Raw genomic sequence first — 67,815 nt, forward strand, 5'->3', positions numbered from 1 at the left:
CTAGACTGTTCAGAAAGGAGTATATGGCCGTTCTAAATTGGCTGAATGAGGATGTTTTAGCAATATGTCAGCAATATCACACCGGAAACGGGCTTCACACATGTGGGGAATCGAGTCCGATTTTATGGCGTGAGGAGCGAACGCTTTAACCACTAGGCTTCCCCGCCACCCATAGCCTTTCAAGGAGATTCGGTTGACACTTTGACAGAAAATCTATTAACTTCCACACCAATACTTAAATTAAGTTCCATCACTCCATGACTAATAACCCTAGACTACTTAAACCTCGATGATATGAGCTTCTGTACATGACATAGTTTTCCAAGAAATAACACTCGCATCATAATATATTATCATTGCGAGTGGGTAGTCTGTTGGTTAAAGAAAATGATGAAGACTGATTCCCCAATGGGTGCAATGATGTCAGGTGTTTGTGGCCACTGCCGTGATGCCCTTGGTGTATTGCTAAGACGTGTCGTAAAATACAACAAATGCTTTCTCAATAATAACTATTATTGGTTTGATGCTTCATTCTGAGACCAAGGGTCGGAGTGAGTGAGTGAGTTAATATTTAACGCCACATCGGCAATATTTCAGCCATATCGTGGAGAGAACATGTTTGATATTGAAATGAAATATATATTTGTGAAAACCTGCTGTCAAAGGACAGCAAAACAACTAGAATATCACAGTTACAATTACAAGTAGTGTGGAAAGTAAAAATATCACTATTAGGACAATGCAATATACAATACGGACTGTACATTACCAACAACTTAAGGTAGATCACCATGCTAGGGACCATGGGCAAAGGTTAGGAAAAATGTATGAAGGATATGTCTCGATTGATAATGTATTGTTCATCAATTTAAATGGGCCTCACACCATGTACCCATGTGGGGAATCGGAAAACGGTTTGTATGATGAGCGAACGCTTTCACCATTAGGCTACCCCAACATCCAGCACAACCTGAAACATGGCCGTTGTATAACGTTATAACACTCAGTTTCCTACTTATATTTACACTTGATCTCATTTACTTTGTATAATGAAACAGATCCAAAGACAGAGTGCCCCCGGTTGTAATAGAAAGGCATGAATATTTATGACAAAGGAAGCTGTTTAGTCATACCCTAAGTCATAAATGGGTGCGTTTACAGCTGATATTTACGCAGTGTAGATAAATCTTCTCTATCGTGTCATTTGTAATATCATAAACGTATTCGGTTTATGAACTCACATGACTGCTAGCATACTTTTAATTTATCAGGTACAAATAGCAGATGTAAGATATTCAAATAACGAGTCTAATATGGCTTCTGATATTTTGTACAGGTTTTCTGATAAACAGTATACTGCATCATGCTATATGTGGAACCCATGACAAGGTTTAAGATAACACACCGTTGAAATATTTTGTTACATATGTTTTCTGCAAGATATGAATATGGTTAGATAATATGTAGTCTTAGAACAACTATTACGATAATAATACAACTACCTGTCTCAAGTTACAGCTCAGACGGCCACCCAGTGTCCCAAGGGAATGGCTGTTCTTGGATCAGAATACACATTAGTCGCTGACAGATACAACTACACGGTGTTTGCATGGGTAGACCCTAGTGGTGCAGTTGTCGTCATCTGCAGCTCCGACTGCAACTCAGCATCACCTGGCTCCACTGCATCCTTGAACGACACCGAGTCTGCTCTAATTATACACAATGTCAACATTATAGATGTTGGTAAATGGTTCTTACGAGACGCAACCGTGATGGATGTTGTTCCAGTCGACAGCAGCTGGTGAGTAAATCGGCAAAACTCTCTTAAGTTAATTCTTTGCGGGTTTAATCATGATCCTACAATTCTGCCATTCGAAAGTAAACAGTGCTATGTACTAGAACATCGACTTCTCTTAGAAAGCGTAATCACAAATATAGTATTTTTTCATATGAACACATTCTTACTGACATTGTATCTTCAACGTTGTTGTGCAGTAGATTAGTAACCCCATTCATTGTACGACGATTCTGTCTTGTATTGACGTGCCAAAATCCAAACTCTCAACTGTCATAACAACAACTCTTGAGGAAAATACTGTTATAATGTGTACTTCAGGACATCCATGTCCAGATATTTCTAAAGGCCAAAAACTACATAACCATTCCATATGATATTTAGTTATAATTATTCAATCTGCATTCTTAATCTTTATCACTACCGCATAGTACATTGTTTTGTCAGCTGCCCTGTTCCTCTTTGTCACTCCCATTATTACCGTATATGACATTTGTGGCCTTTATTGGTCATCACCCTTGGCTGTGTTTGTCATAAGATCAACTATAGAAGGACGTGAACTAATGTTTCTCTATCTGTCCATTATTGACTCTGTGCTTGTCCGTTGTTGCTAAAAACTGTATATGTATGTACGTATCGTCACATCTACACTGAATGCCCGTGTAGTGAAGAACGTTTAGGGAAAGGCCCTGGGGTTGGGTTGGAAGTCCGCTCACCTCATTCATGTATACTCGTTTGTCATGCCTTGTTCGAAAAGAAGTTCGAACTAAACTGGGCTTCGTCTTCATCAACGTATTCATTTGTATTTGCTGTTAAGAGAGTGTATTATCCGTGATTTGAGTTGTTATTAATTATTTTTGCGGTAGTTGTAATTTTGCGGTAGTTGTAATTGGGTAACAATATTTGAGGTTTTAGTGTTAGTTATTATGGGTCACATTTCCTACAGAGAATTATTCAAGCGTCACGTCTCTATGGCAGTACTTTAGAGTTACCTCCCTTTGAAATATATAAACATGAGTCCTGGAGCCTTCTACGGTGTTGGTGATGGCCGTAAGTGCTCGAAAGTTCTTGAAACTGTGACAGTATATATAAAGGCTAGTGGCCGTCTTGGGACAGACGGACACACACTCACTGGAGTATCATCATCAATCACTGCCAACGCTTCATCTTCATGCTCGCTGTGTTACATTCTGCATGGCTTTTTCTCTCTCGCACTAAGACTTTGGTGAGTTTGCTATACATTTTCGTGACCTATTGCCTCTGATTTTGTCTCACTTGTATTGTGTTTGAAGTCGGTATTGTGAAATTGAATTGTGATTTTGTATGACTTGCTCTTTGCTAAATACAATAACTGAATGATTTTGTTCTGTTTTGCTGGTTGACAGGGGATTTCTTACACCTTTTGTCACGGCAAAATTCTTAAACGTAACAAAATTGGGAGCTCATCAATCATTATATTTTGATGAGGGAGTTTTTGAAGATGTTGTTTGGGAACTTGTGCCAGAGGAATATTCAGACCAGTTGGAAATGAAAAAAATAGAAATAGAACTGAAAAGGACTTGTGCTTTCTTCAAAAAACTATCTGAGGCACAGTTGACTGTAAATCTCCCCAAGTGTGAATTCGGGAAGGAACAAGTTAAATTTTAGGGCATGTTGTAGGGCACGGCCAGGTAGAACCAGTTCGTGCTTAAGTGGAAGCAATTGTAAATTTTCCATTGCCTCAATCTAAGAGAACTCGTGTGATTCTTGGGTATGGCTGGCTATTACAGAAGGTTTTGTCAAAACTTTCACTACTGAAAGTTTACACGGAAGTACACGGATATACGAATTTACTGGAGCATGTATATCTTCCTGTCTCTGTCAACGCTTGATCTACATAACCGCTGCCTGTCAGCTCGCCGTGTTACATTCCGCATAACTGTGCCTCACTCTCATATCAAGACTTCGGTGAGTAGACATTATATTTGTGACCCATTACTTTAGAACTGACTCTTTTGTATTGTATATGAAACCTTTGTTATGAATCTCTTGTATCTTGCCTTGTTTTAGATCAATGCAAAATTATTGAAAATCTTAGACTTGTCAGTTTTATATTTTGCTGATTCTGTTTGGATTTCTTACACCTTTTGTTTAAAAGTGTAACTGTAACAATTGTAGTGTACAAATTTGCTCTTTTCATCCGTCCATTGTGTATATAATTCTTGTTTTCATGTGTTCCCCATTCATTCATTCATTTAAAAGGGATTCTTGTAATTTCGATGTTGCAACCAGATCCACCATATTGCAACATCAGCAGCGACACAGACACCACCGCAGTGATTCCTGGTACAAAAGTAGCAGGGCTGTCAGTCACGCACAGACCACAGAAACTGCTTTTGTTGTTCCTCAGTGGCCAACGGTTTATTTGAGATGAATACAGGCGAAAACAATAACCCTGAAACAATCAGGGGCCCGTTTCACAAAACGCTCGTAGCCTAAGATCTCGTAAGTTTTCTCGTAGCCATTGTACCTCCTATACTGTAACAAAGGAGCTACGGATGCTACGAGAAAAGTTACGAGATCTTAGGCTTACGAGAGTTTCGTGAAACGGGCCCCAGGTGTACAATAAAATAGATGCAGCAATATACACTTGCTGTTTAGACAGATATGCACATATTATTCATGTATATTGTGTAACGTTATAAAATATATAGTTGCTTCAGTAACCAATTACTTTGTATAAAATGTCTTCCATTTGAGTTATATCATACTGGTATATAAACAATACGTCAACCTACCAGGTGTGTGGGCCTAGGTTTATTTCACACCTGGGGACGCTGTTGTCTATCAAATGATTGTCTGTAGAGGAAATAATAATACTAATATGTACAGACATGCTAATACGAATATATACAAAGAATACTCAGCAATGATACAATATTCAAACATACAAATTTGACTGTAGCTGAGCAAGATATAAAACAATACCAGAATAAGATCTCATTCATTCATTCATTCATTCATGGTTACAAAGCTATACTTGTGTTCATCTGTTTATAACACACGTTGCGTTATATCAATCATATCAACGTTATTAATATTACATTATAATGGATTCTGAGTATTTATTGGGCCATTTACACCAATAAGAACATCAAATACACAGTACTATACGTTTGAGAATAGGAAACACTTATACAACTACTAGGTATGTCCAAATGTGATATCGCATGAACAATAAGTAAATAAAATAGCCAAATTACCCCAGAATGCGATCCAAAGACTGTGTCCAAATGTATGTCCCGTCAAATCAACATGTCATATCAACAACTGACGGTTGAATGTGGAGTGACCACAAACCTTGTAATGTGTAAAAGGTGTAAAGCTTAGCTGATTGACCAAGCTGGCTATGAAGACAAAAGGATCTAAGTGGGAAAGGGCTTTTGTTATTGTGTTGTGAACATGCGATAAGCACGCACAGTGAACTGGCTGTGAGTGATAGTTAAGGCAGGCTGAGTAACAGGATAAATAATACAACAGAAACTATGTAATGAATTTTGAAGAATTTATTTACATGAATTCTAATCAATATACAACATGTTAAAATATACAAAATCTGTCACTGCCACACAAATATCACCCTAACTGTCGACATCAGAAACTACTACTGTTCTCAACAAGCTGGGTTTAATCTCACAACTGGAGTCATCACAGAAACACTCCTGGAGAACCAGACAATGGACAATGTAACTGACACTGTGCTAACAGAATCTTTGACTGTCACTGCTGATTACTTCGGAGACGTCACTGTCACGTTCTGTGACAAGTTGTCAAATTGAGTCGTAAGTATTTCTGTCTTTGATGTAATTGTCTGAAGTGTATCGAATACGTTTGTTTGGAGAATTTTCTACAAAAGTATATATATGTAGTACCTTTATTCGCCTGGAAATGACGATGGAGGCTGTATGGGGTTCAAGCCTTTTGTTCTAGTTCTAGTGATCCAGCGTAAGCCGCTAGTATTCAATGCCCTGGAACATTTAGGGAATTCTTACATTTCAACATTTAAGTTCAAGATCAACTTAGAACAGTCATTACAGATTCATGCAGATTTAGGTTACAATGTACTTCATTCCATTTCTTAAGACACAAATGCCCATTTAAAATATTACATGATACATAGTCTCACAATACATACAAAGAATAAAAGAAAAGTAACATAGCCTAGTATCATGTACCGAAATTGATACACAAGCATGCACTCACGTATATATGGTACACGGCCTAGCGGGCACATGGCGACGACCTTGCCTTCCATGACCACATGGCATACACGCTACCGTCTGCAGTACACAAACAGCACAACAATTCATCCAGTCACAAATCACCCTTGGGACCAGTAAAGTGCAGAAAACTGTACAATAAAGTAACATTATTCCATTTAAAATCAAATGTTAATTTATTAACTACAAAAAGCTGTAATACAATTACAGCTAAAGATGCAGTAATATTCCACTATGAAATGGATTATAATACCTGCTCTACTCGCACCAACAAGCACTGAGAACATGTCATGCCCACACAAAAAAATGGCTCACCTGTCTATCTGTGTGTCCCACTGTGAAGTGAAGTGTTAATTGTTCAGGTGCAACATGCAGAACCAACTATTTGCCCATCAACCAATCAGAAATGAGCATAGCTGACCACGTGATAAACAATATCCAGTGTCATGACCTGACATGACTACCCCTTGATTATGATCCTTGACTGATAGCCTTCACTATATACAGTGATCTCAAAATATAGTCTGGTTCATAATTATTGAGAATTTTTCTTCTTACTTTGAGCTATCCTAACACCTCAACTGATTGACTGATACTTAAAACTAAGTAATGGTATAAGGGAGGTAACTCATGTTGGCCTACTGAGTATAGTACAATTAGAGTTACCTCCCCTGAATTTATAGCAGACGTCATTTTCCTCAGCACTGTCAACAATGTCTGCTGAAGATAACAGAAGGTTGATTTTTGAGTTGTGTAATCAAGGAATTGATGCTGTAAATACACTGGCAGAGAGAACAGGAACTCCTCTTTCTACTGTGTATAGGATTAGGAAGAATTTTAAAGAGGGAATAGATTTTGGGCACCAGAAAGGAGCAGGGAGATCCAGAAAACTGGACTTCTCAGATCGCGTCCGGCTGGGAATGTTAGCGTCTAAAAAGCAAAGGGCAAGCATCTCCAACATCAGGTATGAAATGATAGAAAGGGGATCAACAGTTGTATCAAAATCTACAGTTAGAAGAAATTTGATTGATCTTGGATGGGAGAAAAAGACTGGAATTCCTTCTCCTCTCATGAAACAAGAACATAAAGACAGGCGTGTTGAGTGGTGTTTGGCACATGAAAACTTTGACTGGGAAAATGTTACTTTTACTGATGAAAGCTCAATATGGGTATATCCCAATAATGTGAAAATATGGACAAAGTCTGCGTCAGCACCGTTGTATCGACGACCTAAATACAGCCCAAAGTTTCATGTATGGGGAGGGATATCCTTATTAGGAACGACCCCGCTGTGTGTGTTTGAGGGAAATCTGACAAGTCAACGCTACACTAACATATTAGATCATTTTCTCCTTCCAAGTGCACATGTGTTTTATGGAAATGACTGGATTTTGCAGCAAGATAATGATCCTAAACACACCGCAAAACATGCCAAGCAGTGGTTTCAGGAGAAAAATGTGACTGCATTACCATTCCCTGCATATAGTCCTGACTTAAATCCCATTGAGAACATTTGGGGGATGATGAAGGAATGTGTGAATCAAAAGGGGTTGAAAAAAATTGAAGACATGAAGAGAGAAGTGGTCCGATACTGGGACAGCATAACTCACGAGACACTAACCTCTCTGATAGGAAGTATGCCTACCCGTCTTAGACTGTGCCGTGAAGCTCAAGGAGACTTGATAAAATATTAAATTGTTACCTACACAACATGAAAAGGTCAGTTCACTTTCACAATACATTCAATTTTATCTGATTTGGTCTCGTTTAATAATATGAAATGCTTTAGCTATTCTCAATAATTTTGAACCATACTGTATATTCATTTCTCTTGAAATGCTACCTTTTCCATCCAGATAATTGATGAACTCCTTCACCACAAATGAACTGAATAATTTAAAAGAATACTGCCACCTAAAACCTTTTTTGTGACCCATTTTCTTTATATATATTTTTTTATTTGCATTTTATAACATATATTAAAATGACCTCAAGCCACAACATAATGACATTCCTAAAAATACAATTGAGACAGTAATAAAAGATTGAATGAGCTCATGATGTATCAAGGGTTCAAAGCCAGATATTTCATCACTGCTACATATATCCAAACGTTGGTGGTGGTGGTGGGTTACGCCTAGTGGTTAAGGAAGTAGCTCGTCACTCAGAAAACCTGATTCTAAAGATTGTAATGTTCGTCCTGTTAATATTGTCATCAAGTTTGGCATCGCTCCATCTGTGCTTGTGGAGTAATGATGCCAATGTTACCATCAGAGCAGCTATTGTTTTAGTGTAATTACAGTTGTACCAACTGAACAAATATAGTTATGTTGTTCACTCGGTCACTATGAAAATCAATTTCTTCTTTACATACAACGTTACCGCCTGACCAGCCGCCAAACACCAGCTCCCCTCCCACCGAAAATTATACTGTATCTCTTGCTGTCGGATTATCCATGGGAATTGCCTTAATCCTTTTCATCGTCGTAGTTCTCATTGCCCGCTCTCGCCGACATAAACTTCAATTCATATATCAGTTCCCAATAGTTGAGTTAAATCTAGTAGAAATTTATGTTACGTTATTCAAATTCTAACTCATATATGCAACCAGGTGGTGACAAAATTTCCAGTTGAACTTTTCTTTTTGCATCCTTCTCAATATTGTTAAGGTTCATGTGTATTTAATCATGTATTCAAGTGTATTTCATTGTTTCCATTGTGACACGGTGGAGTAGCTTAGGTTTTTCCCTCAACCCATCAAAGATTGTGCTTCACAGCCCTTCATTTTTGTGTCATCGCCTTTGATGTTACTGGACTGTTTCTTTGATCGCCATAAAACTATACTCACTCACTTGTATCTGTTGACATTTCGTCGAGGTCCGCATTGTGCTATATTTAGACAAATGTTATAATTATACAGGAGTTCTAGAAGGTACTGCAAATGATAAATCACATTTATATATTTCTCTTACTGTTGATTTGACTGATTGACTGACTGACTCAAACAACATTTTCGTGTTAATGTTTTCACTCGATAGCTCTTGCAGTAATCGAGGACTACTTATGAGTGGTTGTTGAAATGCATGTTCCTGCTGTAAATGATGTCATAAAACCTTTTTAATATACTGATTGCCTAAGGTCAAGGTGACAATTCGAACCCCCATTGCTAAAGGTGTTGTTAGATAACAGAAGGGGTAACGCTGCCTTGCCTTGCAATTCAGGTCTATAGAGGTCACCTGAGTGGTTAGGGCCCGTATTGGTGCAGTTGTTTGGTGGTCACAATGATCACTAGTATGGCGTTGACAAACATGTTCATCAGAGAGACTCTGGAATTCGTTACTATGGATCGAGGCGCGGACAGGCTAAATTACACAGCAAAACGAATCTTGTCCCACTGAAATCACTGTTTGACCTGTTCCTCGATATAGGGCTCTATACAAGTGCATGTGGCTTAAGGCCCGACTGGGTGAATCTCCAGCTTAAGGACGGATGCTTGTTAAGCCAATGACTATTATTATATAGGAAGAGTTTTGATAGGAAATAAGCACATATACCTATCGAGTACCCACACAACATGGAGTGGGTTAGCCTAATGTATAAAATGTTCGGACGTCACGCGGAAGACCCGGGCTCTATGCCCATTGTTTGTACAATATGTAAAGCTAATTACTCGTGTCCTCGGCATGACATCACTGGAATAATGTTCCAAGCGGTGTAAAACCATGGGCACCCACAGTATGGGAAAAATGTAACAACAATAACTCTCAGCAAAACGAATGCAATCCGACAACAAAGGGTTTCAATTGATTGGTTGATTGATTGATTGATTGATTGATTGATTGATTGATTTCCAGGAATATTCCAAAATCCTGCACGTCTAGACCAGACAATTCAGTAATCAACACCATTCCCATCATTCACACAATTGGGATGCGATAACATGTGTCAACCAAGTGAGCGGGCCTGACCACCCCTACTCCCACTGCCCGATCTCGTAATAGTCAGTATTAGGGAACATGCATTATACTCGATACTATTCAATTATGCATGAAAGGTACTCGTTCATTCAGTGGATCACCCAGGATCATACTTTTCTTGTGTACATAGAAGATGCAGCACAACAAGCCAGAACAGCTGAATTAATAGATATAAAGCGATTCCGCCTAGCTGTGAAACCACGTTTCATATGTGAACAATATATGTAAAAATATCCGCTACTTGGTTTCAGTTTCTAAGGTAACCCACACTGCCGTTGCTCCTTTGGAACCTTCTGCAATTAATAAACTACAAAACGAGTACAATTAAACACAGCATCGTGACAATGTGTCATTGTCTTGTTGTCAGCACTGTTTTGACGCATTTCCGATGTAGCCACATAGCTACATACATATATTTAGACTTGAAACTATCGCGTATTGGCGCTCTTTGCAGTGTGAAAATATCCCTATTCAAGCAATGTAACAAAAGGCAAAACTATTGTGCTGTTTCCTCTAATTATCAGTCATCTGAGACTTCAAGTCCTTTGCTTACTCGAGGAATACTTTGGTCATATGGTCGTGTGTCAAGTGTTTCATCACCGTCGTCGTTATGGTCTAGGAACAGATGAGGTTGTGGCATTTGTCATCTTTATCTCGAGTTCAGTGGACTATTTGATTTAAACAACATTTTATTTCCCCTAAAATGCACTATACAAAAAATAGCAAATAAAAATGAAAAATGATCCGCAAACAGGCTGCAACAATGTATATAAACGTGTCTATTTCATGGCAATGAATGATATCAGATCCAAAAACCCTTTATTAGAAAAAATATGTAATTGTATATAAGAAAGTCACTTTTCGTATTATAATCAAAATGAAAAAAAAACCCGTTGTGATCACAGATGATTCTGAACAATGTTTATAAACAGAAAGATTTAAGGAAATGAAACATTTTATTTTTTCCACTCGCCTCAAGTGCGGTTTGTGCATTGTACATGTAGCTAACTTATCGCAAGATCAGGTCAAGTAGCGAAAACAGCACCTTTGTCAAAACAACTGGCGTAGACTGAGATTGGGTCGTTTGAATGGGCGACCTGCTTGATGTTTCATATCGTTTTGAACACTTCCTAGTGATATTAGTTGTGCTTGGTTGACTCATATTGTAGACATGTACAACACTGGTGAATCAAACCATGTAAAATAGGCTTATGTGGTATCTGAAGTCACGATAAGCGGCGTAGAATACGTGTCTTTTTAATGTATGACTAGACTTCCTAAACTGCTAACAGCCGAAGGGATGGTGTAAATGCAGGGCCATGCAGGAAGCAAATGTGCCCACAGTCCCTAGTTTGGTGATCTACCATCAGTTGTTGGCAATCTATAGCCCATTGTATATAGTATTGTCCAAATTGTGATATTAGTATTAACTATCCACATTAGTTTTAACTGTAACTGCGATATTCTAGTTGTTTTACCGTCCTTTGACGACATGTTTTTATAATGTATACTTATTTTATTTCAATATCAAACATGTTCTCGTCACGATATGGCTGAAATATTGCCGATGTGACTTTACATATTAACTCACTCATGATAAGCGGATTATAGCGACAACAATGGCGGCACACATTGTCCATCTTGTACGCACGGGTATTTGTCCGTACACAGCAACAATGTCAATTCGTTTATTCACTTCCCTACTTCATCAATGCATGACAAGGATTATTGATCCAGTCACGACCATGTGTGACTTTCTTGTCTAATATGACTCTGGGAGTGTTTCCTAGATTTTATGTTCACATATTCATTACGAATACAGCTTGTGAGGACCTCATATGAGTCTTGTGAGGACATTTCGTGAGGTGTTGTATATATTTCATTTCATGGCTAGTTTTTGTAGAAGAAAGCTAGTCAGTGTTGTAACAGTGTATTAACCTGAAATACTCTATACTCTATTTGTAGTGTAGTGTTTGTAGAAGGAAAACAGGAAGGAGTTGAACATGCAGGCCATAGTACTTATCATTTGCATCTGATTGCTTTGTCACAGATATACTGAGCGTATTACCTTTTTTTTTGTTTAAAAAAAAATAATATCTATTTTTCTGAAAAATTATATGATGAAACATGTCAACGGACATATGACTTTCTATCAACAGAGGCGGTTAAGCAGTTACTTACTGATACAATGTCTATGTCGTATAAATATTTGATGTTACTCTCCCAGTGCTTCTACATATCTGTTGATGTGGCTTGTGCTTCTTTATCAGATGCTGGCAGTGACATTATTGGTTTTCACAATTCACTTTGAATTGTTGCAACCTTCAGATAAGTGAAAATCCATCGGTCATGAGTGAGTAAGTGTTTACGTTACGATATGTCGTCACATCGGCAATATTTCAATCATATCAAGACGAGAATATATCTGACATTGAAATGGCATATGTGTATAATATAACAACATGTCGTCAAAGGACAGTAAAACAACTAGAATATCACAATTACAACTGAACCTATTATGGAAAGTTAAAACTAATAGGGACAGTACAATAGGCTATGGCTCCAACCGTTATGTGTTCTTGCCAGTCTTTGCTGAACATGGTGTGTGTTATCTGAATACGTGTAACTGACTTCACCGCGCTATCTTCCACCCAGCAGCCTCACTGTATGCGTTCGTCTTTTTTGTTAAGATGATATTCCGGGTCAGGATTGAATTACCATCCTATTCCTCTGTGTATCATGCTCACACATGCCTTGGGAGTTACTATTTGACCAGTATGTTGCCGCAAAATTGTCGCTATAGGGTTAAAGAGCAAAGATATATTTATTAATAGCAGAGGTGTATCTCAGTCACGAGTGTATTTTGTTACAGCTGGAGTACACTTCCTCGTGTACACTGCGACAGATTGTTGAAGGTCGGCTGCAGTTAGTGTAGGATATATTATATCGTTGAAGTGCATCACTGGTGAGTTATAATTTTATCAAATGTGCAAACTGTGGTTGATTTTGAGTTAATAGGCATCGGCAACACACGTTTGTATATTTTAGCATATTACTTTTAATCACCACTTTGTTGATTCTATAATTAAGGAGAAGGCTGACAATATTTCTCCTTCTCCAGAAAGGAAATTGCATTTAACCGGGTGTTTTTTGTTGTTGAAAATGTATTCAACAGATGATAATATTCAAGAAAACTGTGACACCCGTGGCGAGCCACCTCCTCCTGGTGGGTGCTGTGTAACGTAAGTGCTCGCCAACCCAAACCACCCCCCACCCCTCCCCCGTGTGGATCCGGGGGCATATTTGGTCCACCAACCCGTTTGCCGTGGGTTGCGACCCTGTGTCGGTGGAGGACGGGAGTCTGGGGGTTGACGGCACTGTGGGCCTGTAACCGCGTTCCCTTTGCTCAACACACCCCTCCGACCCTTACTTCACCTAGACCGGAGGTTGAATGGGCCCGGTTCAACCAATCGGCTGGTCATGCCAAGCCCTGTGCATAGATTATAAATTTATTTATCATTGCACAAGTATGATTTGGAATTGATTTTGATTGCTTTTGGTCTTGGCTTTATTATCTTAAACATGTTTGATGTTGAATTATGTTGTTTTGAACTTTGCCTAGAGTCTTATGCCCAGAAGGCAGTGGCTCATGGGCCAATCTGGTGGAGTAATTATTTATAATACTTCTACTGGAGTATATCATCCGGTATCCTTGGTGTTGCAAGCTGGAGGCCCGCTTGCTTTAGCATCGTCCTTGTGATACTCCGTGGTGGGTGGGGAGCTCGGATGATGAAATCTACATAACTAACCATGGCTTACGAAACCCCCACTAAGAAGAGCAAACGTACTCTCGAAAATGATCCCGTTGACGACCTCAGACCGTCAAAAGTAATTGATTACTGGCCACTTTTCCTTGTCATTGAGACCAAAGACAACACACCTTTGAAGCTGAACCCGTTTGCTGTGTCTAAAGGTATCCAAGGCATTGCTGGCAAAGTTAAAGAACATTCGACGATTACGTTCTGGTGCGCTGTTGATTGGGTGTGCCAGAAAGCAACAGTCAACCAACCTTTTGGATATCGACACTTTTGTTGGTACTCCGGTTACTGTCACGGCCCACAAAACACTCAACACCAGTAAGAGAATAGTGCGACATCGTGATCGATTGCTGGCAGACATGTCTGACGTTGATATCGTTTCAGAGATGAGAGATCAGGGTGTACTATATGCCAAACGCTTCTCAACCCGTAAAAACAGCACAAACATAAAAACCAACACATATCTGTTTTCCTTCTCTTCGCCTACTGCTCCAAAGTCACTTAAGGCAGGGTACTGTAATCTCAATGTTGATACATACATTCCGAATCCGCTGAGGTGCTTCAAGTGCCTAAACTTCGGTCATGAGCTCAGTACAAACGGAAAGCTATGCTTCCGTTGCCAGACCAAACCCAGAAGCAGTATCCACAATAATGAAATTATCTGCAAGCTGTCAGACAAGCTTGACTTGGGTGAACACGGATTCACTTCAACCTTTGTCACCTGCCATATCTACTCAAACTGCACTTCCTGGTACATCTCAGATTCAATCAGCAACATCCCCTGATCATAACATATCTTCTCAGTCATCAACAAGGTCTCAACCCAGTAAAACAAAAACTAAGAAGCCAGATTCTTTGAAAAGTGGCAGAGCCCCTAAAGTTTCAGAGGATAAAATCCAAATTTGCAACAAATATGGATCACTCGAAGACATGGACGTGTCTGAAAACGTCCGTTCTAGGGCACACAGCCTGTCGCCCACCAAACAAGTACGGGGTAGATCCCCAATAAATCCCCCCAAAAGATAGGTTATCAGACTAATATTATTCAGTGGAATTGCAGAGGACTAAGGACTAATTTTAATGAATTGCAGCTTTTAATCCAGGATTTTACACCGTCAGCCATCTGTCAAAAGGAAACATATTTAAAACACACTGATACTCTTGACCTCCGTCATTTCAATGCGTACCATTTCTTTTCTTCTCCAGGTGATAGGGCAAGTAGAGGATCATCAATCTTGGTACGGCAAAATGTTATACATAGTTCAATAGCGCTTACAACAAATCTCCAAGCTGTAGCTGTGCGACTTACATTACAAGTTGCATTTACGCTTTGTACATTGTATATTCCACCTTCATCCACTGTCCAGTTAACTGATCTACAAGCCCTTTACAATGAACTTTCTAAGCCCTGTATAATCATGGGCGATTTAAATGGCCATAACCCACTGTGGAGTGGTACTACTAGGAACACCAAAGGTAAATTACTTGAGGATTTTCTTTCAAATAATGATCTCTGTATTTACAATGACGGGTCACATACATATTTACCTCCTGGCACAGGAACATATTCAGCTCTTGATTTATCAGTTACTGACTCTAATCTCTTAAATGAATTTCAATGGTTGGTTCACGATGACCTGTGTGGGAACGACCCTTCAATACTAACACCTGTGAGCCCATCTGATGTGTCTCCATCATCACGATGGAATTTTAAAAAGGCCAACTGGACTCTATATGAATCTCTCTGTACTGGCAAACTTAATCCCGAACGTTTTATTACTGCTCCTGATGCTATTAAATGTTTTTCAGATGTACTCATTGACATTGCTGATGAGTGTATCCCAAAGGCTTCTGCAGTTCCACATATTCGGAAACCATGGTTCAACGATGAATGCAAACAGGCTGGGAATCAAGGAAAAAAGCAGAACATTATTTCCGTCGCCATCCTATGGTGCATAATTTGAATAGATTTAAAATTTTAAATGCTAAAGCACGGCGTACCTTTAAACAGACCAAACACCAATCTTGGAAAAATTATGTATCTAAAATAAATTCTCGGACACCAATGTCCAAGGTATGGAACATGGTCCAGAAAATTAAAGGTAAAGGTACTAAATCTACAGTCCATCATCTTAAACATGGAGAGTAATTACTTACCGAGGAGTCAGATATTGCAATAAACTGGGTGAAACTCTCGCTAAACATTCGTCCTCTTCTAATTTCCAACAATATAAAAAACAACAAGAAAAGAAAACTATTAATTTTAATTCAGATAATGGGGAAGATTATAATGAACTATTTTCTATTCATGAACTACATACTGCTCTTGATCAAGCTCATGACACTGCTACAGGAGTACATTATCAACTCCTGAAACATTTACCAGAATCCTGTCTGGAAACTCTTCTAAATATTTTTGATGATATTTGGACATCGGGTAACTTTCCTCCCCCATGGCGTGACGCCATAGTAGTACCAATACCTAAACCTGGACGTGATCATACGGATCCATCCAATTATCGTCCGATTTCATTAACTAGCTGTGTTTGTAAGACCATGGAACGCATGATAAATAATCGACTTGTTTGGTACTTGGAAACAAATAATCTCATAACAGATATACAGTGTGGTTTCCGTAAAAACAGAAGTACTGTCGACCACTTAGTGCGACTGGAAACATTTGTTACAAACGCACTAACTAATAAACAACACGCTGTGTCTATCTTTTTTGATCTTGAAAAAGCATATGACACAACCTGGAAATAAGGCATTCTGAGAGATTTACATGACTTTGGGTTGCGAGGGTCGTTTGCCTGAATTTATTGCCAACTTTTTAAATGACAGGCAATTCCAGGTCCGTGTGGGTTCTACCCTGTCTGATCATTACAATCAGGATCAGGGTGTTCCACAAGGCAGTATTGAGTCAGTCACTCTTTTTAGCATCAAGATCAACAGTTTATCAAAAGTTTTAAACGATGCAATTGATGGATCGTTATTTGTGGATGATTTTAATATTTCTTGCCGTGGTAAAAATATGCATACCATTGAACGGCAATTGCAGTTGTGTTTCAAGAAGATGAATAAATGGTGTCTTGAAAATGGCTTTAAAATTTCCAAATCGAAAACTAACTGCATACATTTTTGTCGCAAAAACAAACCACATAAAGACCCTGAACTGTCTCTAGATGGGACTCCCATTAAAGTTGTGAAGGAAGCCAAGTTCTTGGGTCTAATCTTTGATTCATATTTAACGTTTTTGCCACATATTAAATCACTTAAAACTAAATGCCTGAAAGCACTTGACTTGTTGAAGGGTGTGTCTAATTCAAAATGGGGAGGGGATCAAGCTACCCTTCTCCATCTCTATCGATCACCCGTTCGTTCTAAACTTAATTATGACTCCATCGTCTATGGTGGAGCCTACAAAAGCAATCTTAAACTTCTCGATCCTGTCCATCACCAAGGTCTAAGACTTTGTCTTGGGTCCTTCAGACTCATTGACAGTCTTTACGTTGAGGCCGATGAGCCATCTCCTGCACAACGCCGTATCAAATTATCTATACAATATATCAAAAAATTATACCCTAACGAATCTAACCCTGCATATAACTGTGTGTTCAATCCTCATTATGAGGATTTGTATAGCAAAAAGTCTTCTCTTGTTCCACCTCTTGGGCTCAGAATAAAGCCGTTTATTGCTGCTGATGGTATTGAGCTCGACAATATAGCTCCTTTCCGTCTTCTTTCCTCTCCCCCTTGGCAGTTGGTTAGGCCACAGGTTGACCTAACATTAACTACATTTAAAAAATCAGAAACGAATGAATTACAGTATAAACAAGAATATAATCAATTAAAACATAAATCTAACAATAACAAATCCTTATTTGCAGATGGGTCCAAGGACGGTGGCGCAGTTGCTTGTCCTACTGTCATTGGATCCAGAACAATATCGTCTAGATTACCAGACAATAGTTCTATTTTCACAGCAGAAGCTAACGCCATATTAACAGCTCTTAAACATATTCAAAGACACCCGAAACGTAAACAGTATATAATATATTCCGACTCTCTTTCTTGCCTTCAGGCTATTACAAATATTTCTTGTAAACATCCACTTTTAATAGAAATTATTGAACTGTATAATACTCTTGTTACTGGTCAATACGACATTGTCTTTTGTTGGTTACCCAGTCACGTAGGTATTTCTGGGAAGGTGATGGCCGATCTTGCTGCAAAAGCAGCACTCAACAAATCTGTGACACCACTTCTTCTTCCATATTCAGATTACAAAGCTTGCATTAGAACGTATATCCGTGATCTGATGCAGAAGAAGTGAGACACTCAAGTAGGTATCAATAAATTACATGAAATAAAACCGTATATTGGTACGCCTACTTGGGCTGTCAGTCCAGATTTGAGGAGGTCATCATGCGACGATGTCGCATTGGCCACACAAGACATACACATAAATATTTGCTTAAGGTGAGGATCCTCCGTTTTGTATCCCTTGTGATGAAACAATCACATATCCTGCTTGACTGTGTTGAGTATTCCATCACAAGGGATCAGTATTTTAATTCACGATCTCTGAAGGATCTTTTTAATAACATAAGCTCTCATTTTATCATTGCATTTTTAAAAGAATTAGATTTATTGACTGAATTGTATATAGATAAATATTTTATTATTGGAAGTTTAAATTCATAACTGTGCTTGTTAGTGGCTGTACCCTCAAAGGGGGTTGAAGTACTGTAAAACTATTGTCCCCCTGAGAGGGTACGTAAGTCCACAAACATTCAAAGTTAATTCCACGTTTTTAATCGTAGCATAGGTGTCTTTTTATTTGCATGGCTAGATTTCCCACATTGCTGACGGCTGAGGGGATGATGTAAATCCAGCTAGGGTCCATGCAGGTAGCAAATGTACTGTAAGTCCCCATGGTCCCTAGTATGGTGATCTACCTTCAGTTGTTAGCAATCTATAGCCCATTTTTATATTGTACTGTGCTCTATAGATAAATTGTTTTAGGTATAGTTACTAGTTTTATATTCTCATCTGTGTTTTACTGTCCTTCGTTGACAGGTTTAATAATAGATATATGTTTCATTTCAGTATTAAATGTTCTCGTCACGATATGGCTGAGATATTGCCGATGCGACGTTAAATATTAACTCATTCACTCACTCAAGAAAACTGCGTCAGTGAGAACAGATCAAAGTGAACCATACTACTACTTCAGGACAACGTGCGCATGTCAGTAATTACAATGACCGCTTCTGTAATTTGGGTGTTTCTTTCCCATGTCCCACTTTCGTATCATCTAGCAGTGTGTAACCTTCACATTGCACACGTATATATGTGCGTCAAACGGACTGAGTAGAATCTTAAGTTTCCATATTCTTTCAAGTAGGTTTCCGTTGTTCTGAAATTAATAATATTTAATGTGACAGTATCCTCTATTTGAATTCTGGTGTAAAGAAACACTGAGATCGCTATGTTTAACATAGAATACAGGCAGTTTTATGTAGGTTAATGTAGGCTTCTGGATATATGCATACAGTCACATTTATTTTTCTACAATCGGTTCATTTAAGATGTTACTAATGGATACCATCGATGATGTGTTTCAGTTGTTTTATGCAATGGACACTAACAATGATACTTCCCTGTCAGTTTCCTTTTTTGGAGACTAACCTTGTTGGTTTCCGGCAGTTTCCAGACGCTGAAATTAATCTTGATACTTTCAGCAACAGGAAACAACCGGAAACCAACAGTAAAAGTTTCCGTGAACGGAAACGTATATGATTCTGGCATTACCCAGTTTCATGTAGGTTTCAGGAAATCTGGATTGTTATTTTTTCTGTGGGTGTTTGCACCAGTAATCACTTGCTGTCTTCAGAGCTTTGATGAACCCTGACGGAGATTGCTAACATGCAGATATTCCAGCCGGCACATCCGTAGAGTTTATGTATTATTTAGGGCAATTATATTGGAAACATAATTCCTCATTCCATTTGAACTATCTTCCTCCTGATTCACACAGGAGAATAATGTTGACTCCTAAACAGAAAATCATCTCTATTTCCAGTGGTGTGCTATTATTCAAAGTCGACGTCTCAATTCATCACTGCAAAGTCACTGGAGTGTTGTTGTCAACAATTTTGAAATATCCAGTTTTCAAAGTAAATAATAATACTCCTCTGATAATGACACACACATTCTGTTTGCATCCTGTTAGGAGCAATGAAGTGAAAAATTACTCAAATTTCAAATATACATTAGATCAAATATTCATACATTAGATAAATATTCTATATTGCAATGAATACTTTGTATCCAACACCACCCGTTGCTTGTCATCTTTTTACCCAACAATGTAAATGGCTAATGAATCATCTCCTTGGGCTGGGCAGAAGTCAAATACAACGATAGGGCGATAGGAGGGCGAAAATGGTATTTTGCGCTTTCATTTGTGACCTTAAAACCCAGTGTAATCATATTTGTAAACTGTCCGATATTCTGCACACAGTAAATTGTCGCCTTTCGTAAGTTGAACCCAGAAAAAAGATCGTTGTTGACAATTTTGTTTTTACGTTTCTAAGCGCCATAGTTGTAGGGATTCTCAATGGTGTAATCGTTAAATGCTGCATCTCGTCAGGTTTTCATCTCTCATCAAACTGAAACGAGGTGGTATGAATGAAAACTGGCAAAACATCACACTTCAAGTCTATTTCGCAAAGTTCTTTTATCCGCATTGACCGAAAGTACAAGAAGAAGCTTCCATCCGAATGTCCATAACATTTTCTTTTTCAGGGTTGCAATGAAAATGGTCGACAGAAAAGTGATAGATCTGGTTCTGCTCAACCTGATCGTGTTCTTCACATGTGGTAAGCACTGCTATCACAGCAATAATTTCACCGAGAGCGATTTAATTTCAGTGTTAACAAACCATACAAATACCAATTGTACAATAAGATAGCATAGTTAAAATTAACAGTTACTGATAAATGAGAACAATGACACCTAAACAACCAAAGCACAAATATACAAAGGCAGTATATAATAACAGCGGTAACTGCAGTGAAGCTGGTGATTACAATATTCACCTAATCACCTAACAGTAACCACGCTTCCAAAACAGGACAAGGCAAGATGTCCAGAGTAAAGTGATTTGATGTTTACGTCAAAAGAGACTAGGTGGGATATCCAGGGTAAAGTTGTCCGATAATTAACAACTGCCATATAACACCATATGCAAAAGGCAGTATTATGCGACGAAATATGCTTTGATATAAGTGTGTGTACTGTGTGCGAATTTGGTGGGGCAACATGAAGTTAGATTGGGGATTGGGGATTGGGTATGAATGTATGTATGTGTGTGTGTGTGTGTGTGCGTGCGTGTGCGTGCGTGTGTGTGTATGCGTGTGTGTGTGTGTGTGTGTGTGTGTAACATTTGTAAGAAAGATGGTGAGTGCTCGTAAATGATCCATTGGAAGATATTTTAATTTCAGGTCATGATACTGTTTACAAATAAACAGGATGTGGAACTCGACCCCCATAACCTTGAGATGTCATTGCGAATAGAATGATTTATATACGTGTTCATTTTTGCTTTTGCGTAGGTTATTTGCATTAAAATCATGAAGAGATATTATAAATGTATATAAAGCTCTTAGCAAAGATTTATCCGAGAGATAGTTACCTGGAGTGAACACTGCGGCGCAGGATCGCTACATCCGAGCACATCACCTGCGTCATCGAACAGCTACGGCGACCAGTACCACTCAACAGATATTCGGATTGATGAGGCTCTCTGCACAGACCGTCAGAAACAGGTCGAAAGAGGCTGGTTTACCTGCCAGAAGACCTTATATTGGCCCTGTGCTTCGACAACAACATCATCGACATCGACTTCAGTGGTGCACCAGCGATCAGGTCTGGAAGCTACCGAAATGGCGTAGAATCTGGTTCAGTGATGAATCACGATTTCTACTGGGACGACGCGATGCAGGAATGCTGATATACAGACGTCGACATGAGCGTTTCGCAGACTCTTGCGTCCCAAGATGGACAGATATCCGGGGAAGTAACCTTCAGTAGGATAAGTTATTTGGTTACGATCCAGGGCAACCTGACAGCTGAAAGGTACTGTGACAATATCCTACGCCAACACCTCCTTCCAGTCATTAATCGCCAGAGGGAGCTGTTTCAAAAGGACAATGCCGGACCCCACACAGCACATCAAACTAGAGACCTCGTCCAGAACTATAACATCAATGTGCTCCCCTGGCCCTCCAGATCAAGATGGAACATCTGTGGGATACCCTGGACAGACAGGCGCGGCGCCTCAGCTCCAGCCACTTCAGCAACTCGCACAGGCACCACAGGCAGGTTGGGCATATTCGTTCGATGCCTAGGCGATGCCGTGCAGTTCTAATGCCCACGGTGGTCACTCTAGGTATTGTCTTTGATTTTGTCTTTTGCTAATTACCATTTTCTTTTTCTTATTTTGCTAGATTTCAATGTTGAAATCTAGAATTGTACATTACACAATGCCATTTTAGAAAGTGGTAACATATGTCTTATTTGGGATTAAGCGGCTGACTTTGTGTGCTGGCGATTAGGTGCCTAACTCTGAGGATGCGGGTTTGAATCTCGAATGTGACTCAACCCAAACATTACTAGAATTTGTTCTTTAATAACAAAGTGTAATTCCAAATATGACAATATGTGAAAACTAACATGTTTTGTAATTGCTTACCTTGAAAACTAAAATGTATAATGCATACGACAGAAAAATATGTTGATTGTGTCTGTCTGTCGAATCCCGAATCTGAAAAAAATATAGTGTCTGGTCCCCCCCCCTCCCCCAACTAAGCAAAGAGAAACCTAATGCAAACGCGTTTCTGTATTTTAACATTGCTAGATTGAAGAATGAAATATGTCTGCCCTCCTTCACGTTTACGTTCAAGATGGATTATTTACTGAACAACAATTCGACCATTTGTCATTATATGTTCTCATGAACTTGCAATATTTTGTGCCCAGTGCTGATGTTAATAATGCAATGACAAATTCAGATTAACACAGATATATTGCTGTCAGTAAGTACATCTGATCTTTGAGAACGTGTTGCTGTGCAGACTGACCGTTTAGTTACTTTTCTATATGTTTGTGATACTGTAACATTTGGCGTAACCTACGTTATCCTGATATTCACTCTGGTTATCAATAACGTCTGTCTGATCTTCAGGACATTATCATTCCAAGATCTAGAAACCCTAGGTTTTCAATCAACTGTCCGGTGAAGGGGGCTTATACCAATGATAACACCATGAAAAACAGTCTTACCCCTCTAATAGCTAAAATGGACGGATGTTGTGTTAAAATAGTAAGAACAGTAATAATAAATGTAATTGTACGTTCACTTCAAACAACTGCCTGCAAGGCCAGGAAACAATACGTCATTATGGAGCTTGGTAACATTCGAACCTGGTCTACGCTATGGCATTGGATGTTAGATCTATGTCAGGCAACAAAACCACCAGTTTGTAGCCAATTCATGACCTCAGATTTCAGCGTCCAAAGATATAGTTTATTTAGCAAGTAGCCACATTTGCACCATCTAAGTGAGCTGCCATTACCCGCAATCCCATGGAAAAGATTTGGACCCAGAGTGCCAGGATACCGAAAGTACCGTTGACAGTCATGTCAACACAGTCAGCTCCACATGTATTTAGATGCTAGCCGGCATCTTGGCTGACAAAATACCCCGAGGGCTTCACTCCTGATACTCATATCTGTGCGTGTAATATATACACATGCGCATTTATTCAGCACCACCAAAAATAATTGTCGATTGTAATAAAAAGGGGTCAAAACAGAAAAGTCAACCAGTTATATCTAAATATACATGCAGTTAACTGACTCAAATGCATGCTTTGCATGCTAAAGTTCCGTCATCGTACAAGCAACGGGGGGGGGGGGGGGGGGTGTTATAAAAAGGTGAAATGAAGTATTCTCATTGCTTATGGACGCATTAATAAATGAACTGTACTGAAATTGAACATTTTTGGACATGCTGAGGCGTAGGCTTTCTGGAAGTACCAGATGGCAGATTACTGGTATGAATGAAGCTGCATACGTCCACTGATTACGTCACGATCAGGGAGGCCGAGAACGACCACCCCCCGTGATGACGTGCTCTAGTTCGCATAGTGAGACACAGGCCCATGACCAATGCCAAAGATCTCAGAGAACAATTGAGAGAGGGTGTTCGTCTCTCAATCAGCACCATCCGAAGGAGGCTCAGGCACGTCGTCAAATCCGACGTCCCTTACTCACTGATAGACACAAGTCTCAACATTTGGCGTGGTGTAATCAACGGCAAAACCACAATCTGAGGACATGGCGCAAGGTCCATTGGGTTTGATTTCCACTATGAGGACGAGGGTTGCAGCAGTTATCCGTGCGAGGGGAGGATACACTAAATACTGATGTCACCATTACTGTTGGCTTGGGTTTGAACAGTGAACGTTTTTGTGAGAACTTTGTGTGCGTTTGATCACAGACATTGTCTGTGTGACCATAGTTTTGGAGATGATTATTGATAACGTTTGTAGTGCCCGCATGTAACCGTCAATAAGTTACAGCCGGAAGTAGCAGCAGTGTTGGTAGTTGATGGACTGACACTTTAGATGGTTCATTTAACGAAATTATAACCATGTGTTTGGTTTCCATATCATGACTGACCAGTGTGTTGTGTTAAACACAATCTTATAACATGAAAATGGGTGGTGCTTAATTGTTGCTCATGTGTATATAGATCCCGACATGTATTGATTCAGAGACTCCTTACATTTTTACCCTCTTGGGTTTGTTACACCTGCCTGATACAGGTTTGTTATGGTGGAAGACCTGGCAGAATGGTAATTGTACGTCTGTGTCAAGTCAGCCTTTTCATATACCTTCTGCCTAAGAGTGTCCAAGGTGTTTCCCCTAAAGGACAATTTCTCGAACCACTTCCGTGTAGATTGAAAAAGGACCAGGTAGAAAAGATGCATGCACTTGTAGATTTAAACATCCAAACAACCATGGTTAGATGAATTATCTCTTCATGGATCACAATTCTCGTGCTTGTTGTCGTCACGCGTTAGTTCAAGTGTAGCTTAAGTAAAATATGTTTAGTCCTTTCGTCCCCGTCTCCCACGAAAGAAACATGATTCAAACAACACAATATCTTGAAGCCTTGTAGGATCGGCGTTTTTTGCACGCCACCGCCCTCCCGCGCATACGCTGTAACGTCATCTGACAACAGAACTGATTGTACGTCCAATACATACATACATACAGGGCCTTTTAAACGTTGTATATTCTTGTTGGTTTAATTTTGGCTAACATTTCCCACAATCGCCAGCAGATGAAGGGATGGCTAGGGTCCATGCAGGTAGCAAAGGTACTGTAAGCTTCCATGCTCCCAAGTATGGTGATCTACTTTCTGTTGTCAATCTATGGCCGATTTTTTATATTGTGTTGTCTTTAATTACACTGTTTAGTTTCATATGCTGGTTTTAAGTTCATATCTGTGATAATCTAGTACGCTTACTGCCCTTCAGTGGCAGGATGTTACGTTCCCAATGTATTAATATTAATACTGATGTAAATTATAATGTTCTTGTCACGACATGACTGCAATATTGCTGATGTGACGCTACATATTGTCACTCTCTCACACAACTGATCACAGCCCGTCGTTAAGGAATCAACGGGCCATTATCATTTGCATTTCTGACAATTAAAGCGCCGTTTCCATCCTTTCTACCTATAATGTCCAGTATTCACCTTTAGGACCTAAAATGTTAACCACGTTTAGTAAATATAGGCTATAGATCGCCAACAACAGAAGGTAGATCACCACACTAGGGACCATGGGGACTTACAGTACCTTCGCTACCTGCATGGTCCCTAGTTGGATTTACACCTCCCCTCAACCGCTGGCGATTGTAAGAAATTGTAGCCAAAATTAAAATAACACAAATACTACACTTAAAAGTCCTGGAAAGTATAAATTTACTTTGAACATTTTGGGACTTACGTACCGTTGAAATGAGTCTTCGACAACACTTGTTTGTTGTAAGTGACGACTAACGGAATAAGGATCGCTCACTTTGCTGACACGTTTGCGTAGATCGATGCTGTTGATCAGTGGATTGTCTGGCCCAGACGTATTATTTACACACAGTCGCCATTTAGCTGGAATATATTCTCGAGTACGGCGTTAAACTAGAAGGAAAAAATAATGGTAATTGCTGCGCCATTTTACAGGTCAGACGTCCTTCCAGTGTCCCGGAGGAGTGGCTTTTCTTGGAACAGAATACACGATAGAAAGTGGCACAAACAACTACAACGGCTTGGTATGGGCTCGACCAACTGATAATACATATGTCGCCACCTGCAATCCCATCCCCACCTGCAGCTTTGTTGCAGGATACAATGCAACCATGAACGTCACACACTCTACACTTACTATAGAGCACGTCAGGGTAATCGATGCATGTACATGGAAGATGAAGGATGCGAATGTCGTTGATCCTATCCCAGTCGATGTGTGTCAGTTGACAGTAGCTAGTGAGTAGAAACATAATTTGTTGTCGAGTTAATTAATACGATGAACATCAAACACAGACCAAGTTGATATTTGTTTCCAAAGCAAAGACACGAAAACCGTTTATATTATGAATCAATGAAAATAAATGGAAATTATATATTGGTGCAATGAACGTTGGCTTCAGTCCGTAATTGACAGATTCTACTGTAAAGTAAAAGGGGCATAGGTAGCCTGTCTGCCTATCCTCTAGGGAATCAAATGGTTATTATTTGTTTCCATTTATCATATTATACAGTGGCCATTATTGATCACAATATCCAATTTCCAATTTGTTCAGAGTGTAATGTAAGTAACTTTTGAAATAGACTATTGTATATAAATACAGTTAAATAAGTTTGAGCGAAATGTCAAAGTTATCTGATGGTGCCACAATGGGTACCTATAGACAACTCGGACATCTAAAACGTTATGTGGAGATTTATTTAACACAATGTCGAAAGGTAAATGTCGAAAGTAGTTCAAGCAATGTGGCCTCACTTGCACGCCGGTTATGATTGTGAGTGTATCGTGTGAGTTTCGAAGATCGCTAACTCGAAACTCAATATGGGTACATCATAACATTTGAGTACTGTCGTAAATCCAAACAACAGGTTTTTAAGGCCGCACCTCTGAGTTTGTGACCAACATTAATGAAAGAAACTGTAAGAAAGAAAGGTAACTCTGCAATATAACGAAACGGTATCCTTTGTAGTTACACTTTTGCGTTGTTAAACAACTTTCTCACTAATGTCCTATGTCACTAATGTGGTGTTAGGTCTTCCACAGTGCAGTATCAGCAGTGACAAGGACACCAACTCCCTGGAACCTGGAACACAGCTGACACTGACTGTGGACACCACAGGCTACTACTGTTCTGTGGAGGCTGGCTTTGATCTTACTACTGGTCATGTGACTACAGAGTTGGGGAGATACAACGTCAGTGATGTATCAGACTTAACCATTAACACGAACTTCAGTGTCGATATTCCACGATTTGGTGATGTAACGATAGATTTCATATGTGACAGAAATTGGACTGTGAGATGTAATGGTGTCCAGAGGCTGCTGAAAAGTAAGTTGACAACTATTTTAGAGTACACAACGATAGGTGTCCGGTCTAGGAGAGTTTGGTTTGGTTTCCTGAAACAATGGCTCAGTTACATCTCACCTTGATGTGGGAGTTGATCCCAGAGTGTACAAACTACCAGGTGAAACTGATATGGACAATAAGGAATTTCGACGATACACAATATACTCACGAATACCTATTAAAAGTTGAGGATCCTCTATTTTGAGTCCCTTGTGATGAGAGATTCACGGTCAAGCATGTTGATAGTTAGGGCTGTATACTCGAAGGGGATTAAAGCATTGTAATATGATTGTCCTCCTCAGAGGGTACGCAAGTCTCAAAACTTTAAGAGTGTGTTTAGCTCTACTCATGATTTTAATCGTAGTATGTTTGTTGTTTGATTATGGGTAACTATATGTACAGTCGCCAAGGGCTAAAGGGGCGGTATAGATCCAGCTGGGGTCTATGCGAGTACTGCAAGTCCCCATGGTCAGTAGAGAGGTGCTCTAGCTTCTGTTATTGGTGATCCTCAGCCTTTCTTTATACTGTATATTCCTCATTTGCGATCCTATTTTTGAGATCTGCTCGTTGTATTTCCTGTTACTGTGATATACTAATTAGTTCTACTGTGCTTCGTCGACAGGTCTTTATAATATACCATTAATTACTATGTCTATACTCAATTGCTCTCGTCGCGATATGGCTGAAATATTAACTCAATCACTCATATTTCTTCATACATTCACCAAATCCCACCTCATACATTAATTCATTTCATTTTGTGTTGTAAAACTTTCGTTCGATCATTCATTCATTCATCCTGTATGGTATTGTACATGTTTCTTATTTTCATGAGTACTCCATACATTTATTTATTTATAACGAATCCTATCCATTTCATTCATTTCTATCTTGCAACCAGGCCCACCGCACTGCAACATCACCAGCGACACAGACACCTCCACACTGGATCCTGGCACAAATATCACGCTTACAGTCGACCTCAGAAACTACTATTGTTCTCAACAAGCTGGGTTTACTCTCACAACTGGAGTCATCACAGAAACACTCCTGGGGAACCAGACAATGGACAATGTAACTGACATTGTTCTACCCCATTCCTTGAATGTCACATCTGACCATTTCGGAGACGTCACTGTCACATTCACGTGTGACAGCGTCCCAAGGCCTCTTGACTGTGACGGAGTAGACAAGCTGAGTGGTAAATATCTATTTGTATTTATATGTTTGGAATATATAAAACAATTAAAGGATAATGTTAGATCACAATCATTAGTTCTGTTCTAGTCCCCCAAATAACAACATCTAGACAGTGGGTTACTGCTTCATATCTTCGTGAAGATAACAAGCCGAAGACAAGGTAGATTCCGATGTCATTGTGGAGATTAGCGCCCCTTTGGGAGCACCATGATCTGCTGTTCCTTGAACTCCCATTTTGAAAACGACTCTGCGTTAACTTTAAAATGGCCTTTATCATGCTTCAAAAACATTTTCTATTAACTACAAAAGCATAAACATATGGGGAAATGTGTACGTGAAGTATTTCATTGATATCTCCCTGTGTACTGGGTAACATATCTTACATGTACGTAGAATGACTACACAGTTCAGTTGAACCTTACACAGTAATGATGACTGAGTGTTACCTTTGCCGACTCACTGTTCGTTTGGACAGTTTTACGGCTGTTTCTTGTCGATTTTTTGGGAAGTTTGACGATATGCTACCACATGTTCAACGTTATCATCCTCTCGTGCGTTTTACAGTTACAGTTACAGCACTGAGCGAGTGTCCAAGATAAATGTTACTTATTTCCTTGACTTAAGGGTGGAGGGGTACGTTGACATATTTTTGCAAACGTCAAGAGTGCTCATATTTGATGTCAGCGACAAAATGAATGTACGTGTGAAGATATAGTACTAGTTGCATGTCTGTGTGTGTGTGTGTGTGAATATATACCCACACCCATAATCAAAATCTGGACCAGACAATCAAGTGATCAGCAGCATGAGCATCGATCAGTGCTGCTGGGATACGATGACATGTGTCAACCAAGTCAGCGAGTCTGGCCACCCGGAAATTCATAACTAATAATTCAGTTTTAAAATGCCCCCCCCGCTGCTGTGATTAAAGTAATTGTTATAGCTGCCACCTCCTTTTCCTTTGGCTCATGGCATCATTTCAGCACCAGAATACCATAACGTTTAGACACATTTGCAAATATTCAAAACAAAATTTAAACCTTGCCCGATCAAATTAGAAATGAGGACGGATTTGCGATTTTTTTTATCATCCGTACGTGCTCTCAGCGTACAAGCTGTAATATTACAGACAGAAACAGGGCGTTCGATCAACGACACTTACAGAGAGAAAGCAACAGGAGTGTGCATATGCACTGTTCTCTCACCATGCAGAAAAATCTGCTTCTGTAGCGGTCATATGAACTTGCATACTTAGCATCGATCTTAAGATTTCGTAAGTCTGTGTCTCAGCGCGAACGTACTCATTGAAATTATACTTAAGCTACCTTTACACATTTCGTTTACCTATAGGAGTAACATCATCGACTAGAGAAACACCTGCGGTCACCGTATCCAGTAAGTTGAACAAAGCTTCAGTTTGGTGATTGCGGGTGCAGGACACGTTTCCGTTTTCCGCTGTTAACAATTAGTTAGAATAAAAACTTCAGAATGGTCGCGGGTGACAACTAACATTATATTTGTGAGAACACGCAGTGACGATGGTAAAGGTCGTAAATACGGCCACGGAGTAAGTGCACAACGTTTCTTGTCCATTTGAGTCTTCAGTTTAAGATGTTCAGATTATTCCGTGAACATTAAACCATATAACTGTGGCAATTCACTGAGCTTTTAATAACAAACAGTTTAGCTTTTAACTTTTCAGTCTTTCAGTTTATTTGAAGAAAGCACTGATCGTCAAACAAACCATAGTATGGACCTTGAATGTTTAACGTTCAATTGAGTGGTGAATATGAGCATTTATGTTACTTTTCTTCGACGATGCAAAGTCAATACCGAGTGGATTACCCATGTAACTGTATGACGACAGCACTTTCCTCCTCTTATCCCATGTAGGTCTTCTGATCCTCTACAGTGGCAGTCTGCGCCTTTGCCCGTGTTAAACAGCTTCCAAATGGGTCGGATTATGTACAAGAGGATCTCTTTGCTACATGTAACGATCTATCATGTCCCAGATATGTTCTAAGTGGTTAGGATTGGGACTTAGTCAATCGTGAGATATATCAAGGGTGCTTAACCTGGTGGTTTATGTATATTTTGAGCATCCTCTAAATGATTACACATGCACACACACACGTGGACGAGTGTGTCGGCTACAGGATGTGTTATACAGCAGAAATAGCTTTGTATCTTTACTTTGACTTCTCTGAATACGAGTTGATTTGCGATTCTGCCACAATGTTGCTAGTCAATACTCGGAAAATAACCTGTATGTCCTCCACAGTGTCGGTTGTGATGTTAGTGTGTTTTTCGGACATTTCACCTTTCCCTTCATGAAATGAAATTTAAGCGCAACTGATAAATTCAAAAGTCTCATCTAATGTGGAGAAGAAGAAAGGTGGTCCGTTTGTATTTTCCCTCTTCTTTGTCAGCTTCTCGACACCACCTAACCTCGTACCTGAAGCATTATAGATTCACACTGTACACACACTGACATTGTAGCGAACTGAGAAAGCATTATAAAGAACAAAATCCCAAAGAGCAGGAAAGGGGACACATCACTACATTTCAAAACAATTACTTAGTTAAATAGCTCGTAATACAGAATGCGCTGCTTGGTGGTGGAACTACTTGGTGCTGACTTAGAATCGTCAACGGTTTTGTAGTATACGTCTCTGGGAATGAAATGCTTCTTGGCCCTCGCGAAGGATGAAGGATGAAGATTTTCGTTATTTGCTCACCAAATAAAAGTAGACACAGGCGAACGAAGAAGGAGCCCAAAATACACGCATTTGAATCTGCAACTGCACACGCCAAGAATGTCATCAGTAAATACACACGTACGTAATATGCGCAGGAATTGCAGGAAGATGAATTATCAGCTAGATTATGTTAGCTTGTTGAAAAGTACTGATTATGCATTTTCGTAAGTTTGTGTCTCAACGTACTCATTGAAATGATACTTATAATACCTTCACACATTTTGTTTACCCACAGGAGCAACACCGTCGACTACAGAAACATCTGCAGTCACCGTATCCAGTAAGTTGAACAAAGCTTCAGATTGGTGATTGTAGGTGATTGTAGGGCATGTCTACACTTTTCGCTCTTAACAATTAGCTAGAATAAAAAACTTCAGAATGGTCATGGGTGACATTCGCACACACACACACACACACACACACACACACACACACACACACACACACACGCACACACACACACACGTAATATGCGCTTGGAATTGCAAGGAATTGAATAAGCTACGTCATATTATCTTCTTGTTGTAAAGTAGTGTGTTTATGCATTCTGTTTTGTCTGAGACAACGCCTTTCCTTCAAAGGATTAACGTTGATTGATTGTTCATTGTTGGTCACTAAATTACTTTTTTTTTAAATGGTGGACATCATGTATTACCCTGGGAATTGCTCTAGATCAGTGTCCCTTTACGCACTAAACAATTTCACACATTCACTGATATCCTAACGGGGAATGGGATTTATTGAACACCATGGAAACCATTATTTCCTGCAGTACCTTGAAAGTTTAGGGAATACATGAAACGCCTCGGGCCCACAGTGATGCATCAGGTCTTAAGGGATTACGTGAAACCCCACATTTTCTGTAACATGAAACGCCTCGGGCCCACAGTGATGCATCAGGTCTTAAGGGATTACGTGAAACCCCACATTTTCTGTAACAGATAAACTTCCAGTAATCGATCTTGCGGGGTGTAAGTATATGCCTCACTGCACTGCAGTCAACACTATCGACTACACAAACATCTACAGTCACAGTATCCGGTGAGTTGGACAGGAAATCAGTTTGGGGGCATGGTGGGTGCACGATATATTTAATTTAGACATTTCGTGATCATCACCAAACATTCTGCGATACATTCACATCATATTCACAAATATCTGTCTATTTAGATCAAATGGAATTTCACCACGCATTCATTGAAAAGAATGTGGTTTCTTTTGAACCCATGATTTAAATTTGTACTAAAGATTTAAAGCAATGAAATAATCATATATTAACTTCTCTGCATGGATTTGGAGGTAGACATATTCTCAAGTCTGAATGTAAATGTAACAGTATGTTCACAATGGACAAGTCATGTTTCTAGAAGCATTTATTTCGACATTTTCCGTCTGATGATTCAACAATTAAGTTAATAATTCAATTAGCCGTGATTGCATCAACGAAGCCAAATCACGGTTCCCGATAACAACAACACACACCCCCAACCGCTCACCCCACCCCACCCCTACACACATACACACAAAAACCACCACCCCCACCCACCCTACACTAATACTGATATTAATGCATACTAATACTGTCGGGCTTTGAACATTCTGTTAGGCATGCTTAGGAGGTATATCGATCAATGTGTCCGAAGTTTACACATTTACTGAGAATGTGTAATCCCAGACATTACATGTTGAAATTGACCACTTTCTAAACAAAAGTGTTTATTCATAATAATGTCTTAAGAAAAGCAAGAGATATGGATATAGCTACTGTATTGTTAATAACATGTTGCTTCAGAGTGTATGCTTCATCATTCATCTGGTTAAGCATACACTCCGTATAATTCCCAAAACTGATGTTGACAAGATCCATAAATCTTTCTTTAAGCAGTCCACTTCGAAATGTTCTTCAAAGGTTTGATATTTCTTTTGTTATAGATGTAACAACCCCCGGCCTCGAGTCCTCCACAACGCCAACCAGCCCCTCTCCTGTTGAGGAAAACCCTCCCACAGACGCAACTCTAGGGCTTGCAATCGGATTGCCCGTGCTTTTCATTTTACTTATAATCCTTGGTGTAATCATATACCGCTACCGGCGACAAATAGATATGTACCTTGTCGCCAGAAAGAAAACACAAACTGAATTACAAAACTCAAACTTTAATAAAGTTGAATGAAATGTTAAGAAAAATCCTAGAACTTATGGAGATGTGTCAATCAAGACCATCAACAGCCTCAGCCGACTAGAGAAATATACGTCGGATCTATGCTGTATCTCTTTACCCTTGCTCGACGGCGGTATAAGAAGCTAAACTAAAACATCGCAGAATAATAAACAAAAGAAGTTATTATCCATAAAGCATTATATTTTTCTTATTATTCATCAGCTTCTAAAATGTCCGGCAAAGAACATTATGAATGCTTCAGCAAACTGACAAGAGAACCATTATTCTTTTGTCATTATGTGCAATTTTACATATCTACATATACATTTTAATCATTGAGAAATGCCTCATGCTGACTGTCCATACAGTTTGTTTCATGAAATTAAAAAACAGTTCCAATCATGAATGGATGTGTGAGTCAGAAGACTTATTTGCAAAGATTAGCATTATTGCTGCCGTATCAGTGTTAATGGTAAGGATTGATTGATTGATTGATTGATAGATCGATCGATCGTTATCCATAAGTTATCCTCCTTTCGCGCATCACTTCTAAATGCCAGTCAGACTCCTGTGTCTGTTCTGTATATGCTGTACTCAGAAACTGATATGATAAATAAATTATCGGAGTGTTCAACTGATTGGGCCATTTGTTTTTGCATTTAATTTTCACGTCTTTGGGTACAGCACGAACGGGAATTCCACTGGTAGTTGAGAGAATACAGTGGATACCTATCTTGTGCCACAATGGAGTACTATGGAGTACGCCGTTATAATAAAGCAACACTCTATATCAGGGTTTTAGTTACTTTTATATATGGAATATTTCGGTACACTGATTATCTAAAAAAGGCACTGTCTTGACATCAACATAGAGTCACACAATGACAGACATTGAGTGACGGTTACTTCAAGTCTTCATTTAAGATAATGAGGTGAAAATATTACACTGACACCTGGACGTTTATAATCTTATCGAAGTCTGCTCAAAAATACTATTAACATCTGACACAAAAACAAGCGTTTTTTAAAAAATCCATAAGCTTCTCTGTTGAGAGTTTTTCGTCAACTTGATGCTCTCTATCTATTGGTCTGTTTTTCCTGTATAACACAAACATATTGCAGTTTATGGTGTTTTGTCTAGGATGGATTTTGCATGTGGACATAGCGTTTCGTGAGTTAACGTAGCAGTTAGCATAAAGTCACACTGGGTATTGTGTTGTGTTTGTGTGTTACTTTAGCTGTTAGCATTATGCAGATTAGACATTGTGTTGTTGTGTTGTATGCTCACACAGGATTTAGGAAATATTCAAAATGGACCTTGCGTTCGCGTGGTTCGGTGTTACCACAGCAGGTAACAATATATAGACGGTATATTTGGTGTTGTTGGTGTTGGACTTGAGCTGACTATTGACGGACAAACAACTATTGCGATAGCGACGGTTTATTGCCACATGCAACTGGAAAGCGATAGCGTTTTGAGGGTTTGATCAGAGGTTGCGAGGATGATAGCTCTAAATCAAAGTGAACGAATCTGGTATTTCCTGTATTTAGCAACCGAAGTCAGTTGCGAAAGTGTTTCGTTTCTACCATCGATAAATTACTATCGGAGTCTCAACAACTGCAACCCAGCGATTGTTCGATGAATCGTTACAGCCATATTAACACTGCTGTTAGCAATCTTCTATGTTGAAAATGCAATGAACATTCTGTTGTCCAGGGGTTCACTGAACAGGTATAGACCTGAACATTCCAAGCGCTGCTCTTGTAAATCATATAAAGTGTCATAAAACATAACTGGTAATCGTCTCTCTAGAGCCAAACAAGCATAAAGAAGCAGAATGCACAAAATAATTCATTGTTAGACACCGGCACGGGTTACATCACTTTGGCCCTGTTCATCATGGTGATGTTTACGTGAGAGTTAAGCTCAGTATCACATCTGTATCACGCTAAGTCGTATATTTTGGTATGTGGAGTCCTTAGCAAAGAAGCGTGTAGTCCGAGACATTCAAACTGACCACAATGTGTTGGGAAACATATGTATTTCATTTTTTTTCCTTCTGTACCCCTAAGCATAGGAATCTGCATACTAGAGTAAAATATTCTTAATCCGATATTACTGAACTGGATTGTCCTGTTCTTCGATAAACTCATTCTCTGGTTTGTTTACCAGCTGCGTTAGTATCGCAATGCTTCCAGCTTTAGGCAAATATCATAAATGTCGGGTGTGACCGGTAAGGCAGGATGTGATACCATTTTAGCAAACACCTGTCATAACTGATTTACATTCAAATACTCATATAATTTAAGAGGTATTTTTCCCTTTTCACCAGTGCAAATTTAATTAGTGTCTGGGGATGTCAAAAGCCGGCTAGTCTTCTGCATTAATATAATATATTCAGCCTAATCAGTGATAAAATATATGAAGGTGGCTGAACAAAAATCCTACTTCGACCAAAATTAGAATTCATTTCCGTTGTCATCAGAACCGGGTGGAGCTAGGGACGCAACTCGACATCGTCAATCGCGAAGTTTTATTGACTGATCGAACATTATCCTGTCACTGTGGTAGTTCTTTTTATGCGGTGCTCTCAACAATATTCAGGTAGTACAAGGAAAGTCTGTCAATAATGGATCAGGCAAGGCAGAGACTGATATAACGAGCATCTCTGCTTCCCCCTCGGATGCACTGGTATGAAATGTACAAAGTTCCCGATACTGGTAACCCTGCCTAATCAGTAACCTTTAGCATGTACGTGAGACTACTTGGGGCCTTTTCAAAATCTTGGGATTAAAATTACCGCTTGTTTGGTAGAGGCGTAATGACGTTTATGCCATCAAGTAAACCAAAGTAATTTATAATGTACTCTTTCAAACTATTATGCTAAGTCGTGGCGTGCTGTCGAGATCATCCATGTGCCGGCTCTGTTAAGAGTTTTTTGCCATCATGTGTGAGTGAATTTAGCTTTACTCTGCTTTTGGCAATATTACAGCAATATCAGTTCGTGTTACACAGGAAATTTACTATTTGTATCCATGTAGGGCATCCACTTCAGGTCTTTGGCATGGCCAACACCATCGCTCTTTTACCAATCACGGGCATGCCAAACGCTACTTCTGGAAGCTGACAAGAGTTACTTCCCTTGTGTTCTGGCGCTACTCAAATCGCCGACAGACGATAGATACTTTGATGAAACAGTGAGTGAGTGGGTGAGTTATACGCCGCACTGAGCAATAGAACTTGTCCAGGAAAACAATTGTTCTACAAAAAATCACAAAGATTTCATTGTTTAATTTAATTGCCTTTACAGTCTTAAGCTATCTGGTTTGGTGTATTGACCTTACAACGTCAAATAAGTTACTTTCAGAATCTGATTCACTGCTGCTGCTGGCTGCCTAAAAGCCCGAAAAAGAAACATAACGCCATCTGTAGTTAACTCTTGGACATTGCTGACGATTTCTCGACGCAAACGGCGACCTTGTCTCGGCTGTTAAGACATGTTGACAAGCAGGTAACTAAAGCGCATCCCTTTCACACAAACATCACCAACCAGTTTGGATACGCCCACGCTATGTATTGGCATTCAACTGACCAGGTCAAGCTGAAAAAAACTGTTTATGTGCATATACATGTACACAAAATTGAATGGCCATTTAGATGCCATGTCTAAAGCATTACAAAGAACTGCTGAGAAACGCGTGCAGAGGCAACGAAAGAGCATGAAAAGTTGGTTGTTAACAGTTTGAGAATACTATAGATTGTGTTGTTTTGTAGCATCTAAATATTTCTTCGTGTAAAAAAGTATATTTTCTTAATAGTATATCTGCATCCCTAAAGTCCAAACAATATGTAGTCTTCAATGTTTCCTCCAGTATATTTTGCAAGCTATTCTGAAAGACGTTTCCATATGTTTTTATTTATTCGCATACTGACAAACATATGAAACATACAATGGTTGCAAGTGGGTCATTACATCACGAACATGCTTGGGATTCACGTATCTCACCCCAACATATGAAGTTATTGGTCCTGAGTATATTATGAATGTTTTGAAATCGAAATCATCTTAATTCACTTCTTTGGGCATCAAAAGCTTGATACATTGAAAAGGAAACATTGAACCTGTCTGTCTTCACTCGACAAACAAGTGGTTGACACTGTGAACATGAAAGGTTGTATCTGCAAATATTTGAGTCTTTTCCGGTGAATTAGGTGGTAGAGAATATGATCAATAGAGTTCGCAGCCTTAAATATATGAGTCTTCTCTCGCCAAATAAGTGTTCATACTACGAAGATATCAGAAGCATTATAGAATCTACCCACATATCGCATAGGTAACAAGCGATAAAGATTTAAGCTACCAGTTTCCTGAAACTGAACCAGTAAACTAAATCCACAAGCACCGTGGCCCCTATCACGGTGTGACAAATTAACTAGCGAAAGAAAATTTTTTAGTTTTCCCAGGAATCTGACTTGTTCAGGCGTATATACACTTAAAAAAACCCTAAGGAACATATCAGTGACGGAAGGTGAGCAAGATTCTAAAACTGGGGGAATTTGCATATAAATCTATAATTGTATGAAAATGTAGAATACCAAGTGTTGATAAAACAGATTTTAATTGGGGATTAAGGTATGCAAAATGGTTGTTAAAAACAATACTTGACTACGCTCACAAACACATTCAATTTGGTTTATATGACTATACATCTGTGAAAATGATGATATAACGTGCAAAAGATTATGTTGTCTTGACCAGTTTAAACCCGCAAATATGCGGATAAGCAACCCGTGCTTGTCGTAAAAGGCTACTAATGGGATCGGGTGGTCCGGCTGTTTGTTTGTTTGGGTTTTGTTTTGCAGAAACATGTTATCGTACCCCATGGGTATATAGTGTTGAACACTGGATTGTTTGGTCTAGACTATTTACAGACATCGACGACGAAGAATGTTGCTGAGCTGGAACATCAATGAGCGGCGTTAAACAGCGAACCAAACACCTGACCACCTTAGGAGACAGCTTTCGAAAATATATTATCAGCAGTGAAAATAGTCATTTATTTGGTACTATGGACCAAGAACGAAATAGAAAAAAATCAGAGCAACGTAATGTCCCATCTTGATTTCTCTTAGAAGTATTCTCCACGTAGTATGAGGGTTAAAAAGCAGCGAAATTATTTGTACAATGTCAATGCACAAGACAACCGAGCATTGACTAGATCTACCCTCAGTTCGGTGAACCGTTTAATTAAAATAATCTTTGCGCTATAGAACATTAGAATAGCAAAGAGATTATATTAATGTAAAAAAGTGAAGATGGAAGTGCACTATGTGTGGTTTGACTTGTGTTATCCGTAGAGCCATTTGTCAAAAACACACGAGGACTCGAGAAAAACTACCGTGCTCGAGATGGAGTCTTAGTATAGAAGTTTCGCTGAATCAAGGTGAAACATGTACACAGCTGATTGTCTTCATGGAGTGTGAGACGGAAGAGCGTAACGTTCTAGACTGTTCAGAAAGAAGTATATAGGCATTCTAGATTGGGTGAATGAGGATGTTTTAGCAATATGTCAGCAATATTACGACTGGGGACACCAGAAATGGGATTCACACATGTAGGGATCGAACCTAGGTCTTCGGCGTGACGAGCAAACGCTTTAATCACTAGGCTACCCCCGCCGCCCATAGCCGTTCGAAGAGATTTGAAGAGACTCCGCCAGAAAATTTGTTAACTTCCACAACGGTACTTACATCAAGTTCCAAAACTCCATGACTAATAACACCAGTCTAGATAAAACTCGATGTTATGAGCTTCTGTACATGACATTGTTTTCCAATATATTACACTCGCATTATACCATATTATCATTGCGATTGGATAGTCTGTCGGTTAATGAAATGGCTGAAGATGCAAGTTTGTTTCTCCAATGGGTAATGATGTCAGTTGTTTGTGGCCACTGCCGTGTTGGTGTATTGGTAAGATGTGTCGGAAAATACAACTGACAAATGCTTTCCAAATGATGACTATTATTGGTTTGATGCTTAATTCTGAGTACGTGAGTGAGTGAGTGAGTGAGTGAGTGAGTTAATATTTAACGTCACATCGGCAATATTTCAGCCATATCGTGACGAGAACATGTTTGATTTTGAAATGAAATATGTACAACCTGGAAACCTGTCAAAGGACAGTAAAACAACTAGAATATCACAGTTACAATTAAAACTAGCGTGGAAAGTAAAAATATCAATATTTGTATAGTATTGTATAATGCAATATAAAAAACAGGTTGCGCACTTTCAACAACTGAAGGTAGATCACCGTACCAGGGACCGTTTGAAAAAAATGTATGAATGATGCGTCTCGATTGATAATGTATTGTGGACCACTGTACTGACATTATCGATGAAGTGAGCCTCACATCATGCAATCCCTTGTGGGGAATCGGAAAGAGTTTTTTTTATGATTAGCAGACACTTTAACTACTCCATTAGGCTTCTCCAGCGTCCCGCATTACCTTAAACATGGCTGGAATGGTTGTATAACTGTATAGTACTCAAATGCCTCAATATGATTTTGGGACTTACGTACCCTCTCATAATTTTACAATACTTCAACCCTCTTTGAGGGCACAGTCACTAAAAATTCTAGTTACTAATCTAAACTACCGATCAATAAAATGCATCTATCTACAGAACATATAACTCAAAATTCAACAACGAAATCAATTCCCTTTAAAATACCAATAATTAAATGAGCATTGACTGCCGTTTGAGAGTAAATGATGACGCTGCTATACCTTTCCTGGACAGTCAGAGAGAGAGAGAGAGAGAGAGACAGACAGACAGACAAAGAGAGACAGACAAACAGAGAGAGAGAGAGAGAGAGATGCACACATAAAGTACACCATGCTTTTTCGGAGTTTATGACATCACGTGGGTGCATGTATGATTATTGCCATGGAATCCCAAGTTTTCACTAGTAACTTACCTGTTTGTAACACTCGTGGAAATCATAATCACATGCCGTCATTCTATTAGTAATCAAGCGTTCTGTAGAGGTTGGAAATGCGTATAACCAAATTTGTAATGGAAAATACCCCCGTTAACACATCAGTCATGTTTCATTCGTGTCATAAACTAAAACAAGTTATGCAGTAATTAATTTAAGTTATATTTTATAACGTGTCTACAAAGTGCAGTACAAAAGCTAAACTGTCGCCGGTAAAGAATGATGGAAGTCTGGTACGAGTTGGTTTGGCAGTTGGCCCCTATAGGCCCCTATACTACTTTTGGCAGGTGGCTTTGTGTGCTTGCGATTAGGTGGCTGAGGGTATTGGTCCCGATCCCGGACAGGACTCTACCCAACAAAAGTTCGAGAATCTGTACTTTACTCAGAAAGTGTAATCACAGATATAACATTTATTACAATGTCATCTGATCACTCTCTTACTGACATTGTGTATTCAACTTTCATTCATTATACAATGACTGTATCTTGTAACGAGTCCTCGTTAGTACCTGAATATTGTCCGCCTGCTTACATGTCCTAAAATTCTCGACTGTAATAACAATACTTTTGAACTTTTGAAGAAAATACTGCAATTGGTTCCGTTCACTGACAAACCTTTCTATACGTATTTGCTTAAAAGCTGCTTTACAGCGAGATGTATTATCATGAAATAAATGATACGTCACCAGACACTCCGTAGTATTGTTAAGTTTGAAAACTGAAGAAGTGATCATTCCACTTATAGAAAGAATCAATGAACGCATATAATAATGATTTTAAATGATCAATTCTTTCGTTTACAGAAACTACTACTGTTCTCAACAAGCTGGGTTTAATCTCACATCTGGTGTCATCACAGAAACATTTCTGCAGAGCCAGACAATGGAAAATGTAACACACACTAGTGTGCTAAAACAGTCTGTGACTGTCACTGCTGATTATTTTGGAGACGACAAATGTACCTTGGCAACCCGTTCTGAGAAAATTACCAAATCCTACAACATGCATTTTTTCTGTTGTTTACATTTGAAGACATATCATATTATACACTTAGTCAGTCAAACACTCAAACACTCATTCTGTCTCCAGCACCTCACCCACACATCCACTCACTCACTCATTCAAATGATCTTCCCTGAAACTCAAACCAAAGCAAGACCTGATCAATGACTGCCTTCTTTATCAAAGGAAACAAATCAGTGACAGAGTTACGTGAGATTGACTTTTCTCTCTGCATAGCAACCACAGGTGTGTCTAGTTTCTGAATCTAAAATTATCATTAGGGAATAACTTGAACCGTGCTGGAATTATGGTAATCACACCATACATTTTTTGAGAGTGGGTTTGAAGGTTGCAGGTCGGTGAAGATAATTCTAATTACGAACTCAAAAAATAGGGTACAAGGGAGTACAAAAAATAAATATATAACAGGATAAGGCCTAGTTTTTCTAATGCGTTAGAATATTTACCTGTTTCGGGTGTTATAGTGACGTCTCATTAAAATTATCTCAAATGTACAATGTATGGGTGAGTGAGTGAGTGAATAAAATCTTCGGGTGTCCAGCTTAATTTAAGTAATGTATATTTTGTCCTGATAATCATATATTGTGGACTCACCAGAAATAAATTCTTAAGTAGGGTCACCAACCACATATACACAGTATTCTTTGCGTGTAAGATACACAATATCCTTGTGTGAAGGGCATTCCGCCATCATCTTCCTGGAATATTGCTACACCCATAGAACCATACTCACATATACGTTCATACTCACCCAATGATCAGTCCCTTATACGTCATTCTCTACTGTTGATTTGACTGACTGACTGGCTCACTTATGTACTCAATCACTGAATCAAACAGCTAACATGATGTTTGTGTTAACGTTTTCACCCGGTAGTTGCTCTGTACACATGCACAAAGGTTAAGCGCCACTCACTATTTTTGTGTTCTGCTACTTTGGATACTCACGGGTAACTATCGTAACGATATGTCTGTCATTGTCATCATTGTGTGATTATGTTTGGCAACTAAACGGGCGATGACGTTGTGATGACAAACCATTTGCTTTGCAATGGCCCTGCATGACATACCAGCATTTTCCCTGCCTATCTCCCTCAGTGGTAGTTAACGTTCCCTTCACCATGACTGATTTTCTAACTCTAAAGTGTAAGGAGAATCTCACAACAGACCGGTGCAACCAAGTGTGTGAAACTTGATTTTCAAGATTCAGATGGTAGGGAAATGGAATTGCACGTGCCGAACGTTTTCCTTGTCATATCTTGACAATCTTTGGTTCGAGAATCTATGGAAAGCTAATTTAGTCATAAAAATTTATAGTTTGTATTTCCGACCAGACAATCCAGTAATCAACACCATGAGCAACTTTCACACAATCGGGATACGATGACATCAGTCAATCAAGTGGGCGTGACCCCCACCAACCGATCTCTTTGGTCGTCTCTTATGACAAGCACCGAAGATGTATCTTATCCCGTATCTTCACAGATTTAAACTTGATACAGTGTTTAGCACAAGAAAAAAACAGACAATATGTCGCAACGTCTTTAAATCAATATTAGGAAACATGCATTATATTCGGTACTTTTCATTTATCCAATGGATCGCCAAGGTTCATAGTTTTGTTGTGCACATAGAAGAAGCAACACATTAAGCCAGAATAAGAGAATAATATGTGCAATATTCCGCCTGGCTGTGAGACGTTTCTTGTGTGAACAATATGTGAAACAATTTCCGCTGCAACAAGTATTGGTTTCAGTTTCTAAGGTAAAACACACTGCCGTATCTGTGAAACCTTTTGCAGTTAATAAACGACAAACGAGCACATTTAAACTCAACATGGCGACAATGATGTAGCGCTGTTTTGACGCATTTCAGCTGTGGCGGCAATGGTTCATAATTTGACTTTGAAACTATCGCGTAATGGCGCCCTTTTGCAAAGTGAAAATATCACTATTCAAGCAATGCAATAAATAACAAAACTATTCGCTGTTTCTTCTAATTCTCAGTCGTCTGAGACTTCAAGTGTGGTTTTTTTTTACTCGTGGAAAGTCATACACTACTCACATAGCCTTGTGTTAAGTGTTTCATCACCGTCTTCGTTATGTTCACATCGAGCTAGGAACACATCGAGGTTCTAGCATTGGTCATCTTTATTTCCGCTTCAAAACTGGATATATGATATAAACAGCATTTTATTTCCCCTATGACATGTACTATACAACAAAGAATAACAAATACAAACGGAAAAGGGTCAATAACAACCTTCTATTTCATGGCAATGAATAGTATCAGATGAAGAAAAATAATATGTTATTGTTCATTGGGTCGTCAGGTTTTGTATTAAAAAGTGCCTTGGGTACAAAACGAAAAAATATTGTGATCACAGATAATGCTGAACAGCGTTTGGAAATAAAACGATTTAAGGAAATGAAACATTTTATTTATTCCACTTGCCTCGAATGCTTTCTGTGCCTCACATTATGCTTTGTACATGTAGCCAGATTATCTGCAGGTCAGGTCAAGTACTGTGGAATACCACTAGTGTCAAAACAGGTCGCTTAGCTTGAGATCGGGTCGTTTGAATGTGTGACCTGCTTGCTGTTTTATATCGTTTAGAACTTTTTTCTGGTGATGTCAGTTGTGCTTGGTTGACCCACATGGAATCAAACCATGAGAAAATAGTCATATCCGGTATTTGAAGCCATGGCAAGCGGAGTCTTGTGACAACAAGGGTGACACGTTGTCCACCTTGAACGTGTTTGTCCGCACACAGTTACTGAAGCAACAATGTCATTTACTCACAACTGCTCTATTTGTCCATTTTTTCTCAAGGATTGTTCATCCAGTGAAGACCATGAATGACTACAGTGACTACCTGGTCCAATATGAAGCCTTGTGCCTGCAAGGCAGCGTTCCGTGGAATTCATATTCACATATTCCTGACGAATACAGTTTAACCTATACCTCGAATGAGTCTTGGGTTGTGAGTAAATTTCGTGAGTAAGTGAGTGAGTTTATATTCACATCGGCAATATTGCAGCTATATCGTGACGAGAACATGTTTGACATTAAAATGTAATGCGTGCATTGTAGAAAAACGTGTCGTCAAAGGACTGTAAAACAACTAGAAAATCACAATCAGATAAAAACCAGTGTGAAAAGGTAAATCTAATAGCTCTATTAGGACAATTAATATAAAACACGAGCTAGACATCTCCAAGGTAGAAGGTAGATCACCAAAGCAGGGTCCATGGGGACTTACAGTACTTTTCATACCTGCATGAACCCAAGCTGGATTTACACCATCCCTTCAGCCGACGACGACGGGAGGAAGATTTAGCCAGAATCTGAAATAACAAAAATACTACGATTACAAAGTATGGTTGATCAAAATTGACTTGGAAAGTTGGTAGCCTTTACGTACACTCTCAGGAGGACAATACGTTTACGCTACTTCAACCCCCTTCGAGAGTACAGCCACTAACAATCGCAGTTGCTAATTTATATCACCATGCTAAAACCATGTATCTATGTACACAACATATTTTCAAAATTTATCTAATAATTCTATTTCCTTAAAAAATTCAATGATTAAATGATAATTGATTTATTAAAAAGATTCATTACAGTTTTGACATTGAAATACTTATCCTTTGTGATGTCAAAATCAATACAGTCAAGCAATACATGCTTGACTGTGCTTCTCTCATCACAAGGGATACAAAGATAATGACCTCTGACCTCTGGAATTAATTAATCTGGACTGACAACCGTAGTAGGTGTAACCAATATAGGGTTTTATTTCATGTAATTTTTTGTTACCTACTTGGGTGTCCCACTTCTTTTGCATACGATCACGGATGTACGTTTTCACGGTAGCTTTGTAATCAGTGTGGTCAGTGTACCTCAGAAGTGGTGTCACAGGTTTGTTGAGTGCTGCCTTGACAGCAAAATCGGCCATTGTGTTCCCAGAAATACCAGCATGGCAAGGCAACCAGCGAATGACGATGTGGCACTGGCCAGTAGCAAGAGCATTATACAACTCAACCGTTTCTATTGAAAGTGGATGTTTACATGAAAGATTTTTAATGACCTGAAGATATGAAAGAGAATCAGAGAAGATTATGCATTGTTTGTAATTCCTGTGTTTATTAATATCTTTAAGATTCGTGCATATTGCGTTAGCATCTGCTGTGAAAATAAGGAACATGAAGTTAGAAACGGATTTGGGATTCGGGATTCGGGATTCAAATCCCGAATCTGCATATTTTGTTCAGATTCGGAGTTATGAACAACAGTGTCAATATACATTATCTCACCCCTTCTAAGGTACTAGGAGCCGTTAGTAAACCTGAGTTTCGTAAAAATATGAACACCCAAACTAACATTTTCCCATATTTCAGCCCGAATCGGGATTCGAATAATTTTGTACGCTATCCAATTGCAAAGAGTGATTAGACACAACGAGAATGGATACTGTGGCACCATTCATGAGGAACAATCCATCAGTTGTCTCAACCCACGTTATAGATGTTTTGTGGGTATAATAAACAAATAATATTTTTATATGTCCTCTTTCATGTTTCTAAGACAGTGTAAGTGCATCTGTATTTACATTCTTCTTCAGGTGAAGTGAAGTGACTAGAATCTGTCTCGAAACGTTGTGACCTTGTATAATAAAGAAGTTGAACCATAAAGCACTTTTAGTTTGATTCCTCCAACTTCTAAATGCCTTTGAAACAACTGAGAAGAAAGCAGCCGGGAAGGATATATAGTCTGTAGCTCAGTGCCAGCAGCAGAAAGGAAAGGTTTGACTGTTAGTCCCAGAGGAACAAGAGAAGTTATTTTGCTGTAGAGATCCTCATATAGCGGATTAAAACATAAGTGTGTGCAGGATTGCACTCATTAGAGTACAGATTTGTGATAAATTGTAACGATTGTTTGATACGGCGATGTTTTAATGACGGCTCATCGTCCTCGACAGAGAGACTGTCACTAGAGGAGGTTCTGAAAGGTCCAATACAAAGTCTGAGACCTTGGTGGTGGACAAATCAAGTAGTTTTAGGTTGTTTTTACAGGTCCCAACATATACGATGGAGCAACAATCAAGTTTTGATCTGACCAGCGATCTATATAAGTGAAGGAGGGTTACTTGGTTCCTTCCCCAGTTAGAACTGGAAACGACTTTTAACAAATCGAGTGCCTTCAGACATTTTACTTTTAGGTATTTAATATTGAGAGGAAAGGTTAAATGCGAGTCTAAGATGAGTCCAAGGAATTTAGTTTCCTTCACAAATGTGATTGGTGTGCCATTTAAAGATAGTTCAGGGTCTTTATGGGGTTTGTATTTTCTGCAGAAGTGTATCCAATTGGTTTTAGATTTCAAAAAATTAAACCCATTTTCCAGACACCATCTATGAATTTTGTTGAGACAAATTTGTAACTGTCTCTCAATAGTTCTCATATTTTTACCACGGCAAGAAATATTAAAATCATCCACAAAAGGGATCCATCAATCGAAACACTTAAAACCTTTGAAAGAATACTTATTAATACTAAGTTAAGTGACAGACAAAATACTGCTTTGTGGGACTCCCTGATCCTGATGGTAATGATTAGAGAGAGTTGATCCCACTCGGACTTGAAATTGCCTGCCTTTTAAAAACTGAGAGATAAAAAGAGGCAATCGACCCCTCAGACCAAAATCATGTGAATCCTGTAAAATTACATGCTTCCATGTGGTATCGTACGCTTTTGTCAAGATCGAAGAAGACTAATACTGCATGTTGTTTATTCACTATAGCATTTTAACAAAGGATTCCAATCGTACCAGATGGTCAATTGTACTTCGATCTTTCCTGAAACCACATTGAATATTTGTGATAAGGTTATTGGTTTCAAGATACCAAATTAATCTATTGTTCACTATTCGTTCCATGGTCTTACAGACACAGCTAGTTAGAGATACAGGTCTGTAATTAATTTGATGGATCAGTTTCATCCATTTCTAAAAGTGTCAAATTACATGATTCAGGCAAATGTTTCAGTAGCTGATAATGGATATTATCGTTACCTGCAGCAGTATCATGAGCTTGCTCAAGAGCTGTCTGAAGCTCATGTAATGAAACGAACTCGTTGTATTCTTCACCATTGTGTGAATCAAAATTAACCTTTGTCTCTTCCTGTTGTTGTTGACATCTGTGAAACTCAGGAACCTAATTTGCCGATGATGAATTTTTGGCAAGAGTTTCGCCAATTTTGTCAAATTTATCACTTATGAAATTAGTGATTTCATAGTGATAGGAATTAGCATAGGTGAGTGTAGACTGAGATGTGGATTGACAGCCTAGTTGAGAGGTCGATAGCTTCGTGGCTTCTCCAAAATAATGTTGTTCTCACATTTTAGGATTTTTGATTCGGTTTGCCAAACAGGACAGGATTAGGCTGAGGCCATATGCTGGCCACCACAGTTTATACAGTGCAACGCTTGTTGACAGTCAGTATAATCATGGTTATCGCCACAGTGTTGGCAAGCTACAGAGCGAGTACAAGTCTTTGATCCGTGGCAAAACTTCTGACATTTAAAGCATCGGAGTGGAGTGGGGACATACGCCTCCACTTCCATGTTGACGTAACCAGCTTTGATAGATTGTTGTAATGAAGATCTGGCAAACGTAAACAAGTACGTATTCGTTGGTTCTTTTGTTGAATCTTCCTTCCTCCGAGTAAAACTATTGACAGAAGACACCCCTTGTTTTAATTCATCAGTTATTTCCTGCTCCGACATGCCAAAAAAGGAACGGGTCCGGTCACGTACTATGCCTCAGCAGGAGTTGAGTGTCCTGTGTTCAGAAACAATAACCTGAATATTGGCAAATTTAGTAATGGATAACAGATTGAGGGATTGTGGTTTCCTCAACCATTCTACTAGTAGGGAGCCAGAACGATACCGGGTGCCATTCTTCACCTCTCCACAATGTCTATGAATTGCCTTAGAAATGGCAAATGGGTTCAGTATAATGGGTAAGTGGTCTTCAGCTTCTATCACGATGAATCGAGCCCAGAAATCAAAATCTGAACCACTCTCGTCAGATGAAATGGAATCTAGATGCCTGCGTTTTGAACCAGTGTGTTTATGAGCCATGGGGCATGTATAAAAATTCATCAACTAACAACTATTTAGAAACATACAGTATTCAGCGTTCAGCATCGCCAGATTAGCCCATGAACCATCGCATTCTGGCATAGGACTCTAGGCAAACGGATATTATATTATTTCAAATACAAACATTCAGTTAAAAATGCACAATAACAGGCAACAGGTGCGTTAAGGATGTTCTCCATGCGCAGCGCATGGCGTGACCAGCCGATTGATAGAACCGGGCCAGTTCTACCACCCGTCCAGGTGAAATTATGGTCAAAGTGGTGTGTTGAGCAACAGGAACACGGTTGCAGGCTCCTATTACCCTCAACCACCAGGATCCCCTCCTCCACCGACATACGGCCGCAGCCCACGGCAAACGGGTTGGTGGACCAAACCCCCCATCGGGTCCACAACGGTGGGTGAACGGCTCTTAGCGTTACCCAGGACCCACCACGAGGAGGTGACCGTTCACGGCTGCCGTAAATTTCGTGAGAAATCACATATGTATTATATGTTATGGGTAGTGTTGTAGAAGGAAGCTAGTCAGTGATGTGACGGTGTATTTACATGAAAAGCTATACTCTATATGTAAGTAGTGTTTGTAGAAAGTAAACTGGGTTCGAACAGGCAGCTCATAGTGAATCATTGGTGAAGCTGGTTCGGTTCTATCAATCGGCCGGTCATGTCGATCTCTGAGCACTAAACTTTGCATGCTTGGTTGTCTACCGACAGAGGAGGTTAACCCTCATATTTACTTGCTTGCAGTAAATACGTTGGTGTGCATCCAATATTAGTTTACACTTACTGGTATGATGTCTCTGCCGTACAACGAACACTGATCTTATCCACATACTTCATGTTATCTGTTAAGCGCATTTGTTTATCAGCAGGTATTTTAGCTGACCTAAAACCTTTGTTAGAAGGAAATGCAGACCTGTCATCATGCGAAAGTCAGTGAGACAACACGATTTGTATAACATTTCTGTGTTATTCTGTATCGCTGTATCTCTTTTTCACTTCTACTACCTACTTGTCCACATCTGTCAGTTCTAGTTGCAGGAATCTATACTATCTATGTACATACCGAGGAGAGGGTATTCTAAGTTGGAGAACTTGTTCCTCATCCTTTTGCTCTGTGAATAAAATATGTTTAAGACATATTTGATATTACACTCCCGATGCTTCAACACATGTGGCGTCTGTTTATCAGATGCTAGTCGGGTCATAATGGGTTTTTCACAGTTCACTTTGAGTGGATGAAACCGTTAAATATGTCAAAATCAATTGGTCATGAGTCCCTGTCAGCTGTTACTGATCATGGTGCGTGTTATCAAAATACACATATCTGACTCCACTGTGCTGTCCTCCACCCAACTGCCACAGTATATGCTTTCGTCTATATTGCCAAGGTGACATTACAGATACTGGACTGGATACCATTTTGAAATACCATTTTGTCCACATGTGTATCATGTTCAAACGTGCGGTGGGAGCTACTATCTGCCCAGTAAGTGCCCGCAAAACTGTTAAAGGGAAACACGTTTTTATTAAAAGGACATGCATCTTCAGTTACGTGTGAATTTCATCACTGCTGGAGTACATTTCCTCGTGAACACTAATACAGATGGTTGAAGGTCGGCTGCAGTCAGTGTAGCATATATTATAAAAAAATCAACAGATGATACCACTCTAGAAACTGTGTCAGTGAAAATGTATCAAGGTAAAATATTCTACTACTTCAGGACAGGACTTTAGTGGATATGGTAAAACGGTGGAACTTTCATCCAGTGTGGTATTTTGCCTGATCATTTGTGGCTAATGATATGTTGTTTATTTTTGATATGTTAGATACTCGCCAACACACATAATTGATAGACTGCACACCGAATAAATTGATCGCAGTTTCAACTAACTTTTCAACAGTCTTCATCACAATGCAGTTATGGTTCTCCATGTACTCATGCAAGGCCTTTCATTCACATCAAGCTGATGGGCATATAACTGAAGAATGGTCTTAGTAGTTTACCGCCATGGAGAAACCCACCTAACCAGAATCTGTGCAGTGTATAGGGCTGATCATACATTAAGAGAGACGTGTTCTTGCTGATGTATTATTATCAGTTCTAGGCATAGACGAGTGAACATTTGAGAAAATCATTTTTTATGCAATCATATTTGATTTTACATTGTTTTGTATTGATCTTTAATTAATTCATTCATTCATTCTGCATCGTATTGTACGTGTTTGTTCTTTTCAACACATTGCAACATCAGCAGCGACACAGACACCACCACACTGGATCTTGGTACAAATCTCACGCTTACAGTGGACATCAGAAACTACTACTGTTCTCAACAAGCTAGTTTTGATCTCACAACTGGAGTCATCACAGAAACACTCCTGTAGAACCAGACAATGGACAATGTAACTGACTCTCTGCTTACAGTCTTTGAATGTCACTGCTGATTACTTCGGAGACGTCACTGTCACGTTCGTCTGTGATAAGTTGACCCGTAAGTATTTGTGCTATTGATGTAATGGTCTGAAATATATTGATGACTTAAGGTTTAAGAATGGTCTACAAATATTATATGTAATAAACCTCACTCCTTGAATGTCATTGCTGACCACATCGGAGACGTCACTGTCACATTCATGTGTGACAGCGTCCCAAGGCCAGCTGTCTGTGACGGAGTAGACAAGTTGAGTGGTATATGTCTTTTTGTATTTGTATGTTTGGAATGTATAAACCAATTAAAGGACAATGTTAGACCACAAACATTAGTTCTGTTCTAGTCCCCCAAATAATAATATTGAGACAATGGCATAGAGTTACTTCTTCAAGGGCGTGCTGGCCCTTGTACTCCCATCTTGAAAACGACTTAAAAACGTTGTAATTTTAAAATGGCTCTTATTATGCTTCAAAAACTAATAATTCATTTTAAAGGTAGCAAGGATAAAAAGTAATATCTGCAGCCTCGTTATCTTTTGCGTCAGGGTAGGTTTTCAGCACCGGAATACCACAACATTTAGACATATTTGCAAATATACAACACAAGGTTAAAACCTTGTCTGATCTAATTAGGTTTGTAATTTAAGACACAAATTATCAACCGTACTTGTTTTCGACAACAAGCTGCAACGTTACCGACGGAAACAGGTCATGTTTGCCATTGAAAATATAAGCGCTATTGATGAATTAAAAAAACTTATCCAATGTGGAGAAGAAGATTGGTGGCTCTTCAGGACTTTCCCCCTTCTTTATCAGTTTCTTGACATCACCACACTGAAGAACCTCCTACCTGCAGCATAACAGATTCACAGCAAATAAGCACTGATATTGTGGCAAACGAAGAAGAAGACACAGGCGAATGAATGAGGGGGTCAGGATACACGCATTTAAGTCTGCGAGAAACGACTCACGCCAAGATTGTCATCAGCAAATTATGAAAGTTTTAAAGGGGCGGTGATCCATAGCTATTGCTGTTTCGCTGCAACAATGCTATCACGTTACGCACGAACGTAATATGCATATGCGTTTGGAATTGCATTGGAGAGGAATTATCAGCTGTTGTAATATATTTTTCTTTTAGAAAAGTAGTGTTTATGTATGTTTATGTTTATGTACATAACTCCATTCCTTCAAAGAATTAACGTTGATTGATTGCTTCGTGTTGTTGACTAAATTATTTTTTTTCAAAATGGTGGGCAACCTGGGAATTGCTCTGGTTCAGTGTCCCTTTAAGCTATAAACAATTTCATACATTCGCTGATATCCTAACGGGGAATGTGTGTAATAGAACACTATGGAAAACACTATTTCATGAAGTCCCTTGAGATTTTAGGGAATACATGAAATGCCTCGGGCCCACAGTGATTTCATCATGTCTTAAGGGATTACGTGAAACTTCACATTATCTGTAACAGATAAACTTATAATGATCGATCTTGCGAGTTGTAAGTATATGCCTCATCGTTAATGAATTCATTCAACTGATTCTTTAAAAATTACTGCACTTTTTCTTTACTTGTAGAAGCAACACCATCGACTACAAAAACATCTACAGTCACAGTATCCGGTGAGTTGGACGGGAAATCAGTTTTGGCAATGGCGGATGCAGGATATATTAAGACCCTTCGCGATCATCATCAAACATTCTTCGATACATTCACGTCATATACACAAATGTGTGTCTGCTACACCACATTAAATTTCACCACGTATTATTTAAAAAGAGTGTTTCCTTTTGACCTATTGATTTAAATGTTAAATAAAAGGTTTAATACCAGGATATAATCGTATATTAACTTCTTTGCACGGATTTGGAGGTAGACATATTCTCATGACTGAATGTAAAGGTAACAGTATATTTATATAGGCAAGCCATGTTTCTTACAGCATTTATTTCGACATTTTGCGTCTGATAATTCAACAAGTAGGTTAATTAGCTCGTGATTGCAACCAATTGCAAGCCAAATCACGGTGCGCGATCAGAAAAAACACACCCTGATCCTCTCTGCTATTTTTAATTTTGTACCCAATATGCCTTCCACTGATTAAGCTATGAATAGATAAGATCGTGTAGTTTTATACCCCGTGAATCAATATGGTCATTACGTGATTAATCTCCTGCCATAAGTGCTATATTTAGTAAAACACTTTATCATCAGTAAATGTAATACGATTCTAGTGCGTACTTATTCTTAGTTTCTGTCGGATTTTGGACTCACATTCTCTTGGGCATATTTAGGGGGTATATCGATCAATGCGTTTTTAAAATTCATAAGGTTCCCTGGTGAGAGTTAATGCGCTCTATCCATTGGTCTAATTTTCCCCGTATCTCAAAAAATATATCTTGCAGTATATGGTGTTTTGTCTAGATTGGATTTTGCATGTGGACATAGCGTTTCGTGAGTTTACATAGCAGTTAGCACATAGTCACACTGGACATTGGGAGTGTTAGACACCGGCACGGGTTACATCACTTTGGCCCTGTTCATCATGGTGATGTTTACGTGAGAGTTAAGCTCACTCAGTAACACATCTGTATCACGCTAAGTCGTATATTTTGGTATGTGGAGTCCTTAGCAAAGAAGCGTGTAGTCCGAGACATTCAAACTGACCACAATGTTGTGAAACATATGTACGAGGGTTGGCTGAAAAGTTCTCAGCCTGAGTGGTTTTTCCCCACCAGGTAGAGACAGGTGTTTGCCACCAATGAGGACAATCATTTAGTGAATCATAGACACAAGAACTACAAACGTACTAATAGTTTTATCTCAACTACAGCTCTTTTGGTAAACCTACCCTCTGAAATCATCAGAAATGGACAAAACTGAATACAGGGCAGTCATCAAGTACTTGCAAAAGAAAGGGATGTCCCCAACACAGATACATGCTGACATTGTCTCCACTCTAGGGGATGATGCTCCTTCATTTTCCACAGTAAAGAAGTGGGCTGCAGAATTTAAGCGAGGCAGACAAAGCCTTGATGATGACCCACGCTCAGGAAGGCCTTCAACAGCAACCACTCCAGAAAACATCACGCGAGTGCTCGATATGTTGATGGATGATCGACGATTGACTACTCGACATATTGCTAGTGTAGTGGGCATCTCTCATGAGAGGGTTGAGCATATTATCACCAACGAATTAGGAATGACTAAAGTTTCTGCAAGATGGGTGCCAAAGCTCTTGACAGCAGAACAGAAACGTGTCAGGTTCCAGACGTCCCTTGACAATTTGCGTCGTTTTGAAGCAGATCCCGATGAATTTGTGGCACAATTTGTAACCATGGATGAGACCTGGATACATCACTTTCAACCAGAAACAAAACTACAGTCAAAACAGTGGAAGCATCCTGATTCACCAGCTCCAAAGAAAGCCAAGTCTGTTCCTGCAGCTGGAAAGGTGATGGCATCAGTCTTTTGGGATTCCAGGGGTATTCTGCTTTTTGATTATCTTGAACAAGGTCAAACTATCAACGGCAGATACTATGTTGATCTACTGAACCAGTTGCGAGAAGCAATCAAAACCAAACGACGAGGGATGATCGCTAAAGGTGTCCTCTTCCACCAAGACAATGCGCCTGTTCACAAATCGGTGGTGGCCATGTCAACAATCCGCGATTGTGTCTTTGAACTCATTGACCATCCTCCTTATTCACCTGATTTGGCTCCTTCTGACTTCCACCTGTTCCCCAAAATGAAAAAGGAACTCGCCGGTCGCCATTTTGCAAGTAATGATGACGTCATTTCCGCTGTGACTGATTTTTTTAGGGTAGTTGAAGAAGATTTCCGGGATTCGGGCCTTGCAGCATCGCTGGCAAAAGTGTGTGAACTTGGAGGGGGACTATGTAGAAAAATAAATTACAAACGTGGACTTTGTAACTTTTTTCACAGTGAGGCTTAGAACTTTTCAGCCAACCCTCGTATTTCAAGCTTTTTCTTCCGTACCCCTAAGCATAAGAATACTAGAGTACAACATTCTTAATCGCATATTACTGAACTGGATTGTCCCGTTCTTCGATGAACTGATTCTCTGGTTTGTTTACCGAATGCGGTAGAATGGCAATATATTAATGCTTCCAGCTTTAGGCAAATATCATAAATGTCGGGTGTGACTGGTAGGGCAGGATGTGACACCATTTTAGCAAACACCTGTCAACACTGATTTACATTCAACCACTCATATGATTTATAAGTTATTTATCCCTTTTCACACAAAAAATATATAGTGTTTTCTGGGGATGTCATAGTCGGCTAGTCTTGTGCATTAATGTAACATATTCAGCCTAATCGGTGATAAAATATATGAAGGTGACTGAACAAAATCCTACTTCGAAAAAAAATTAGAATTCATTTCCGTTGTCATCAGAACCGGGTGGAGCTAAGGGACGCAACTCGACATAGTCAATCGCGAAACTTTCTTGACTGATCGGACATTATCCAGTCACTGTGGTAGTTCTTTTTATGCGCTACTTTGAACAATATTCAAGTAGTACAAGGAAAGCCTGTCAATAATGTATCTGACAAGCCAGAGACTGATATAACAAGCATCTCCCCTTTACCCCTCGGGGAATAGTATGAAATGTACAAATTCACCGATACCGGTAAAAATGCCTAATCAGCAATTTCTAGCTGTAAGTACGTGAGACTAATTGGGACCTTTTCAAAATCTTGGGATTAAAATAACCGCTTGTTTGGTAGAGGTGTGTTGAAGAGTTTATGCCATTAAACGAACCGAAATAATTTACAATGTACTCTTTCAAACTATTATGCTAAGTCGTAGCATGCTGTTGGGATCATCCATGTGCCGGCTCAGTGAAGACCTTACCCCCTATGTATGAGTGAATTTAGCTTTACGCCGCTTTTGGCAATATTTGGCTTTACTCATTGTACCCATGTAGAGCATCCACCTCAGGTCTTCGGCATGACGAACGAACATTAAAACCACTAGGCTACACCATCGATCTTTTACCAATCACGGGCATACCAAAACAAGGGCATACGAAAAGTTTCTGCTTTAAGCTTGCAAGAGTTATTTCCCTTGTGTTCTGGCGCTACTCCAATCGCATACAGACGATAGAAACATTGATGAAACAGTCAGAGAGTGAGTTTTAAGCCGCACTCAGCAAATTCAAGCTATATGGCCGCGGTCTGTAAATAATCGAGTCTGGACAAGACAATTCAGTGATCAACACCATGAGCATCGATCGGCGCAATTGGGAACCGATGACATGTGTCAACCAAGTCAGCGAGCCTGACCACTCGATCACTCTTACGATCGCCTCCTCAAACCTTTCATGGCAAGCATGGGTTGTTAAAGGCCTATTCTAACCCGGACCTTCACGGGTCATTGAGGAAACAATGACAAAGAAGAGTGGTTGAGTATGGTTTTAAGCCCCTTGTAGCAATATTCTGGCAATATCACGGTGGGGACACCAGAAATGGGTTTCACACATTGGACCCAATGACAGAGAGGAGGAAGTAGGAGCACAGCCATTGGGAATTACTGCAAGATGCCTCCAAAGTTTGCACAGTCTGTGCTGTTATCCGGGATTCAGCTCGTGGCAGAATATGTGGCTGTCCGAGAATCAGCTCATGGCAGAATGCGAGTCTAGTCGAGATTCAACCCGTGTTAGAAGGCACGGATATATGAGGATCAACTCATGGCAGAATGTGAGGCTATCCGAGAATGAACCCATGGCACAATGTCTGTTCAAGATTCAGCTTGCTTCGTTTTCGTGTACCCCACATACAGTGTGATTGAAACACACATAAAATATGAAATCTTTAGTGTACACCACACAGCTCTCTGCTGTGGACAAGGGCCGTCGGTGCTGTGTGACAGCAGCCTCACGTTAACACTATCAATTACCCAGTTAGATTTTATACGGAAATGTGACGCACCTACTCAGATTGTTAACTAAAGATAGAAGAAGATTTACTAATATTAATCTCCGTTTGATCAACGTATTAGTCGGCAATGAATGCAACTTCAGCTTTTGCATTCTTCAATTGACAACCAAACACTTATGAAGTTTTTAGTGGTATTTTTGTCTGTTTGTTGGTTTTTTTGTTTGTTTGTTTGTTTGTTTGTTTGCTTTTGTTTCTTGTTTTCGTATTTTCAATCTTTGGTTACATTTCCAGTCATTTATGAACATATTAATGGATATGTGTGTACTTACAGGTTCGGTTTGACCTGAGCTATTCTGCATATGCATGACCCGGGAGGTCAAATGGTAGAAACGGCTGGTCGAATTAACTTCATTTAATAGGGGATTAGAGAATGTTAGTAATGTTGCTCTCGTGCGAAACGGGCACACACGGATTCGTTACTGAATTTGTCCAGGAAAACAATAATATTATTGTTCTACAAAAATCACAATCATTTCATTGTTTAATTTAACTGCTTGACAGTCTTAAACTATCTGGTTTGGTGTACTGACTTTACAACGTCAAGTAAGTAACTTTCAGAATCCGATTAACTTCTGGCTACACAAAAGCCCGGACAAGAAACATAACGCCATCTGTAGTTAACTCTGGGACATTGCTGACGATTTCTCGACACAAAGGGCGACCTTGTCTCGGCTGTTAGGAAATGCTGACAAGCAGGTAACTAAAGCGCATCCCTTTCACACAAATAAAACCGGTTGTAACATGGTCGCGCAATGCATTAGTATTAGTATCGGCCTGTATCACGGTGTGACAAATTAACTAGCGAAAGAAAGATCAGAAAAACGACTTAGTATCTTAGCAAATGCTTTCGTTTTCCCAGGAATCTGACTTGTTCAGGCGTATATACACTTCAAAAATACTGAAGGAACATACCAGTGACGGGAGGTGAACAAGATTCTAAAACTGGGTTTTTTGTGCCATTCATTTTGCATATAAGTCTATAACTGTATGAAAATGATCGTCAGAGCCAAATATTACCAAGTGTTGGCAAACAGATTTTATTTGGGATTAACGTGTGCAAAACTGTTGTGAAAAACAATACTTGACTACGCCCAGAAACACATTCAATTTGGTTTTTATGACTATACATCTGTGAAAATGATGATTTAACGTGCAAAAGATTACGTCGTCTTGACCAGTCTAAACCCGCAAATATGTGGATTAGCAACCCGTGCTTGTCGTAAAAGGCTACTAACGGGATCGGATGGTCAGACTGTAGGAGACAGCTTCAGGAAATGTATTATCAACACTGAAAATAGTTTTCCACAGGAGATATCGCTTGTGTGAGATCAGGAGATATTGCTTCGACAGTAGATTTTACACTATGCCCTGACAATGCTATGACGTCATGAACTTCATGACGTCACAATTATATGACATCGCTGCACTGCAAATCTAATGCCAGTTCTGTGCTCAGAGATTTACATTTTTCATTGAAAACTAATGAAGAATGATTTTGGATGATAAACAGAATCTCACCCTCGTGTCTACTGATATCAATCATATCAACACTCGTTGATAAAGGCAAACATATCCTCAAGACAAGACTCGGATATTTGTTACTTTATCAACTCGTGTTGATTTATAGGATATTAAACGAGCTTCCCTTTCATATCAAGGTTATGTCCCCCCGTGAAACAATTCTGGCTTGTCACGAGCTTTAGCGAGATATGAAAGGGGATCGAGTTTTGTATCCTTTTATTACCCACGTTCTAAAAAAGTGAAAATATAGTTAAAATAAAGCAATTTTTTGCTTTCCTATATAGAACCATATAACGTGGATTAATACATCATATTGGTGATTGGAATGTCAACCGCTTCACTAAAGAAAGACGTACGCTGCGTGGACGCACTGTATTTCCTATACGGCGCCTAATCACAAGAAAATAAAGAAAGACAGAATCAAGTCGTAATCAAAGTTTAATTCTTTTTAGTTGAGGATTTGTTTTCAAAAGCAATAATGTAATTCATCAAAACACTTGCGAAGTGTAAATATTTTGAACTTGACTACGTGACCTAAATCTTGCCTGAACGTCAGTGTTCACAAAGAAGAAGATTATAGGGAGCATTTAATTAGGAGTGGCAAACTCAACAGCAAAGATGAATGTGAATAACAGGGAACTGTATGTCTCAAATAGTTGAGCTTAATGTTCTTCATAGGAGGACGAGTTACTGTAAATAATTCGGCGACGCTTTGCGCAGGATGCCAGTGACGCCTTTTCATCTCGGCTTGAAATTCCCACTTGTCGAGATTCGATGTTTATGTCGAAGACTCCACCGAAAATTAGGTCTGAAAACACAGCCTACAACCTTGAACGAAGACGATTTCAAGCCTACTGTGTTCAGATTCTGGGAAGTGCTTTTGACCCCAGCATAAGAAACCACGGGAGGCATGGCAGTGACAATATGTTTGTGCGGGAGGACGCGAATGGATGCGGCTGACAGTGGCAGTGATAGAGATACAAGATCGCCGCTCGTCTTTTGATGTTGTGTTACTGTGCAGTCCTGGCAACGTACACGCAGAGGGTATTCAATCTCTTGATAACATTCACAACTCGTCCAACCAATTGTCCGTCAATTTTGACGAAATCAATAACTTTTACGGGCGACGCCATATTTGTTTACACTCATGAGAGACCTACCAGACGTATTTTTTTACTTATTTTTATAGGTTGTTTTGTTTTCGTTTTTATTACAGAAACTTCAGTTATCATAGAATTGAAAATAATGCTAGTAACCACACTAAATGAAATAAATTTTATCTAATTCCATAGAAGTGTTTTCGTTTTACACGCGTGTCAAATATTTAAAAGTTTCGATATTGGCGTAAGACATCAACGCCCTCCGTTGATTTTTCACACTAATACAAATCTCGAAATGTAAAGATGTGCACTTCAAACATTCCATGTGGCCTCTAACTTCGATAATAGGCATAGTGATTGCTGCAGTACTCCAGATATATATAACACCGGTCTGTAAATGATCGAGTCTGGAACACAGGATTCAGTGATCAACCTCATGAGCATCGATCTGCACAAATGCGTTAGGATGACATGAATCAACCAGGTCAGCGAGCCTGCCACCCAATTCCCTTACTTGCCTCTTACTATAAGCATGGGTTGCTCAAGATCAATTCTAACCCTGATCGTAAATGATTGATTCCAACAAGGATATACAGTAGGCATGTAGGTATGGAAGGTCTAGGGAGTGACAGGTCAACAGTTGAGAAAAATGACCTATGCCATGAGTGTCTTTTTTTTTACTAACCCTGATATTCACGGGTCGACACAACGTATTCAAGTCAAAACACTGATTACAGAACAGTCTCATTTAATGTTGTCTGGGTTCCGTCCTTAAGTGGAAATCTCAAAGAGTGCCCTGCCGCTAGGAAACTTTGTCGGTCTGGTACGGAACTGATATTATATCAGTCTCAGTGTGCGTTACAGAACTACATTGAATAAGCGCATAAGAAAACCCCACGCAACAGGTGTAAGCAGTGAGCCACATGCATTGTGAATCATTTTACGACCTCATCAAACAAGGGCTGTCTTTGATCTCTAAGTTAATGTGTACTGAATAAAAATATAAAAATATGATGTTATCAGAGTCCAAAGTGAGAAAGTTCACTCGTGAATCCCATTTTGTTGTGAAACAAGAAATTGGAATTCAGTGTAACCAGAGTTATTTGTGACGTGTATTTTCACTTTCACACGAGAACATTCGGATCGGCTGAAAAGTACGTGATTGTCTGAATAGGTTAATGAGACTAGTTTTTCGTTATGAGGTTCAAAGCGACTGTACGCCTTACTAGCTCACAATCACACGTGCTGCGTTCATGTATATACATTCTTAATAATCATATACTAGTAACCAACACTACCACCACCACCATTAATACAGGAAATGCAGGTAGTTTATTCAGCTGTCTTTCTAAAGACGTTATAATGCATACCGCAGTGGTTATTTCCCCGCTTTTACAATCGGTATACAACCAGGGATTCCCTGTAATCGCCTACGTTTCCTCTCAAACGTAATTCCTAAAGAAATCATTCGTCAAAATCTATAGTATTTTCTCGGGAGAGTTGCGATAGCGGTCAGATATACGTACACTGGAACAAAGGTGACAAAATATGTAGGACATCTGCGTCATTTATAATCGTGTTTAGTCATTGGAAGCATTGTAAACATGTTAGATATGTAACACAATATTATTGTACACAAATATGCACAAAGCTATGGTCGGTTCTGAATAAATCACTTTGGAATCGGGGTCCGGAGGCCCAGCGCTGGTTGTTATTGTATCGGGCCGGTGGTTTCAAATATGTGAAAGCCCCTATGGTCTTCAGTAAATTATCTGTCACTTATTTTTCAGCTTGAATGTTTTCCTCTGTTTTTCTTTCCTAACGTTTGGGTATCACCCATGATCCTTCATGCTACGATAACTTTTAACAGTTACACTACCTGGTATATCAGCGCTTTGGCGTAGGAATGTCAACACCAGTCTAACAAATAACGAATGCTCTGTGTGCCATAAGGCATCGACTGATTTTGTAGAAGCAGTGTGGAACTGTGTACACTTTGCTGTATTTTGTATTTATTGGTTTGACTTTGACCAAATGGGCCTGCAGATTTCATTCAGGGCCTGTAGATGTTAAGCTTGCAGGTAGCAACAGGCCGCGATAGCTACCTGCTAAAGAAAAGTATTGCAAACACTGTTTTAACTTAATGTCTTCACTAATTTCTCCTCAGTAAAGTCCTTTTTCGTTTCTTATCTCCCTATCACTGATACTGTAGATTGGCCGAATTTGGTTTAGAGATATTTGACACTTTCACACCTTAAATACATAAATTTTAGACATAATACGAAAAATCAGTTTTCTGCTTATTTCCGACGGTACTTTAACGCTATCGTATTCTCATAATGAGAGAGTGAGTTAAAATGCAACGCCTCATCGGTATTTCAGGCACACCGTGACTAAAACGTACATATGTGTAAGATCTTTTATACATGATGAATAGTATATGAATACGTCTACGTTATAAACATGAAGCAGAATCTTTGGGGATTTGTTGTTTGCTTATGACGGGAAGCTTAATAAACTGCAGAGGATGAAATATTATCATTTTGTGAAAGCAACCACATCTTCGTCAATCTCAGCATTCCCTGAACCATCAATAGACCTGACACCAGACTCATAGTTGGATCAACTCCATCGGGGCTGATGACCATGGAGACCCCAGAAAACCAGTGACCTGGGTTGCTTGTATCTCTTAGCCACGATTGAAACACCTGTGTTGTATCCCTAAGCCACGCCTGTGCTGTATCCCCTAGTCACGCCTGTGTTGTATCCCTTAACTCACCTGAATTGTATTCCTTATCAACGCCAGTGTTGCATTCATTAGACACGCGTGTGTTGTATCCCTTAGCCACACCTGTGTTGTATTCCTTAGCCACTCCTGTGTTGTATCCCTTAAACACATCTGTGCTGTATCCCTGCATGGTATTCCTTACCTACACCTGTGTTGCATTCCTTCACCATGCATGTGTTGCTTTCATTGGCCACGCCTATGTTGTATCCCTTAACCAGGCCTATGCTGTTTCCCTCAGTCAGGTCTATGTTGGATACCTTGGTCACGCCTGTGTTGTATCCCTTATTCATGCCTATTTTGTATCCGTAGTCTCGCCTGTGTTTTGTCCCCTAGCCACGCCTGTTTTGCATCCCTCAGCCAGGCACATATTGTCTCCCTCTACCACGCTTCTGCTGTCCCTCTTAGCCACTCCTGCATTGCATCTTTTTGCCACGTCTGGGTTTTATCCCTTAGCCACGCCTGTATTGCAATCGTTAATAAGGTCTTTCTTGTATCCCTTAGTCACGCCTCTGTTGCATAACTTAGTCACGTTTATGCTCTATATCCTAGTCATGTCTGCATTATATACCCTGGGCCCGCGTATGTTGCTCCCTTACGAGATGCCTGTGGTATCCCTTAGTCATGTCTGTGTTGTATACCCTGGCCCCGCATATGTTGCTCCCTTACGAGATGCCTGTTGTATCCCTTAGTATGTCTGTTGTATACCTTAGTCACGTCTGGGTTGTATACCTTAGTCACGTCTGTGTTGTATACCCTAGTCTCGCCTGTGTTGTATCCCTTAGTCACGTCTGTGTTGTATACCCTAGTCACGCCTGTGTTGTATACCCTAGTCACGACTGTGTTGTATTCCTTAGTCACGTCTGTGTTGTATACCCTAGTCACGTCTGTGTTGTATTCCCTAGTCACGTCTGTATTGTACACCTTAGTCACGTGTGGGTTGTATACCCTAGTCACGTCTGTGTTGTATACCCTAGTCACGCCTGTGGTGTATCCCTTAGTCACGTCTGTGTTGTATACCCTAGTCACGCCTGTGTTGTATACCCTAGTCTCGTCTGTGTTGTATCCCTTAGTCACGTCTGTGTTGTATACCCTAGTCACGCCTGTGTTGTATACCCTAGTCACGCCTGTGTTGTATTCCTTAGTCACGTCTGTGTTGTATTCCCTAGTCACGTCTGTGTTGATTACCCTAGTCACGTCTGTGTTGTATACCTTAGTCACGTCTGTGTTGTATACCCTAGTCACGCCTATGGTGTATCCCTTAGTCACGTCTGTGTTGTATACCCTAGTCACGTCTGCATTATATACCCTGGCCCCGCGTATGTTGCTTCCATAGGAGATGCCTGTTGTATCCCTTAGTCATGTCTGTGTTGTATCCCTTAGTCACGTCTGTGTTGTATACCTTAGTCGTGTTAGTGTTTGTATACCCTAGTCACGTCTGCATCATATACCCTGGCCCCAAGTATGTTGCTCCCTTCGGAGACGCCTGTTGTATCCCTTAGCCATGTCTGTGTTGTATCCCTTAGTCACGTCTGTGTTGTATCCCTTAGTCACGTCTGTGTTGTATACCTTAGTCGTGTTAGTGTTTGTATACCCTAGTCACGTCTGCATCATATACCCTGGCCCCGAGTATGTTGCTTCCATAGGAGATGCCTGTTGTATCCCTTAGCCATGTCTGTGTTGTATACCCTAGTCACGCCTGTGTTGTATTCCTTAGTCACGTCTGTGTTGTATTCCCTAGTCACGTATGTGCTGTATACCCTAGTCACGTCTGTGTTGTATACCTTAGTCACGTCTGTGTTGTATACCCTAGTCACGCCTATGGTGTATCCCTTAGTCACGTCTGTGTTGTATACCCTAGTCACGTCTGCATTATATACCCTGGCCCCGCGTATGTTGCTCCCATAGGAGATGCCTGTTGTATCCCTTAGTCATGTCTGTGTTGTATCCCTTAGTCACGTCTGTGTTGTATCCCTTAGTCACGTCTGTGTTGTATACCTTAAGTCACATCTGCGTTGTATACCCTAGTCACGTCCGTGTTGTATACCTTAGTCACGTTTGTGTTGTATACCTTAGTCACGTTTGTGTTGTATACCTTAGTCACGTTTGTGTTGTATACCTTAGTGACGTCTGTTGTATCCCTTAGTCACTTCTCTGTTGTATACCTTAGTCACGTCTCTGTTGTATACCCTAGTAACGTCTGTGTTGTATCCCTTAGTCACGTCTGTTTTGTATACCTTAGTCACGTCTGTGTTTCACTTGGTGTTCCACATCATAGAACCGAGTTCCCGTCTCTCTGACCTAAATGTTTGTGAACGCCAAACACCTACTTGGGGCTTGCTTAATCATTCAGTTGTCCTCCAAAGACCAACAAAGTAAGGTCTCACAAAACTCCCCTTGGCTCTGTTAATTTTGACAGCACAGGTAAGAACTCGTTAACGAAAGTTTTAGATCCGAAAGTTGTTTCAACACAGAAACAGGCACACTTAATAAGTGCCCTACTTAACTAACAATAACAGGAAGAGGGAAATCCCCCACATATTCCAAAGGTGAGAAACATTGGAAATCACAGGGAAATCACCTGGACTATATCTGAGGTGCACGTGTCAACATAATATATGTAACTGAGTACGTTCTCGGTAAAGGAATCGCGGGAACATCAACACTATACAGTAACAATTGAACCCGTCTTGGAAATAGCGTCCCCTTTTCCCGGTAATGAGGTAAGTAATTATTATGGTATCACCAACGCACGATATTTAAAACACCAGATGAATACCACAGTTGTCTGTTTATTTCAACAGTGTAATCGTTGTTGGTTTTCATATATAACGTGTCTGAGAACGGACACCACACAGTTGAGGTAACATTCGACGCGGGTGACACAGGTAGGTTTCCACTGTTACCATTCATTCATGAGATGATTTTAGCTTTCGGTGAGTATAGTCTCTGGAGATATATATATATATATATATATATATATATATATATATATATATATATATATATATATGCACACAAGATTATATGCTGGCGGATTTTCAAAAATAAAAAATGATCGGTGTAAGTCAAGAATGAAAGCAAAACACAATAATTAATAATAATAAATAAACACAAAACTTACCTATAACTGAGTCTATTGATCAATTGAGTTATTACAAATGCATACAATGGCAATATAAAATCTAGGGTTATAGTAACACAGACAATGCTCCTTGGTGAAACGTCATCTTCACGCAAATTATAACATTTGTACTGATGTCAAGCACATGTCCCTTGTGTGCATTATTCAATTTTCTCGCTTTGCTTTGGTTTAACCCGGCCTCATTTTCTAAAACGAAATAATTACTACATCGCTTTTCTCAGTTATTGTTGGCATACGGTAGTATTGTTAAACATACGGTACTTCATTAAATCATAGCAGTCCTAACATATGTGTCATCAATTAAACGGGGCTTTACAGTGTAATGGGGTCTTGCCCAGCGTATGTACAACACATATGTGAGGGCTGGTAAAACGTTCCAGGCCTACGTAACTTCTAGACTGGTGACACCAGCTAATCTCAGGGGTGTTGTTGGAGAGTGTTCTTCATCAGCATGTTTAGTTATTTTACTCAAATAGATCAACTAGTTAGAAAGCATCAGGTCCTTGAAGCATACTGAGGTATACATACGAGTACAACGTGAGAGAAGTTGAGGGCTGGACATTGCTCCGTCTCACACCTCTCGACTGGCAAACAAGACACAGAAATGCCGTCTTTGCAAAGAGGAACATGATGCCAACAGTCGCCTTTGGAGGGGGCTCGATAACGGCGTGGGGACGTCTATCACATGATTGCATGATGGACTTTATGACGGGAAACGGGGAAACCTTAAGTAACGGCGATCGCTGCATCCTAGAACTGCTGAACCCAGTCGTGCCTCATTTTAACAATACTCTTGCTAGCAGACCTGCAGCTGTGTTTATGGACAACACTGCTCGGCCGCATTGTTCCCATGCCGTGACAGTGTTTATCCAGAACAACGCCATTACTGCATTTCAATGGTTTGAAATGAGCCCTGACCTCAGTCCAATAGAGCACATCTAGGACTATCAGGGGCGTCGTATGCAACTGCGTGATCCTCCTGTAGCAGGTTTGAGGCAGTTGGAATATACCTTGCATCAAGAGGGCCTCCAGTTGCAGCCAGTACGTCAATACACTGGAATATGATACAGGACAGGACCTTTTCTCTAAATACTGAAACTTTACCATTACTAATCGTATCTCAAATCAGACAGTGACATTTCGCAACTGGAAAAACCGTTCTTGTGAGAGTTTGAGGTCTTATGGACAATAATTCATCGTGCATCATTTTTGTACGGAAAGTGTCGATTGTGAGTAATCTCACGGAATTTTAGTTATTGTTTCCCTGTGTTATTCCCATAGGTATTTCTTACATCTCTGTCTTCTTTCACCCAGCCATTCCAGATCTTTTACTGGCATTATCAAAAGTATTGACGATCGTTAAAATTACCCGTAGTGCTTTTTGTTTATAGCAGACAGGAAAGATGCCATTGCTCCTTCCTGGTCGAAGTGAGTCATTCATATCTGTGAGGAGTTTCTGGGCAGACGTGATATTTTTTTGTGTGGAAACATATTTATGTATGTTTGTATATGTGTGTTTGTGTGTATGCGTCCCAGAAGGTTTGTTTTTCCTGACTATTCTCATATAAGGGTACTCCCAATGTCAGTTGAGGGCTTGAGAGGTATCAAACCTGAAGCGTCGAGAACATGGGGTTCGGGACGTGCTTCTCTGGATGCTGTAAGTGCCATATCGTGAAAGAGATCTGAAAGATTTAACTTTCATCGTTTTCATCTTCGTCCGAAATGAATATGTTAAAAATATGCCCATTGTCATTTTTCTGTTATGATCTCCCAAGAGGGAAAGTAAATATTCATGTATTGACTTTTGTTCCATACAGAAATCTCTTCAGGTGTGAGAGATGGCAAGGAACCTGTTCCTATTAGGTGAGTATAGCTTGATGATAAACCTTCGAAAATCCTTCTACACGCGAAGATCCAGTTTTGATCTTCAGCAACCTATGCTTGTCCTAAGAGGCGATTAAC

General features: G+C 39.6%; 1 protein-coding gene across 2 annotated transcripts; it reads left to right on the plus strand.

Annotated features, from left to right (window-relative positions):
* The first annotated feature begins 12,866 nt into the window (after positions 1 to 12,866).
* LOC137291157 (uncharacterized) lies at positions 12,867 to 34,341 on the plus strand. Of its 2 annotated transcripts, none has more exons than XM_067822458.1 (7): positions 12,867 to 12,996; positions 20,663 to 20,736; positions 26,174 to 26,262; positions 27,282 to 27,567; positions 28,487 to 28,786; positions 31,780 to 31,824; positions 33,477 to 34,341. In XM_067822458.1, exons 2-7 carry the CDS (start codon positions 20,670 to 20,672, stop codon positions 33,713 to 33,715), a joined length of 1,026 nt encoding a protein of 341 aa, XP_067678559.1. In that variant the 5' UTR covers positions 12,867 to 12,996; positions 20,663 to 20,669; the 3' UTR covers positions 33,716 to 34,341. The 2 variants fall into 2 exon arrangements, with proteins under 2 accessions (XP_067678559.1, XP_067678551.1); XM_067822450.1 differs by having other exon boundaries at positions 12,880 to 12,996; positions 26,174 to 26,476; positions 27,271 to 27,567.
* The last annotated feature ends 33,474 nt before the right edge of the window (positions 34,342 to 67,815 follow it).

This window comes from Haliotis asinina, chromosome 1 (assembly GCF_037392515.1).
Source record: "Haliotis asinina isolate JCU_RB_2024 chromosome 1, JCU_Hal_asi_v2, whole genome shotgun sequence".
Lineage (NCBI taxonomy): Eukaryota > Metazoa > Mollusca > Gastropoda > Lepetellida > Haliotidae > Haliotis > Haliotis asinina.

Excerpts from the sequence above, each read along its gene's own strand:
- LOC137291157 (XM_067822450.1), top strand. The coding sequence starts at position 20,670 with ATGAAAATGGTCGACAGAAAAGTGATAGATCTGGTTCTGCTCAACCTG. Across the intron at positions 26,477-27,270 it reads GTGTCAGTTGACAGTAGCTA|GTCTTCCACAGTGCAGTATC; the intron begins GTGAGTAGAAAC and ends ATGTGGTGTTAG. Across the intron at positions 28,787-31,779 it reads CGGAGTAGACAAGCTGAGTG|GAGCAACACCGTCGACTACA; the intron begins GTAAATATCTAT and ends GTTTACCCACAG.